This window comes from Hemitrygon akajei, chromosome 7, assembly GCF_048418815.1.
Source record: "Hemitrygon akajei chromosome 7, sHemAka1.3, whole genome shotgun sequence".
Lineage (NCBI taxonomy): Eukaryota > Metazoa > Chordata > Chondrichthyes > Myliobatiformes > Dasyatidae > Hemitrygon > Hemitrygon akajei.
The window spans coordinates 7,360,602-7,432,690 of record NC_133130.1 but is presented as its reverse complement, the minus strand read 5'-3'; the positions used below and the strand labels follow the sequence as shown (position 1 = coordinate 7,432,690).

The window sequence follows — 72,089 nt, the reverse complement described above, 5'->3', positions numbered from 1 at the left end:
TTGAGCCCACAAAGTTGTGCCGAACATGTCCCTACCTTACAAATTACTAGGCTTACCAATAGCCCTCTAATTTTCTAAGCTCCATGTACCTATCCAAAAGTCTCGTAAAAGACCCTATTGTATCCACCTCCACCACCATTGCTGGCAGCCCATTCCACACACTGACCATTCTCTGCAAAAAAAACTTACCCCTGATATCTCCTCTTTACCTACTCCCCAGCACCTTAAACCTGTGTCCTCTTGTGGCAACCATTTCAGCCCTGGGAAAAAGCCTCTGACTATCCACACAATCAATGCCTCTCATCTTCTTATACACCTTCATCAGGTCACCTCTCATCCTCCGTCACTGCAAGGAGAAAAGGCCAAGTTCACTCAACCTGTTTTCATAAGGCATGCTCTCCAGTCCAGGCAACATCCTTGTAAATCTGCACCCTTTCTATGGTTTCCACATCCTTCCTGTAGTGAAGCAACCAGAACTGAGCACAGTACTCCAAGTGGGGTCTGACCAGGGTCCTATATAGCTGCAACATTACCTCTCGGCTCCTAAATTCAATTCCATGATTGATGAAGGCCAATACACCTTCTTAACCACAGAGTCAACCTGCGCAGCTGCTTTGAGTGCCCTATGGACTCGGACTCCAAGATCCCTCTGATCCTCCACACTGCTAACAGTCTTACCATTAATACCATATTCTGCCATCATATTTGACCTACCAAAATGAACCACTTCACACTTATCTGGGTTGAACTCCATCTGCCACTTCTCAACCAAGTTTTCCATCCTATCAATGTCCCGCTGTAACCACTGACAGCACTCCACACTATCCGCAACACCTCCAACCTTTGTGTCATCAGTAAACTTACTAACCCATCCCTCCACTTCCTCATCAAGGTCATTTATAAAAATCATGGAGTAAGGGTCCCAGAACAGATCCCTGAGGCACTCCACTGGTGACTGACCTCCATGCAGAATATGACCTGTCTACAACCACTCTATGCCTTCTGTGGACAAGCTAGTTCTGGATCCACAAAGCAATGTCCCCTTGGATCCCATGCCTCCTTACTTTCTCAATAGGCCTTGTATGGGGTACCTTATCAAATGCCTTGCAGAAAGCCATATACACTACATCTACTGCTCTTCCTTCATCAATCTGTTTAGTCACATCCTCAAAAAATTCAAACAGGCTCGTAAAGTATGACCTGCCATTGACAAAGCCATGCTGACTATTCCTAATCATATTATATCTCTCCAAATGTTCACGAATCCTGCCTCTCAGGATCTTCTCCATCAACTTACCAACCACTGAAGTAAGACTCACTGGTCTATAATTTCCTGGGTTATCTCTACTCCCTTTCTTGAATAAGAGAACAACATCTGTAACCCTCCAATCCTCTGGAACCTCTCCCGTCTCCATTGATGATGCAAAGATCATCTCCAGCGGCTCAGCAATCTCCTCCCTTGCCTCCCACAGTAGCCTGGGGTACATCTCATCTGGTCCTGGTGACTTATCCAACTTGATGCTTTCCAAAAGCTCCAGCACATCCTCTTTCTTAATATCTACATGCTCAAGCTTTTCAGTCTGCTGCAAGTCATCACTACAATCACCAAGATCCTTTTCCATAGTGAATACTGAAGTAAAGTATTCTTAAAGTACCTCTGCTATTTCCTCTGGTTCCATACACACTTTCCCACTGTCACACTTAATAGGTTCTATTGTTTCACGTCTTATCCTCTTGCTCTTCACATACCTGTAGAATGCCTTGGGGTTTTCCTTAATCCTGCCTGCCAAGGCCTTCTCATGGCCCCTTCTGGCTCTCCAAATTTCCTTCTTAAGCTCCTTCCTGGTAGCCTTATAATTTTCTAGAACTCTAACATTACTTGGATGAAATCTTTTCCAGTTACTCATTAGTAAATATGAGCTGATAAATTGGAGCTGCCTAAATCTCTCAGCAGTTAGCAAGTATTTTATGGATATATTGGGAACTGCTGACCCGACTGTCATTGGATCAGCAAATGCCTGTATTTTTATCGACAAACAATCTGCTGGAGGAGCTCCATGAGACCATAAAACATAGGAGCAGAACGAGGCCATTCAGCCCATTGAGTCTACTTCGTCATTCCATCATGGCTGATTATTATCCATCTCAAATCCAATTTCCTGCCTTGCTGTAATCTTTGACACCCTGAATAATCAATAACTTCTCAACATTGACAGCTGTCTGTGGCAATGAATTCAACAGATTCACCACCCACTAGGTAAAGAAATAGCTCTTCAGCTGTTCCAAAAGGACATCCGTCTATTCTGAAGATCTGCCCTTTGGCCCGAGACTTCCCTACTATAGGAGACATCCTCCTCGTTCCCCCCCCCCCACCCCCCCACCTCCAGATCCACCCTATCTAGGCCTTTGAATAGTCGATAGGTTTCATTAAGGAAGGACAGACTGCAGGTGCTGGTAATCTGCAGTGACAAAACCATTTTCTGGAGGAACTCAGTGATCGAGCAGCATGCGTGGGGAAATTGTCTACACTTCAGGTTGAAACCCTGCATCCAGACTCAGTTCCGTTGACTCTGGGGTGCATCCTATGGTGGGGAGTCTAAAACCAGTGGACACAGCCTCATAATAGAGGGGTCCTTTTAGAACAGCGATGAGGAGGAATTGCTTTAGGCACAGAGTGGTGAATCTGTGGAATTTGTTGCCACAGGCAGCTGAGGAGGCCAAGTATTTTGGTACATTTAAGGCAGAAGTTGATAGACTCTTGGGCATAAAGGAATATTGGGGGAAAGCAGGTGACTGGGGCTCAGAAGGAAAATGGATCAACCATGATGAAATGACGGAGCAGACTCAATGGGCCAAATGGCCGAATTCCACTCCGATATCTTATGGATTAAATACGCATGGTCAGATGACAATAAACTTGAACCTCTATGCTGTAACCAGCGACAAAGCTAAATCAGACAACATTCCTGGCAACAAAGCATCCCCCCACAATGAGCTCAATGCAGTCTACACACATTTTCAATGGAACAGAAATGAAATGACACCACCTGCCCAACAGCCCCCAAAGAACCCGTCACCATCACAGACGTGAGATCAGCCCTCACGGGAGTGAACCCATGAAAAGCGACTGACCAGGTAACGTACTTAGATTAGCTGGTGGGTCCATTCACAGACATCTTTAACTGAACAACACACACAAAATGCTGGAGGAAATCAGCAGGCCAGGTAGTAACTGTGGAAATGAATACACAGTTAACATTTTGGCTCGAGACCCTTCTTCAGGACTGAAAAGGTTGGGGGCGGAGAAGGAGGAGAGCTGGAAGGTGATAGGAGGTCAGGTGGGTGGGAAAGGTAAAGGGCTGAAGAAGAAGGTATCTGATAGACGAGGTGAGTGGATCATCGGAGAAAGGGAAGAAGGAGGGAAGTAATTTCTGCATTGCTGCCAGTGTCGCACCAGTGAGGGTAGAAATAGGATGATTTGCCAGATAAGCACATGGCTGAGAAGCTGGTGCAGGGGGCAGGGCTTCAGGTTCTTGGATCATTGGGATCTCTTCTGGGGGAGGTAAGACCTACAAAAGGGTTGGGTTGCACCTGACTGAGGGAGACCAATATTCTCACGGGCAGGTTTGTTACAGATGTTGGGGAGGGTTTAAACTAATCTGGCAGGGGGTTGGGAACTGGAGTGAAGGGACTCAGGATAGGACAGATGGTAAACAAGCAAAGATAGCCGGCAGTCAGACTGTCAGGAAGGGCAGGCAGGTAATGGGACATAATTGCACCCAGCAGGGTGGGTATCAGTGCATTAAGGATGCAGAATGAAAAAGGGCAGAAAATACACTACTCAACGAGTTATATCTCAATAACAGAGTATAAGAAATAATGTGGATGATCTTGTTGCAATATTACAGATTGTCGGGTATGATGTTGTGGACATCACTGAATCTTGGCTGAAGGATGGTTGTAGCTGGGAGCTGAATGTCCAAGGTTACACGTTGTATTGAAGGGATAGGAAGGGGGGGCATGGCTCTGCTGGTAAAGATGTGACATGGGATTGGAAGATGTTGAATCCTTCTGGGTTGGGTTAAGAAACTGCAAGGGTAAAAGGGCCCCGATGGAAGTTATATACAGGCCTCCAAACAGTAGCCGGGATGTGGACCACCAGCTAAAAAGCAAATCAGAAACACCCAAACCCCAATCCCTCCTACCTACACCATGTTCATATCCCTCCATCTACCTTACATCCATGTGCCTATCCAAAACGTTGCATCAGAGCCTCTGAATTTACCTCTACCACCATACAAGGCAGTGCATTGCAGGCATCCATCACTCTGAGTAAAAAACTTACCCCTCACATCCCCCTTGAACCTACCCTCCCCCCACCTTCAATGCATGCCCTCTAGTATTAGTAATGTAAAGATTTTTACTCTTCATGAATGTGAAGGATGTAAGAGATAAAGTCAATTCATATTTCAACCCTGGAAACCAGCTATTCTCTGTCCATCCTATTCATGCCTTGTAAATCTCTATCAGATCTCCCCTCAGCCTCTGAAGCTCCATGGACAACAACCCAAGTTTATCCAGTCACGTGCCCTCTAAAGCAGGCAGCATCCTGATGAAAATCTTTTGCTTCGTCTCCAAAGCCTCAACATCCTTCTTACCATGGGATGACCAGAACTGTACGCAATTCTCCAGGTGGGGCCTAACCAGAGTTTTAAAAAGTTGCAACATAACTTGCTGCCTTTTGAACTCTAAGCCTCGACTGATAAAAGCAAGCATTCCATAAGCCTTCTTAACCACCCTATCAACCTGTGCAGCCGCATTCAAGAAACTGTGAAATTTGATCCCAAGATCTCTCTGCTCAGCAACACCGTTAGGAGTCTTGCCCATGATAGCGTCCTGTCTCGTTGCATTTGGCCTACCAAGGTGCAACACCTCACATTCACCTGAGCCCAAACTATTTGCCAATTCTCAGCCCATATTTGCAACTGGTCTATATCATGTTGTATTCTTTGCCATTCTTCTACACTATCCATTACCTCTCCAGTCTTGGTATTATCCACAAATTTACTAACCCACTCATCTATATTTTCACATACAAGAGGAAATCTGCAGATGCTGGAAATCTGAGCAACACACACAAAATGCTGGAAGAGCTCAGCAAGCCTGACTTCTCATCTCTTCTTCCAGTCCTGCTGAAGGGTCTCGGCACAAAACATTGACTGTTTACTCCTTTCTAAGATGCTGCCTGGGCTGCTGAGTTCCTCTAGCATTCTGCATGTGTTACATTTTCATCCAGGTTATTTCTATACATCAGAAACAGCAGAGGTCTCAGCACAGATTCATGTGGAACACCACTGATTACAGACCTCCAGCTCAGGTACGTCCCTTCAGCCACTACCTATGTACAACTCTTCTATGTACAAGCCAGTTCTGAATCCAAACAGCTAATTCATCCCATGCAGCTTAATCTTCAGGATAGCCTGCCATGAGGGATTTTGTCAAATGCCTTACTAAAATCCATGTAGATAACATCCACTGCCCTACCCTCATCAATCTCTCTTGTCACCTGGTCAAAAAACAATAAAGTTGGTAAAGCACGGACTGGCATGCACAAAGCCATGCTGGCTCTCCCTAGTCAGGCCATGGGTTTCCAAATGAAAAGGAGTTTGAGGAGATTTGATTTCTCACCAAAAACACTTGCAAATTTCTACTGATGCACTGTTTATGAGCATTCTAACTGGTTGCATCACTGCCTAGTATGGGGGTGGCTACTGCACAGGATCGAAGAAATCTGCAGAGAGTTGTAAACTCTAGATCCATCAAGGGCATGACCCTCCATAGTATTCAGGACATCTTCAAGGAGTGATGCCTCAGAAAGGTGGCATCCATCATCAAGGACCCCCATCACCCAGGACATGCCCTCTTCTCATTGTTACCATCAGGAAGGAGGTACAGAAGCCTGAAGGCACACACTCAGCGATTCAGCAACAGCTTCTTCCCCTCTCCCATCTGATTTCTAAATGGATATTGAACCCATGAACAACACCTCACCACTTTCTTTTTTAATTTCATATATTTGCACTACTTATTTCATTTAACTATTTAACAAATATATACTTACTGTAATTCACAGTTTTCTTTTTCTCTCTGAAACCCTTTTTTACCCTGCGTCTCTGGAGACACAACTCGTTAGCCCCTTGCTAACAGCCACTGAACTCAGCGATGGGAAAATACCTTTCTGGAACTTGGTACTTCTGAGATTGGTATGACTTGGGTCCCCCCAAACCAAAAAGTTGGGATGTTTCAATGGCTCGAACTCTGATCTGAGTGAATACTGTGCAAATACTGCCCTCATACAATTATCCATCAGCAATGAATAAGAGATTGTACACTGCATGCAATTATACAAAAAGGTGTATCTATGAAGGTTAGCTTAACCAGTTATTAAAGAAGAAAGAGAACAAAGGGAAAAAATAAAAGGGTTCACCAGTAGAATTTTCCATCTTAGACTCCATCGAATCTGTGGTTAAGAAGGTGTATGGTGTATTGGCCTTCATCAATCGTGGAATTGAATTTAGGAGCTAAGAGGTAATGTTGCAGCTATATAGGACCCTGATCAGACCCCTCTTGGAGTATTGTGCTCAGTTCTGGTCGCCTCACTACAGGAAGGATGTGGAAGCCATAGAAAGGGTGCAGAGGAGATTTACAAGGATGTTGCCTGGATCAGGGAGCATGCCTTATGAAAACAGGTTGAGTGAACTCGGCCTTTTCTCCTTGGAGCGACGGAGGATTAGAGGTGACCTGATAGAGGTGTATAAGATGATGAGAGGCATTGATCATGTGGATAGTCAGAGGCTTTTTCCCAGGGCTGAAATGCTTGCCACAAGAGGGCACAGATTTAAAGTGCTTGGGAGTAGATACAGAGGAGATGTCAGGGGTAAGTATTTTATTCAGAGAGTGGTGAGTGCATGGAATGGGCTGCCAGCAATGGTGGTGGAGGTGGGTATGATAGGGTCTTTTAAGAGACTTTTGGATAGGAAAGAGAGGGCTATGCGTAAGCCTAGTGATTTCTAAGGTAGGAAGACGTTCAGCACAACTTTGTGGGCCGAAGGGTCTGTATTGTGCTGTAGGTTTTCTGTATTTCTACGTTTCTTTCTATATGAATTGCGCATTCCAGTTGGATCCAATCCTATGGCTGGTCTACTCAGTCTCCTTCCTGCTCCATCTCCCGCTGAAAAGACCATGGACCACACCAGTGACCATCACAAAACCACTCCCCCAGCATTCTCTAGAACCTTCTCCCAATTCCACCATTCTGACTGGCTCAGCCAACATTCCCAAGTTGAACATCACAATCCTTTATAGAACCATAGAAACATAGAACATTACAGCACAGAAACAGGCCTTTTGGCTCTTCTTGGTTGTACCGAACCATTTTTCTGCCTAGTCCCACTGACCTGCACCTGGCCCATATCCCTCCAAACCCCTCTCATCCATATACCTGTCCAAGTTTTTCTTAAATGTCAAAAGTGAGCCTGTATTCACCACTTCATCTGGCAGCTCATTCCACACTCCCACCACTCTCTGCGTGAAGAAGCCCCCCGGCTAATGATCCCTTTAAACATTTCTCCCTTCACCCTTAACCCATGACCTCTGGTTTTTTTCTCCCCTGGCCTCAGTAGAAAAAGCCTGCTTGCATTCACTCTATCTATACCCATCATAATTTTATACACCTCTATCAAATCACCCCTCATTCTCCTACGCTACAGAGAATAAAGTCCTAACCAATTCAACGTTTCTCTATAACTCAGTTTCTCAAGTCCTGGCAACATCCTTGTAAACTTTCTCTGCACTCTTTCAACCTTATTAATATCCTTCCTGTAATTAGGTGACCAAAACTGCACATAATACTCCAAATTCGGTCTCACCAATGTCATATACAACCTCACCATTACATTCCAACTCTTATACTCAATATTTTGATTTATAAAGGCCAATGTACCAAAAGCTTTCTTTACGACCCTATCTACTTGTAAAACCACTTTTAGGGAATTATGTATCTGTACTCCCAGATCCCTCTGTTCTACTGCACTCCTCAGTGTCCTACCATTTACCTAGTATGTTCTACCTTGGTTTGACCTTCCGAAGTGCAATACCTCACACTTGTCCCCATTAAACTCCATCTGCCATTTTTCAGCCCATTCCTCCAACTGGTCCAAATCCTTCTGCAAGTTTTGAAAACCTTCCTCACTGTCCACTACACCTCCAATCTTTGTATCATCAGCAAATTTGCTGATCCAATTTGCCACATTATCATCCAGATCATTGATATAGATGACAAATAACAATGGACCCAGCACTGATCCCTGTGGCACACCACTAGTCACAGGCCTCCACTCAGAGTAGCAATCTTCCACTACCACTCTCCGGCTTCTTCCATTGAGCCAATGTCTAATCCAATTTACTACCTCTCATTGTATACCTAGCGACTGAATCTTCCTAACTAACCTCCCATGCAGGACCTTGTCAATGGCCTTACTGAAGTCCATGTAAACAACATCCACTGCCTTCCCTTCATCCACTTTCCTGGTAACTTCCTCGATAAACTCTAATAGATCGGTTAAACATGACCTACCACACACAAAGCCATGTTGACTGTTTCTAATAAGTCCCTGTCTATCCAAATACTTGTAGATCCTATCTCTTAGTATTCCTTCCAAAAATTTACCTACTACCGATGTAAACAACGGAACTACATGAGCTATCCTCCAATCCTCCGGCACCAGACCCATGGATATCGACGTTTTAAATATTTCTGCCAGGGCCCCTGCAATTTCAACACTAGTCTCCCTCAAGGTCCGAGGGAATACCCTGTCAGGTCCTGGGGATTTATCTACTCTGATTTGCTTCAAGTCAGCAAGCACCTCCTCCTCTTTAATCTGTTTAAGTTCCATGAACCTCCCTACTTGTTTGCCTTGTTTCCATAGACTCCATTCCAGTTTCCTTTGTAAGTACAGATGCAAAAAACTCATTTAAGATCTCTCCCATTTCTTTTGGTTCCACACATAGCCGACCACTGTGATCTTCAAGAGGACCAATTTTATCCCTTACTATCCTTTTGCTCTTAACATACCTGTAGAAGCTCTTAGGATTATCCTTCACCCTGACTGCCAAAGCAACCTCATGTATTCTTTTAGCCCTCCTGATTTCTTTTTTAAGTATTTTCTTACACTTTTAATACTCCTCAAGCATCTTATTTCCTCTCTGTTTCCTATACATGTTATACATCTCTCTCTTCCTCTTTATCAGAGTTCCAATATCCCTCGAGAACCAAGGTTCCTTATTCTTATTCATTTTGCCTTTAACCCTGACTGGAACATACAAACTCTGCAAGTTTGTTAGTCAGGAAGATTCAGTCACTAGGAATACATGGTGAGGTAGTTAATGGGATTAGATATTGACTCAATGGGAGAAGCCAGAGAGTGGTAGTGGAGGATTGCTACTCTGAGTGGAGGCCTGTGTCTAGTGGTGTGCCATAGGGATCAGAGCTGGGTGTATTGTTATTTGTCATCTATATCAATGATCTGGATGATAATATGGTAAATTGGATCAGTAAATTTACTGATGATACAAAGATTGCAGGTGTAGTGTACAGTTGATGTTATACATCTCTCTCTTCTTCTTTATCAGAGTTCCAATATTCCTTGAGAACCAAGGTTCCTTATTCTTCTTCACTTTGCCTTTAATCCTGACAGGAACATACAAACTCTGCACTCTCAAAATTTCTCCTTTGAAGGCCTCCCACATACCAATCTCATCCTTGCCAGAGAACAACCTGTCCCAATCTACACTTTTTAGATCTTTTCTCATTTCTTCAGATTTGGCCTTTTTCCAGTTTAGAACTTCAAACCAAGGACCAGATCTATCTTTATCCATGATCAAGTTGAAACTAATGACGTTATGATCACTGGAACCAAAGTGTTCCCCTACACACACTTCTGTCACCTGCCATAACTCATTTCCTAATAGGAGATCTAATATTGCATCCTCCCTAGTTGGTACATCTATATATTGATTTAGAAAACTTTCCTGAACACATTTCACAAACTCTAACCCATCTAGACCTTTAACAGTATGGGAGTCCCTATCAATGTGTGGAAAATTAAAATCCCCTACTATCACAACTTTCTGTCTCCTGCAGTTGTCTGTTATCTCTCTGCAGATTTGCTCCTCCAATTCTCGCTGACTATTGGGTGATCTATAATACAACCCTATTAATATGGTCGTACCTTTCCTGTTTCTCAGCTCCACACATATGGCCTCAGTAGACAAGCCCTCTAACCTGTCCTGCCGAAGCACTGCTGTAATATTTTCCCTGACTAGCAAAGCCACCCCCCCCACCCTTCATCCCTTTGCCTCTATCACGTCTGAAACATCGGAACCCTGGAACATTGAGCTGCCAGTCCTGTAGCCAAGTTTCAGTAAAGACTATGATGTCATAATTCCATGTGTCAATCCAGGCCCTCAGCTCGTCTGCCTTTCCCACAATACTCCCTGCATTGAAGTATACACACCTCAGAAGATTATTACCACCACACACAACCTTCCTATTTGTGACTTTGCATGAACTACTAACATCATTTATTTTTACCCCCATTCCACTATCTACTCTGGCACTCTGGTTCCCATCCCCCTGCAAATCTAGTTTAAACCCTCCCCAATAACACTAGCAAACCTCCCTGCAGGTATATTGGTGCCCTTGTAGTTCAGGTGTAACCCGTCTCTCTTGTACAGGTCCCACCTGCCCCAGAAGAGGTCCCAATGATCTAGAAATCTGAAACCCTGCCCCCTACACCAGTTTCTCAGCCACGTGTTCATCTGCCAGAGCATCCTACCCTTACCCTCACTGGCACGTGGCACAGGCAGCAATCCAGAGATTACTAGCCTCGAGGTCCTGTTTTTCAACTTCCTACCAAGCTCTCTGTAGTCACTCTTCAGGACCTCATGACTCTTTCTACCTATGTCATTGGTACCGATGTGTACCATGACATCTGGCTGATCATCCTCCCACCTCAGAATGCTGTGCACGCAATCAGAGACATCCCTGACCCTGGCACCCGGGAGGCAACAAACCATCCGGGAGTCTCTGTCACCACCTCAGAATCTCCTGTCTGTACCCCTGACTATGGAGTCCCCTATCACTACCACTCTCCTCTTCTTCCTCCCTCCCTTCTGCACTGCAGAACCAGACTCAATGCCAGAGATCTGGCTGCCGCAGCTTGTCCCAGGTAAGCCATCCCCCCAACAGTATCCAAATCGGTATACCTGTTCTGGAGGGGAATGGCCACAGGGGAACACTGCACTACCTGCCCTTTCCCCTTCCCTCACCTGACGGTAACCCAATTACCTGTGCCCTGTTCCTTAGGTGTAACTACCTCCTGGAAGCTACTATCTATAAACTGTTCAGTCTCCCGAATGATCCGGAGGTCATCCAGCTCCTGCTCCAGCTCCCTAACGCGGTCTGTTAGGAGCTGCAGCTGGATGCACTTCTTGCAGGTATCATTGTCAGAGGCACCGGAGGTCTCCCTGACTTCCCACATCCCGCAAGAGGAGCATTCCAACATCCTGCCTGGCATATTCTCTAGTCTGAACCAAAAAAAAAGAAAAACAGAAACTTATCAGAACCTACCCTCGACTCTGCCTGTTTCTCACCGAAGCCTGTTTGAGCCAAAGCCGTCCCACTCCAAATCAGTCCACTCCAACGATGGCCGCTACAACAATGGCCGCTGTATATGGCTGTCTTTCTTTTTAACCTTGGCGCACTACGTTACACGCCTGCGCAGTCTAACCTCTTTTCCCCGATCAGTTAAAGAAAAGAAAAATGACCTTCCCTCCGCGATGCTTCAGTCTTCCACTCTCAGCCTCTTGCTTCGATTGAAAAAGCTTTATCTTCAACTGAAACCCAAACAATCAGCAGCACTCACTGCTTCTACAGAAAGCTATGAAATGAAATACACTACAGCATTAGCAGTAAGACGTACAAACAAGCTGGATGAACTCAGCAGGTCGGGCAGCATCTGTCGAAAGGAGCAGTCAACGGATGCTGCCCGACCTGCTGAGTTCCTCCAGCTTGTTTGTACGTGTTGATTTGACCACAGCATCTGCAGTTACTTTGTGTTTAGTGTTACGTACCCCGTAACTGGGTGTCTAACCAGCAGAGAAAGAAGAATTTGTTGGAGTCTGGTGGTACTATACTAAAGGTGTTTATTAATAAAAATAAGCAAAACCATATCAATAATGCAAATATACATATAAAACCAGTTAGCAGTAATAAACCTAAAAGTGTAGGAATAATAATAATCAATAATAAACAAGCTCTATCGATGTCTAGGAGTAAATAAATTGTCATAGGAAAGTATAAAGTTCAGTTCATGCGTGCTGATGCAGTTATAGTTGTTGTATTGTAATCGTTGGAGAGAGAGAGAGCGAGCGAGATGTAACAGCTACAGTCAGGCAAACCTTCCTTTGCTTTCTTAATCCGCCGTATCAGTGTGGTCATTCAGTTATGACCTCTCTGTCCTTCTGCTAGACTGTTCTTCTGTGGTGGACTCATCACTCTGGCATGAGTGGACACACACACAAGTCCCCACCGGCCCTGCTTTTACACTGATAGCCTTAATGACCGACCTCCTGGTTCGGTCTTTGAAGCCCCCACCTTTCTGTGGGTTCCAACACTCAATCAGTGTCCACTGGTGTGTCTGAAGGGTGTCTCTCCAGACCTGTCTTTTTATCCCTACTCACGGGGTCTCAGCTATCCATCACTCCTGAATGACTGTGTCCATCAAATCAGGCCACTCCTTCAGTCCACTGAGGAATGTTTATGAGCAAACTATTGTCCTTGCAGCGAAACAGTAAATAATTCAAAAAGGAGTCACAATACGGTTAATCAGCAATTTCCCCCTCTCTCTTATCTGTCGCCGATGTTCTTGCTCGTTTTTCCGTCTCTCTTTCTCATGGTCAGCATAACAACAGTAATAGTTTGTGTTTCTCAGGAGGGGATAGTTAACTCTGTACCCCATTGTCCATCAGGTCTATTCATCACTCATAACATTAGCATTAGCAGTAAAATCTGAACCAGGGCATTACATCTCAATTGCCATGTATTGCATTCTACTACTTCTGCAAAGTTAACAATTTTCACAACATATGCTAGTGATATTAAGCCTGATTCTGATCTGATTTTAAACAAGGGACCCAAAACTGCTCACAGTTCTCCAAATGAGGCCTCACTCAGACCTTATAAAGCCTCTTGAAATGAATGCTAACATTGCATTTGCCATTCAAACCACAGACTCAACCTGCAAATTAACCTTTGGGGAATCTCACACAAGGACTCCTAAGTACCTTTGGACATCAGATTTTTTAACTTTCGAGAATAGTCATTTAGAGAATAGTCTATGCTTTTATTTCTTCTACCAAAGTGCAGGACCCTACACTTGCTGACACTGTATTCCATCTGCCACTTCTTTGCCCATTCGCCTAATCTGGTTAAGTCCTGCAGTGGCCTTTCTCCTTCCTCAATACTACCTGCCCCTTCACTTACCTTGTCTGCAAACTTGCCCACAAAGCCATCAATTCCATCATCCGAATCTTTGACATATAATGTCAACATATGACTGCTTCCACCCAAGATGGCACCAGTGAACTGCACTGCCTCGGGCGACATTTTCCAGATAGTCCACAAAACTGCTTCCTTCACTTCTTTTATGTCTTCTTTTCTAGTTTAAATGTGGAAAATTTAAAATAAATTTTAATTTTAAAGTTATAGCCAGTGATCTACAGTTTGAACATTCAGATGCTTTGCTGTCTCTGAACAGATTCCAGGAGGTGAGCGGCCTCAAGTCCAAGAATCTTAGAGACGGGGAGATGATGTTCTTGTTGCCATTTGCGTGATTTTTGTTGCATGTGGAGGGGTTTCATATTCTTGTTGCCATTTGCATAATTTGCTTTTTGTGTGTGTGTTGTTTGATGTTCTTGTTGGGATTGTTGGTCGGTTCAGAAGAAAGTGAAAGAACTGAGTGCAGGATGGAAACAACCAGACTGCAAATTGATATCCAATGTGTAAAATATTCATAAATATTTTTCATAAATTTCAAATAACTATGATTGTTTTTGTGATTCTTCATCTGCCCTGACCTTCAGTTGTTTACTGCCCACAGGTGTAAATGCAGGGACAGTCCTGATCCAATCACCAGGAGTTGTGAAGGTGCGTGAAGGTGGAACGGTGCAGATACAGTGTGTCCTGGAGAGTGACAATGTGGATTACACTGTGGATAAATACAATGTAAACTGGCACAACTCACGCAATAAACTGACAAGTAAAGGAATCGTCCTTATTCTTTACAATACTGGCCAAGTTTACAGGTCAGAGGGCTTCTCTGATCGATTTCAGCTTTCCAGGAATGTCACCACCAACAGCTACTCACTGACCATCAGCAACGTGAGGATCACCGACCCTAAACTTTACATCTGTGACATTTGGGGCTCGGTCTTTGGAAATGGAACCCAGCTGAACGTGACCAGTGAGTACTTCATGTTGCTTGTATTTCTAGTCACGTCTCTGTACCAACATCTCTGTACAAATAACAATGACACCATGTTTTTAGTTTTATAGAAATGCCCGGTTATTACTAGTTTCTGCAACAGAATAAAGAGTGGAATGAACTGATTTTTTTTTTACTGAACAATGTCGATAACTCTTTGCTGACTCCTGAGTTCAGGGGTAATCAGGGAAAGAGGATAAATACTGGTATTACCAGTGATGTCCGTGTCTGTGAATAGACGAATGCAAGGTGAGGGACAACCATTGCACCGACTCAGGTGCTGAAAGACAAAAGCACACAGAGGAACAGCAGATACCATCTGAATAAAACCGGACATCGACTGGACTGCAGGCATGATTAAAACAATGAGGATAATAATGAGGTGATGTTGGCCCCTTATCTAAGAAAAGATCTGCTGTAATTGAAGAGAATCCAGAGGATGTTTACAAGAATGATTCCAACAATGAAAAGATTAATGTACAAGGAGCATTTGATGGCCCTGGGCCTGTACTCACTGGAATTTAGATGAAGGGTGATCTCAATAAAAACTATCAAATATTGAAAGGCCCAGATATTGTGGATGCGGAGAGGATGTTTCCTATAGTGGGCAATAGACAATAGACAATAGGTGCAGAAGTAGACCATTCGGCCCTTCGAGCCTGCACCGCCATTCTGAGATCATGGCTGATCATCTACTATCAATACCCAGTTCCTGCCTTGTCCCCATATCCCTTGATTCCCCTATCCATAAGATACCTATCTAGCTCCTTCTTGAAGGCATCCAGAGAATTGGCCTCCACTGCCTTCCGAGGCAGTACATTCCACACCCCCACAACTCTCTGGGAGAAGAAGTTTTTCCTTAACTCTGTCCTAAATGACCTACCCCTTATTCTCAAACCATGCCCTCTGGTACTGGACTCTCCCAGCATCTGGAACATATTTCCTGCCTCTATCTTGTCCAATCCCTTAATAATCTTATATGTTGCAATCAGATCCCCTCTCAATCTCCTTAATTCCAGCGTGTACAAGCCCAGTCTCTCTAACCTCTCTGCATAAGACAGTCCAGACATCCCAGGAATTAACCTCGTGAATCTATGCTGCACTTCCTCTACAGCCAGGATGTCCTTCCTTAACCCTGGAGACCAAAACTGTACACAATACTCCAGGTGTGGTCTCACCAGGGCCCTGTACAAATGCAAAAGGATTTCCTTGCTCGTGTACTCAATTCCCTTTGTAATAAAGGCCAACATTCCATTAGCCTTCTTCACTGCCTGCTGCACTTGCTCATTCACCTTCACTGCCTGCTGCACTTGCTCATTCACCTTCACTGCTTGCTGCACTTGCTCATTCACCTTCACTGCCTGCTGCACTTGCAAGTCTAGACCAGAGGGCACAGCCTCAGAGTAGGGGGATGCCCATTTAGAACAGAGATGAGGAGTTTAGTCAGAGGGTAGTGAATCTGTGGAATTCATTGTCACTACTGTGGAGGCCAAGTCATTGAGTATTTTTAAAGCAAAGGTTGATGGGTTCTTGATTAATCAGGACAGCAAAGGTTTGTGCATATTGCTCTGTTTTTGGAGCATCTGTAGAATTCCTTGTGTCTCTATCGACAGAATTGTATAGTCACAGCTCAGTCACCGATTATCCTGACTAAACAAATGAAGTCAGTCTAAACTCCTATATAACTAAAGCTCTGCAATCCAGGCCACATTGTGGTGAACATCTTCTGCCTCCTCTCCAAAGGCTCCACATCCTCCCTGTAATGGGGCAACCAGAACTGAACAGGAAATGTTCCCAAAGCAGAACTTTACCCAGCTGCTGCATGACTCCATGATCAGCACCCTGACAATGAGGCAAACAAGCCTTATGCATTCTTTACTTGCAATCATAAACACAAGAGATTCTGCAGATAATGGAAATCCAGAGCAACACACAGAGACAATGCTGGAGGGACTCGGCAGGTCAGGCAGCATCTATGGAGAGTCAATGTTTCAGGCCGAGACCCTTCTTCAGGACTGCATTGCCACTTTCAATTACCAATGGATTTGTACCGCAAGGTCTGTCTGTACACTAATGCTCCAGTTACTGTATACTGTCACAGATATTTCACCTCCCAAAGTGTACCACCTCACCCTTGTCCATATTGATCTCTCTTTCCCACTCTTCAGCCCAAATCTGCAACAGATCTATAATCCCTTGGTATCCATCTGGTTCAGTTGTTTCGGTATGCTCTGGTGTCTGGACCATGATGGCTCGATTCGGCTTGTACCCGCCCTTTCCGATTCGACCCGGTGCTAAAAAACAAGGGTTCAGTCACCATTCATCATCCCCTCTCCTTAACTGATAAATTGACCATCAGACATTGGAGCAGAATTAGGCCATTCAGCCCATCAAGTCTGCTCATAGGCTATCCATTTGCTGATCTGGCCTCGACTATCCAAGTGATGGTGTGCCTTACTCTCCTCTCCTATCAGAGTCCTTCTTCCTCAGCTCTCTACCTCTTCCTCCCATCACCTCCCAGGTTCTCATATCACCCCTAACTTCCCTCTCACCTGGTCTCACGTATCACCTGCAGTTTGTATTCCTTCCCCTTCCACCTTCCTAATCTGGCTTCTTCATCCTTTTTTCCCAATCTTGCTGAAGGGTCCCATCCTGAAACGTTGGCTGTTTATTCCTCTCTCAAGATGTTCCCTGACCTGCTGAGTTCCTCCAGCACTGAGTGTGTTGACCCTCAGAATTCCCTCCAGTAACTTCCCTATTACAGAATTCAGGCTCACCGGCCTGTAGTTCCCTGGCCTACCTCACCAGCTTTCTTGATCAATGAAACAACACCAGCCACCCTCCAATCTTCTTGACTCCCCCACGATAGGAGATATCATTTCCATGTCCACCCTCTTTAGGCCTTTCAGTATCTGATAGGTTACAATGAGGTTCCCCTTCATTCTTCTAAATCCCCGTGAGTACAAGCCCAGAGCCAGAAACGTTAACCCTTTCATTCTTGGGATCATTCTCATGAATCTCCTCTCCAATGCCAGCACATCCTTTTGTAAATAAGGGCCCAAAACTGCTCAGCGTATTCCAAGCAACACACGCAAAATGCTGGAGGAACTCAACAGGCCAGGCAGTGTCTGCGGAGAAAAGTAGAGTCGACGTTTTGGGCTGAAACCATATTCCAACAGCAGTCTGGCCAATGCCCTGTACAACCTCAACACTGCATCCTTTGAGCAAGTATTGTGTGCAGTTCTGCTCACCTACCCTCAGTTTGAAAGAGTGCAGACAAAATCTACACAGATGTTGCAAAGATGAATATCAGAGTTGTAGTGTACATGTATACAGTACTTCGAAAATAAAATGAAACTTTGAACCAGGATTTGAGGACCTGAGGAATGGGGAAAGGTTGAATAGGTTAGGATTTTATTCGCTGGAGCATAGATTTGACAGAGGTGTACAAAATTATGAGCGGTATACACCAAGTAAATGTAAACATGTTTATTCCACTGAGGTGAGACTAGAAATAGAGGTCATGGGTTAAGGGTGAAAGGTGAATTATTTAAAGAGAAACTGATTCTGAGAATATTGAATGACCTGCCAATGAAAGTGATGGATTACATTCAGTTGCAACATTTAAGAGAAGTTTGGATAGATAGGCAGAAAATCAGGCTTGCACAGACTAGAAGGGCTGAAGGGCCAGTTTCTGTGCTGTAGTGCTCCATGACTCCAAGTCATGTTGCAGATATATGAAATTTGACTCAGATTCACTGTGGGTATTGCATACAGTTCCTGTTGTAGTGAGGATGTGGAGACTGTGGAAAGACTGAGACGAGGTTCACTGAGACGCTGCCTGGATTAGAGGGAATGAAATACAAGGAAAGCTCGGTCAATCTCGTGTTGTTCTCCCTCGTGGTAGAAATGTCAAACAGCAAACATGATTTTAAGTTTTGAGCAGGGGACAGATTAAAGGTGATGTGAAGGACGGGTTCATACGTACAAATGCAGTGAGCAAAACAGTTCTGAATTGTCTTACTGATTATTTTTCATCAACTATCAGTGACAAAATCACCGCTTTTTGAACAAAAGCACATACTTTGATGCTATTTAAAAACAAAGCAGTGTTGTGTAACAGCCTTACAAGTGCACGCTACTGACACTCGTTAGAAACTGTTCAGCAACAACCTCCTGTCCCAATTAAACAACTTAGTGTCCCAAATAAACAAAGTGAATCCTGGCTACTTTCTCAACTTGTTTTTGTTATTTATCTGATGTCCCAAATAAGTGGCTCCCTGATTAACTGACAGCCCAATGAACCAGAATCTGTTGTATCTGCCTGGAACAGGTTACTGGGTAGTAGTGGAGCTGGGAGTTTGTTTGACTTTAAGAGGATTTTAGATAGACACGTGAATACAAAGGGAATGGAGGGATATGAATGATACATAGGAGGAGGATATTTAACATAAATGAGCACCAAGGTCAGCACAACATCAAGACCAGATATCCTGTCCAGTTCTGTACTGTTCCACATTCAATTCAAAGTGGGTGGTGATTACTTGAAACACATATTTATCACCCAACCTTGGTCTCATCTGAACTCTGTAAACTCGGAAACAGCTGGAACATTATATTAATATCAGAAGCAATAAAGTGTTTGTACTTTCACAAGAGGTCATGTAACAAAAGATGTCTGCTTCAAGCTGGGGTTGAAGTGACGATATTCTCCCTTACAGGTGCAGACGTTCCTGTCCTTATCCAGTCCCCGAGCGTACAGCGTGTCACTGAGGGTCACACGGTGCGGTTATGGTGTACCATGAGCAAAGCCAGTCTGAATGACACCGACGTCCACTGGTATCGGAAACTACCTGGGCAGGACATGGAGTGGGTTTTAACACACAGGGCAGGAGGCAGCCCAGAGTGGGGACGGGGTTTCACTGAGAGGTTCCAGTCTTACAGAGACACGTCCAACAGCAGCTTCACCCTGACGGTCACAGACGTGGTGCACAGTGATTCTGCCGTCTATTACTGCAGAGTTTGGGGAGACATCGACGGGAACGGCACCCAGCTCATCGTAACCAGTGAGTACAAGTTCTATTTATTCAGCAGTGTCCCTGCATTGGGAGTTATTCCACCATTCTCTCCCTATTTAAATAATAGTCTGCCTGTTATTTCTTCCACCAAAGTGCATGACCATACACTTTCCATCATTGTATTTCATTTGCCACTTCTTTGCCCATTCCCCTAAACTATCTAAGTCTCTCTGCAGGCTCTCTGTTTCTTCAACAGTACTAACTCCTCCACCTATCTTTGTATCATCAGCAAATTTAGCCACAAATCCATTAATAGCGCAGTCCAAATTATTGACATACGTCGTAAAAAGCAGCGATCCCAACACCGACCCCTTGGAACTCCACTGGTAACCGGCAGCCAGCCAGAATAGGATCCCTTTATACCCACTCTGTTTTCTGCCGATCAGCCAATGCTCCACCCATGCTAGTAACTTCCCTGTAATTCCATGGGATCTTATCTTGCTCAGCAGCCTCATGTGTGGCACCTTGTTCAAGGCCTCTGAAAATCCAAATACACCACGTCTACTGCATCTCCTTTGTCTACCCTGCTTGTAATTTCCCCAAAGAATTGCAGTAGGTTTGTCAGGCAGGATTTTCCTTTCAGGAAACCATACTGGCTTTGGCCTATCTTGTCGTGTGCCTCCAGGTACTCCGTAATTTCATCCCTAACAATCGATTCCAACAACTTCCCAACCACTGATGTCAGGCTAACAGGTCTATAGTTTCCTTTCTGCTGCCTCCCTCCCTTCTTAAATAGCGGAGTAACATTTGCAATTTTCCAGTCTATTGATTCTTGAAAGATCATCATTAATGCCTCTGCAATCTCTCCAGCTACTTCCTTCAGAACCCGAGGGTGCATTCAATCAGTTCCAGGAGATTTATCCACTCTCAGACCATTAAGCTTCCTGAGCACCTTCTCAGTCTTAATTTTCACTGCACATACTTCACTTCCCTGACACTCTTGAATGTCTGACAGATGTCTTCCACTGTGAAGACTAATGAAAAATACGCATTCAGTTCCTCTGACATCTCTGCATCCCTCATTACAATATCTCCAGCATCATTTTCTATTGGTCCTATATATTCCCTCAACTCTCTTTTACCCTTTATATAATTAAAAAAAGCTTTTAGTATCTTTTTTGATTATTAGTCACCAACTTCCTCTCATAATGCATCTTTTTCTTCGAATTTAAAAGCTCCCCTATCCTCTATCTTCCCACTAGTTCTGGATTCCTTGTATGCCCTCTCTTTTGCTTTTACTTTGATTCTGACTTCATTTGTCAGCCACAGTTTGTCCTCCTTTCCTTCAAAAAGTTCTTCTCATTTGGAATATAATAATTATTATTTTTCTCAGCTCAAACTGGTAAAACCTGAGGTACAGGCATAGCCTTGCTTGGTAGTTTCTCAATTGCAAGGAACTATCGGACAATTCTAGTGCTGTTTAATAGAACATTGAACATTGAAATTTACAGCTCATTACAAGCCCTTCGGCCCACTATATTGTGCCGACCATGTATACTACTCTAGAGACTGCCTAGAATTTCCCTAGTGCATTGCCCTCTATTTTCCTAAGCTCCATGTACATATCTAAAAGGCTCTTAAAAGACCCTATAATATCCAAACACTCACCACTATCTGTGTGAAAAACATACCCCTGACATCCCCTCGGTACCTGTTTCCAAGCCCCGTAAAACTGTGCCCCCTTGTGTTAGCCATTTCAGCCCTGGGATAAAGCCTCTGACTATCCACATGATCAGTGTCCCTCATTATTTTATAAACCTCAATCAGGTCACCTCCATCACTCCAAGGAGAAAAGGCCAGGTTCACTCAGCCTACTCTCATAAGGTACACCCTCCAATCCTTGTAAATCTCCTCTGCACTCTCTCTATAGTTTCCACATCCTTCCTGTAGTGAGGTGACCAGAACTGAACACAATACTCCAAGTGGGGTCTGACCAAGGTCTTATACAGCTGTAACATTACCTCACAGCTCTTGAACTCAATCCCATGGTGGATGAATGCTAACACACCATATCTCTTCTTAACAATAATGCAATCTGCATGGCAGCATTGAGTATTCTATGGACATGGACCGCAAGATCTCTCAGATCTTCCACACTTACCATTTATATTATATTCTGTCTTCAAATTGGACTTAACGAAATGAATAACTTCACACTAATCTGGGTCAAAGTCCATCTGCCACATCTCAGCACAATTCTGCATCCTCTTGCTGTCCCCCTGACAACTCTGCAGATATCCACAACACCCCCAACTTCTGTGTCATCAGCAAACTTACTAACCCACCCTTCTATTTCTTCATCCAGATCATTTATAAATATCACTAAGAGGAGGAGTCCCAGCACAGGTCCCTATGGACACCCCTGGCCACTGACCTCCATGTAGAATACAAACCATCTACAACCACCATTTGTGTTTTGTGGGCAAGTCAAATCTGGATGCACAAAGCAAGGTCTCCTTGGATCCTTACTTTCTGAAGGAGCCTTGAATGTGGAACCTTATCAAATGCCTTACTGAAATCCATATACGCTACATCGTCTTCATCACTTTCTCTACCTTCATCAATGTGGTTTAGAACATAGAACAGAATAGTACAGCACATTACAGGCCCTTCGGCCCACAATGTTGTGCCGACCCTCAAACCCTGCCTCACATATAACCCCCCACCTTAAATTCCTCCATATACCTGTCTAGTGGTCTCTTAAACTTCACTTGTGCATCTGCCTCCACCACTGACTCAGGCAGTGCATTCCACGCACCAACCACTCTCTGAGTGAAAAACCTTCCTCTAATATCCCCCTTGAACTTCCCTCCCCTTACCTTAAAGCCATGTCCTCTTGTACTGAGCAGTGGTGCCCTGGGGAAGAGGCGCTGGCTGTCCACTCTGTCTATTCCTCTTAATATCTTGTATACCTCTATCATGTCTCCTCTCATCCTCCTTCTCTCCAAAGAGTAAAGCCCTAGCTCCCTTAATCCCTGATCATAATCCATACTCTCTAAACCAGGCAGCATCCTGGTAAATCTCCTCTGTACCCTTTCCAATACTTCCACATCCTTCCTATACTGAGGCGACCAGAACTGGACACAGTACTCCAAGTGTGGCCTAACTAGAGTTTTATAGAGCTGCATCATTACATCACAACTCTTAAACTCTATCCCTTGACTTATGAAAGCTAACACCCCATAAGCTTTCTTAACTACCCTATCTACCTGTGAGGCAACTTTCAGGGATCTGTGGACATGTACCCCCAGATCCCTCTGCTTCTCTGCACTACCAAGTATCCTACCATTTACTTTGTACTTTGCCTTGGAGTTTGTCCTTTCAAAGAGTACCACCTCACACTTCTCCAGGTTGAACTCCATCTGCCACTTCTCAGCCCACTTCTGCATCCTATCAATGTCTCTCTGCAATCTTTGACAATCCTCTACACTATCCAAAACACCATCAACCATTGTTTCATCTGCAAACTTACCAACCCACCCTTCTACCCCCACATCCAGGTCGTTAATAAAAAACACTAAAAGTAGAGATCCCAGAACAGATCCTTGTGGGACACCACTGGTCACAAACTTCCAATCTGAATGTACTCCCTCCACCATGACCCTCTGCCTTCTGCAGGCAGCCAATTCTGAATCCACCTGGCAAAATTTCCCTGGATCCCATGCCTTCTGACTTTCTGAATAAGCCTACCATGTGGAACCTTGTCAAATGCCTTACTAAAATCCATGTAGATCACATCCACTGCACTACCCTCATCTATATGCCTGGTCACCTCCTCAAAGAACTCTTTCAGGCTTGTTAGGCATGATCTGCCCTTCACAAAACCATGCTGACTGTCCCTGATCAAACCATGATTCTCTAAATGCCCATAGATCCTATCTCTAAGAATCTTTTCCAACAGCTTTCCCACCACAGACGTACGGCTCACTGGTCTATAATTATCTGGACTATCCCTACTACCTTTTTTGAAAAAGGGAACAACATTCACCTCCCTCCAATCCTCTGGTACCATTCCTGTGGACAATGAGGACATAAAGATCCTAGCCAGAGGTTCAGCAATCTCTTCCCTTGCCTCGTGGAGCAGCCTGGGGAATATTCCATCAGGCCCCGGGGACTTATCCGTCCTAATGTATTTTAACAACTCCAACACCTCCTCTCCCTTAATATCAACATGCTCCAGAACATCAACCTCACTCATATTGTCCTCACCATCATCAAGTTCCCTCTCAGTGGTGAATACTGAAGAGAAGTATTCATTGAGGACCTCGCTCACTTCCACAGCCTCCAGGCACATCTTCCCACTTTTATCTCTAATTGGTCCTACCTTCACTCCTGTCATCTTTTTGTTCTTCACATAATTGAAGAATGCCTTGCGGTTTTCCTTTACCCTACTCGCCAAGGCCTTCTAATGCCCCCTTCTTGCTCTTCTCAGCCCCTTCTTAAGCTCCTTTCTTGCTACACTATATTCCTCAATAGACCCATCTGATCCTTGCTTCCTAAACCTCATGTATGCTGCCTTCTTCCACCTGACTAGATTTTCCACTTCACTTGTCACCCATGGTTCCTTCACCCTACCATTCTTTATCTTCCTCACTGGGACAAATTTATCCCTAACATCCTGCAAGAGATCCTTAAACATTGACCACATGTCCATAGTACATTTCCCTGCAAAAACATCATCCCAATTCACACCCGCAAGTTCTAGCCTTATAGCCTCATAATTTGCCCTTCCCCAATTAAAAATTTTCCTATCCTCTCTGATTCTATCCTTTTCCATGATAATGCTAAATGTCAGGGAGCAGTGGTCACTGTCCCCCAGATGCTCACCCACTGACAGATCTGTGACCTGACCCGATTCGTTACCTAATACTAGATCTAGTATGGCATTCCCCTTAGTCGGTCTGTCAACATACTGTGACAGGAATCCATCCTGGACACACTTGACAAACTCTGCCCCATCTAAACCCTTGGAACTAATCAAGTGCCAATCAATATTAGGGAAGTTAAAGTTACCCATGATAACAACCCTGTTATTTTTGCACCTTTCCAAAATCTGCCTCCCAATCTGCTCCTCGAATTCTTTAGATTCCTCAAAGAATCTAATCAGACTCGTAAGGCACAACCTGCCCTTGACCAAGCCATGCTGACTAACCCTAATCAGATTGTTTCTCCAAATGCTCATAAAACCTGCCTCTCAGGATCTTCTCCAATAACTTGCCCACCACTGAATTCAGACTCACTGGTCTATAATTTCCTGGGTTATCTCTACTCTCTTCCTTGAGCAAAGGAACAACATTTGCAACCCTCCAATCCTCCGGTACTTTTCCCATCCCTATTGATGATACAAAGATCATCACAAGAGGCTCAGCAGTCTCCTCCCTCACCTCCCACAGTAACCTGGGGTATATCTCATCCAGTCCCAGTGACTAATCTAACTTAATGCTTTTCAAAAGCTCAAGCACATCCTCTTCCTTAATGTCTATACACTCAAGCATTTCAGTCCGCTGTAAGTCATCTCCACAATTGCCAAGGCCTTTTTCCCTGGTGAATACTGAAGAAAGTATTCATAAAGAACCTTCGCAACCTCCTCTGATTCCATGTACACATTTCCACTATCACACCTGATTGGTCCTATTCTCATACGGCTCATCCTCTTGCTCTTCACATACCTGTAGATGCCTTGGGTGTTTCCTCAATCTTGCTCACCAAGGCCTTCTCAAAGTCCCTTCTGCCTCTCCTAGTTCCATTCTTAAGTTCCTTCCTAGCAACCTTGTAATTTTCAAGAGCTCTAACCATACCTTGTTTCATGAAACTTTCATAAGTTTTTCTTTTCTTCTTAACTAGAATTTCTACATACTTTGTACACCGTGGTTCTTTAACTCTAGCATCCTATCACTGCCTCAATGGAACATAACTATGCAGAATTCCATGCAAATGTTTCCTGAAGATTTGCCACATTTCTGCCGTGCATTTCCCTGAGAACGTCTGCTCCCAATTTATGTTCCCAAGTTCTGGCCTAATAGCATCATATTTCCCCCTCCCCCAATTAAATGTTTTCCCAAATTGTCTGCTCCTGTCCCTCTCTGGCACTATGGTGAAGGAGATAGAGTTGTGGTCACAACCTCCAAAATGCTTTCCCAACAAGAGATCTGACAGTTCACCAGGTTCATTTCCCAATACCAGATCACGTACAGCCTCTCCTCTTGTAGGCTTATCTATATATTGCATCAGGAAACCTTTCTAAACACACATAACAAACTCCAGCTCAACTTAACCCCTTGCACTAAGGAGATGCCAACTGATATTAGGAAAGTTAAAATCTCCCATCTGCCTCCCTATCTGTTCCTCCATATCCCTGTTACAATCGGGGTCTATGAAACCACCCAGTAGAGATATTGACCCTTTCCTGTTTCTGACTTCCACTCACACTGACTCAGTAGACCATCCCTCCATGACTTGCTCCTTTTCTGTTGTCATGACACTATCCCTAATTAGCAATGCCATGCCCCCACATCTTTTGCCTCCCTCTCTGTTCTTTTTGAAACATCTAAAGTCTGGCACACTCAGCAGCCAATCCTGCTCCTGAGACATCCAAGTCTCTGTAATGGCCAGAATGTCACAGATCCACGCATTGATCCACGCTCTGTCCATCCACCTTGTTTACGGTACTCCTTACATTAAACAGACACATCTCAAACCATCAGTCTGAGTGCATCTTTGCTCTAATGTCTGCCTATCCTTGTTGTAGTGTGTGAAAGAAGAGAAGTGGGTGCAGTTACTATTACAAGGGAGAAGGTGCTCAAAAAGCTGAAAGACCTAAGTCACCCAGACCAGATGAACTCCACCCTAGGGTTCTGAAAGAGTTAGCATTAGAAATTGTGGTGGCATTAGAAATGATCTTTCAAAAATCATTGGTGCCAGAGGACTGGAAAATTGCAAATGTCACTCCACTCTTTAAGAAAGGAGGAAGATAACAGAAAGGAAATTATAAATCAGTTAGCCTGACCTCAGTGATGTTAGAGTCAATTGTTAAGGATGAGGTGATGGAGTACTTGGTGACTCAGGACGTGATAGTACAAAGTCAGCATGGTTTCCTTTGGGGAGAATCCTGTCTGATGAACCTGTTGGAATTCTTTGAGGAGATGACAAGGAGGATCGATAAAGGGGATGCAGTGGATGTTGCATATTTGGACTTTCAGAAGGTCTTTGTCAAGGAGCCACACATGAGGCTGCTTAGCAATGTAAGAGCTCATGGTATTACTAGAAACTTACTAACATGGTAAGAACATTGGCTGATTGGTAGGAGGAAGTGAGTGGGAATAAAAGGATTGTTTTCTGGTTGGCTGCCAGTAACTAGTGGTGTTCCGCAGGGGTCGGTGTTGGGACCACTTCTTTTTATGCAGTATATAAATGTTATAGATGATGGAATAGATGGCTTTGTTGCCAAGTTTGCAGATGATACGAAGATTGGTGGGGGGCAGGTAGTGTTGAGTAAACAGGTAGGATGCAGAAGAACTTAGACAGATTCGGAAAATGGGCAAAACAATGGCAAATGAAATACAATGTTGGAAAATTCATGGTCATGCATTTCTGTAGGAGAAAAAAATGTGTGGACTATTTTCTAAATGGTGAGTAAATCCAGGAATCTGAGAGGCAGAGGGACTTGTGAGTCCTTGTGCAGAACACACTGAAGGTTAACTTGCAGGTAGAGTCAGTGGTGACAAAAGAAAATGTCATGTTAGCATTCATTTCAAGTGATCTAGAATACAAGAGCAGGGATGTGATGCTGAGGCTTTACAAGGCAGTGGTGAGGCCTCACCTTGAGTATTGTGAACAGTTTTGGGCCTCTCATCTCAGAAAAGATGTGCTGGCATTGGAGAGGATGATTCCAGGAATGAAAGGGTTATCATATGAGAATCATTTGATGGCTCTGGGTCTGTACTCACTGGAATTCAGAGGGATGAGGGAGGATCTCATTGAAACATTTTGAATGTTGAAAGGTCTAGACACAGTAGATGTGTAAAGGATGTTTCCCATGGTGGGGGAGTCTAGGACAAGGGGGCACAACCTCAGGAAGAAGGGGAACCCTTTCAAAACAGAGATGCGAAGAAATTTCTTTAGCCAAACGGTGGTGAATTTGTGGAATTTGTTGCCACATTCAACTGTGGAGGCCAGGTCATTGGGTGGACTTAGGGGAGAGATTGGACATGGTATCAAAGGTTACAGGGAGAAGGCCAGGTACTGGGGTTGAGGAGGAGACAAAAAAAGGGATCAGTCATGATTAAATGGTGGAGCAGACTCGATGGGCCAGATGGCCTAATTCTGCTCCTATGTCTGCGGGTCTTATGGTCTCACAAACTCCCTACGAGCTGCCTCTACTTGTGCTCCAACCTCCCCATCCTCTGCCTCTTCACTTTGTTTCCCATCCCCCTACAGATCTAGTTTAAACCCTCCCCAATAGCCTTAGCAAACTTCCCCCCCAGGATATTGGTTCCCCTTGGATTCAAGTGCAACCCGTCCTTTTTGTACAGGTCACACCTGCCCCAGAAGAGGTCCCAATGATCCAGAAATCTGAATGCCCTACTCCTATCCTTCAGCCACACATTTATCCTCCACCTCATTCTATTCCTATACTCACTGTCATGTCTGCCTATGCAGCAATCCCAAGATGACTACTTTTGAAGTCCTGCTTCTCAGCATCCTTCCTAATTCCCTGTATTCTGCTTTCAGACCTCCACTCTTTTTCTACCAATGTTGTTGGTATCAATATGTACCACAGCCTCTGGCTGTTCACCCTCCCATTTCAGAATATTGTAGACGTACTCAGAAACATCACAAACCCCGGCATCTGGGAGGCAAACTACCATCCTTGTTAGTTTTTTGCATCCACAGAATCGCCTATCTGTCCCCCTAACTCCAGAGTCCCCTATTAGCACTGCCCTCCTTTTCCATTCCCTACCCTTCTGATCCACAGGGCCAGACTCGGTGCCAGAGGCACGGCCACTGTTGCCTCCCCCAGGTTGGTCAGCCCCCCAGCTGCACTCAAAATGGAGTACATATTGTTAAGGGGGACAGCCACAGAGGTGTTCTCCACTACCTGAATCCCTTCTCTCTCCTGATGGTCAGCCACTTATTGTCTCCTGTGGCCCCGGGGTGACTACCTGCCTGTAGCTCCTGTCTACCACCTCCTCACTCTCCCTAACAAGCCAAAAGTCATCGAGCTGCAGCTCCAGTTCCATAACCTGTTCTCTAAGGAGCTGCAGCTCGATGCATCTGGCACAAATTTGGCCGTCAATATTGTGGCTTTCTGGAGATTTACGTAAGTATTGCTGTGTAGCCCTAATAGTTTAATGCTATTGTGTCGTGCCTTTGGGATGATACCAGTTGTAGATATTACTATTGGGACAATGTACATCCTGTTCATGTTGCATAGTCTTTCAATTTCCTCTGTTAATTCAGCATATTTCTGGTGTTTTTCATTTACTGATTTCTGTATGTTATGTGTGATTAGAATGGCTATATCTATTTAGTAAGTTGTTCTTGCTTGTTTATTCTGTAATATTATATCCAGACGATTATAATGGATTGTCCAGTCTGGAATGTTATTATTACAGATGACACTGTGCAAAGGTGCCTGACTAAAAGCCCTGGAGAAGAGAACTCTGGCCAGTGATGGATTTAAATGAACCAACTCTCCCTCCTCATTCAAACCATGAATATTGATAATTCTACCACTCACAGAACAGAAATGTGGAAGTTGTTTTGGGACCACTTCCATAGGGTTCTGGATAGCTTTGTCCCACTGAGTCAGGGTAAGGAGGGGAGGATGAGGGATCCATGGTTGACAAGAGAAGTGGAACATCTGATCTGGTTAAAAGGAAGAAGGAAGTACTCTGAGATTTTAGGGAGACAGGTAGAAAGCTGAGAAACAAGACATCCAGGGAAGTAATCACTGTATTGTTGCCCTTAACAGGAAAGACACTGACATGGATAGCAGAATGGCTGACAGGCAGGAGGCAGTGAGTGGGAATAAAATGATTCTTTTCTGGTTGGCTGTCAGTGACCAGTGGCGTTCCTCAGGGGTCAGAATTGGGACCACTGCTTTTCACATTGTTTGTCAGTGATTTAGATAATGGAATTGATGGCTTTGTGGCAAAGTTTGCAGATGATACAAAGACAGCTGGAGGGGTAGGTAGTGCTGAGGAAGCAATGCAATTGGTGCAGGACTTAGACAAATTGGAATAATGGACAAAAAAGTGGCAGACGGAATACAGTGTTGGGAAATGTATGATAATGCATTTTGGTAAATGAACCAATAGTGCAGACTATTATCTAAATGGGGAGAAGGTTCAAACATCAGAGATGCAGTGGGACTTCAGAGCCCTTGTGCAAGATTCCCAGAAGGTTAATTTACAGGTTGAGTCGGCAATAAAGGCGGCAAATACAATGTTGGCATTTATTTCAACAGGAATAGAATATAAAAGCAAGGAGATAATGCTGATCCTTTTTAAGACACCAGTCAGGCTGCACTTTTGGGCCCCATGCCTCAGAAAGGATGTGTTGTCGTTGGAGAGAGTCCAGAGGATGATGTTCCGGGAATGAAGGGGTTAACATGTGAGGAGTGTTTGGCAGCTTTGGGCCTGTACTCACTGAAATTTAGAAGAATGCAGGGGGATCTCATTGAAACCTACCAAATGTTGAAAGGATTAAATAAGGTGGATGTGTAGAGGATGTTTCCTATGGTGCGGGAATCCAGAACTAGAGGGCACAGCCTCAAAATTGAGGGGTGACCCTTTATAACAGAGGCAAGGAGGAATTTTTTTAGCCAGAGTGGAAAATTTGTGGAATGTTCTGCACAGATTGCGGTGTATGCCAAGTCCGTGGGTATATTTAAGGCAGAGGTTGATCGTTTCCTGATCAGTCAGGACATCAAAGGATATGGCGAGAAGGCAGGAGTATGGGGTTGAGTGGGATCCAGGATCAGCCAGGATGGAATGGTGAACAGACTCGATGGGCTGAATAGCCTAACTCTGCTCATATGTATTATGGTCTTATGGACAGGCAGGAAGGCAATGGGGTGGCTTTGCTCTGTTTCTGGAAAATGAAATCAAATCATTAGAAAGAGGTGACATTGGGTCAGAAGGTGTTGAATCATTGTAGGTGGAGCTAAGGAACTGCAAGGGTAAAAAGATCCTGATGGGAGTTGTAGGAAGACCCCCAAACAGTGGTAAGGATGTGATCTACAAATTACAACGGGAGATAGAAAATGCAGGCCAAATGTACAATGTTACAATCGTCATTGGGAACTTCAATATGTAGGTTGAATTGAAAATCAGGTTGATGCTGGATTCCAAGAAGGGGAATTTGTAGAATGCGTACAAGATGGCTTTTTAGAGCAGCTCGTGGTTGACCACACTGGGGAATCAGATATTCTGGATTGGGTGTTGTGCAATGAAGCAGAATTGATTAGAGAGCTGAAGGTAAATAAACCCTTCAGGGAAAGTGATCATTATCTGATCAAATTCTCTCTGAAATCTGAGGAGAAGCTAAATCAGATGCATTAGTATTACAATGGAGCAAATTGAATTATGGAGGGAAAAGAGGGATCAAGTGGGAAATATTATCAATATATGCAATGTGATCTTCAGAACTCTACAGACCCCATGACCGTAGGGCAGTAACATTTCCAGACCCAGCCGGATAGCATTGACTTCATTAAAGAGACTGCAAATTATTCTCAGGGATAAAATGTATTTAAATTTTAGAAATTGTTAAATGCTGAGGAAATATACTGCCTTGTGTTGATCTCCATAAATACACATTAATGTATCCATATCCAACACACAGATCCTGCAGATGATCCCGTCCTTGTGCAGTATCCACCAGTCAGCAAGGTGCCAGAGGGTGCAACTGTCCAGCTCCACTGTGCCTTGTATAATGCCAGTGTGAATGTCACCGACGTCCACTGGTACCACCAGCGGCCTGGGAACAAGAGTGAGTGGGCGTTGAGTCACTTTGTGAATGACTCAGTGAGCAGGTCCGGGGGTATCTCTGATCGTTTTCAGTCTTACAGGAATGTCGTGAGTAACAGTTACATTCTGACCATCAGCAACACATCTATTAGTGACACTGCAGTGTACAACTGCAGTGTGTGGAATTACATCTACGGAGGAGGAACGCAGCTCAATGTAACTGGTAAGTCAACGTCAGTTTACACTGACAATAACAGCATCTCAGTATCCAACCTTCACACGATGACTGTCAGACACAGGGGGTTCTGTAATGTCCCCAGTAGAACAGAGAGTCGGATGGTTTCCCCTGGAGTGTAAACTGGTAACAGTTGGGAAATGGAAAAATGGGAAAGGACAAGTACTCTGGAATAATATAGAAAATCTTGGCAAATCATTTTGTGGGTGAACAGGTTTTTCTCTTTCTCTAATTTAGAATCTCAACCCTTGGACCAGACCTATCCTTTTCCATAATTACCTTGAAACTAATGGCATTATGACCCTACACAAACTTCAGTCTCAATCCCTAATAGCAGGTCAAATATCAGACACTCTCTCATTGGGACGTCAACATACTGATGAAGGAAACTTTCCTGAACACGTTTGACAAACTCTGTCCCATCTAGACCTTTTACAGTGTGGTGTTTCCAATCAATACATGGAAAGTTAAAATCACCTACTATAACAACCTTATATTTCTTGCAACAGTCTGTGGTCTCTCTGGAAATTTGTTCTTCTAAATCCCTAGGGCTGTTGGGTGGTCTTTGCTAAAGCCCCATTAACATGGTCATACATTTCTTATTTCTCAGTTCCACCCTTAATCTTCGGTGCTCCCAGTGTGGCTTCCTGTATATTTGTGAGACCCGATGTAGATTGGGACACCGCTTCGCTGAGCACCTATACTCTGTCCACCGAAACAGGTGCGATCTCCCAGTGGCCACACATTTTAATTCCACTTCCCATTTCTATTCTGATATGTCTATCCATGGCCTCCTCCATTGTCATGATGAGGCCACACGTAGGTTGGTGAAACAACACCTTATATTCTGTTTGGGTAGCTGTCTTGATGGCATGCACATCGGTTTCTAAAATTTCTGGTAATGCCCCCACAACCCCCCAACTTCACCACTTCCCATCTCCGTTTCCCTCCTTCACCTCATTTTCTTGCCGCCTATCACCTCCCTATGATGCTCCTCCCCCTTTTTCTTTCTTCCGTGGCCTCTGTCTCTTCACCAATCAATTTCCCAGTTCTTTACTTCATCCCTCCCCCTCCAAATTTCACCTATCACCTGGTGTTTCTCTCTTCCCTCCCACCACCTTTTAAATCTACTTCTCAACTTTTCTTCTCCAGTCCTGCTGTAGGGTTTAGGACCAAAATGTCGACTGTACATTTTTTCCATCAATGCTGCCTGGCCTGCTAAGTTCCTCCAGCATTTTGTGTGTGTTGTCTGTCCTGACTGAGCGCTGCTGTGACAGTTTACCTGACTAGTAACACCTCTCCTTTAACCCCTCCCACTCTGTCGTGTCTAAAATATCAGAACCCAGTATTTTAAGCTGCCAACCCTATGCCTCCTGCAAACACGTCTCACTAATGGCTGCAATGTCATAATTCCAGGTGTTGATCCATGCCCTAAGCTCATCTGATGTTCCTCCGATACTTCTCGCAAATAAATACACTAGTCACACCATGCTCAGCCTTTTGATCCCTGACTTTGTCTGAGGTCTTGTCAACATCTGTCTCCACAACCTCTCCACTTGCTGTTCTGACATTCTGTTTCCCGTCCCTCTGCAACTCTAGTTTAACCCCTCCACTCCCAACCTCCATGCAGCACTATTGAATGTGGCTATTGTTTAAGATTTCCGGTAGTGATTTCAATCACCTTCTGGCCTCCATCTCACACATCCCTCCATCCCTTTATTCTACATGTCTTCCCTCTGCACTCTCAGTCCTGATACAGGATCCCAGTTCGAAGTGTCAGCAATTCATTCCTGCCCCTCGGATGCTCCTGACAAACCTTCAGCATGCTTTCTTCTTCCAAGTTTGGTTTGTGTGACAGATTCCAGCATCCACAGCCTCCTTCCCAACAAGATCCGTTATTTGCTTTTTGGGAACAGTCTGGTTGTTAGCTAATCCTAATCTGAATTTGAGATTGAATTAATTCTTTGTATAATCACAATTTCCTCATACGTTAGAATGATTTTATGGGTTGTTGCCAAATATTAAAGAGATATTGAAGGCAGTGTTTTTCCTTGAGAAGGATTGTGGTGAACTACCGTAGATTTCGCACTACAGAGCGCACCTGATTAAAAGCCGCTGGCTCTAATTTTAGAAAGAAAATCAATTTTGTACTTGTACAAGCCGCACCGGATTTTAGGCCGCAGGTGTCCCACGTTGTAATATGAGATATTTACACAGAAAGATATTACATGTGAGGATTTTTTAACTTTTAATTAAATCCATATGGTAACATAAACAAATACATATTGCAAATGCTTTTTTTCGAACCGTGCCTGTAACGCGGCTACTTTTAAATATACATACGTATCGGTAACACACAAATTACGTTGCGTATACTTTTTTACTGAACAACATTCCAATATCTCCTAACGACTGGTAAAAAATATATATACTGCAGCCTACCAGGAAAAGTTATTGATCGCCTTTAACTTAAAAGAAGCATTCGCTCGGGTCTAATGCCCCCACCTTCCCGTTTATCGCAAACCGGTATTTCCCACAAGACGCGGCGAAACCGGATGTGACGTCATAGCATCCCGGGATGTAGTACAGAAAACAAATATACCGGGTTCTTAAAACACTTCTAACTTTAACTAGAAAATACTAACAAATGAATTACTAAGCGAAAATATTATAAACTAAATACCCGCCATAAAGGCAGCACAATGCTTTTCTTCGAGTGTTTTCCATGTTGATGAGGGTGAGTACAAATGACTGATTTACAATAATTTAATTGTGAAAGTGCGCTTGATTTATCGTACAATTTCATTGGACCTCTGTGAACTACTCATCAATTTTATTGGTCTACTGTTACGAGGCAAAATGTTTTTGGCGGCATGAAAAAAAATCATGCATTAGCCGCACCGTAGTAAAGGCCGCAGTGTTCAAAGCTGTTCAAAGCATGGGGAAAAAGTAGCGGCTTATAATCCGACATCTACGGTACATATACCTGTCTGGACTGCTCCTGTGGCTCCTCCCACAGACCCCTGCTGACTGCTTCTGTGGCTCCTCCCACAGACCCCTGTATAAAGGCGACTGAGGCCTGATGCCCGGCCTCATTCCCCAGGATGTAGTGTTGTTCATTCTTCCAGTCAATAAAAGCCGATATCTCGCTTCTTACGTCTCAGAGTGAGTTATTGATGGTGCATCAAGGATATAGGATGCAAGTTTCTGTGAAGAAATGCAGCTTCCCACCGACTCCTGGGAACCACTGGCCCTTGACCCAGGAAGCAATATTCAGGATGGTATCAAGAGATTTGAGGCCATGCATGGCGAACACACGGAAACACTGCAGAAGGAACCATAACACAATATTCTAGATTCACAGTCACCAGGATACCACATCACTACAGAAATATGTAGTTGAAACCTTTTGACATGAAGATTATCATATATTTACTCTCCATACCTATATATCACCTTTATTACACAAGTAGGACATCTATGTTCCTCTGGACATCAACACTTTTCAATCTCATTCTTCCCATCTGACAATTCACTAACCTGTTACATCTGTCTGAAATCTCACCACAGTCTCCTCATAGCCACACTGCCAATCAGTAACTTTATCCATCACACAGTCCCCTCACTGACATCACCGATCAATTCACTGTGATATCCCAACACTCAGAGTCACACAATCCTAAAATGGCCATTTCTGTTTCAGAAACTGGTTCTGAATAGTCTGTTTTCTGTTCATAACCAATCCACAGTCCACATTAGTATATTATCTCTCAGACTGGGCACTGTAGTTTGTTTAACAATCTGTCTGTGACTCCTCGCAGGAATCTCCTCTTGACCCTCTCCAATGGCAGGACATTCCTTCTTGGATACGTGGCCCAAAAATGTCACTCCACTCATTAAGAAGGGAAGGCAGCAAAAGAAAGGAAATTATAGACCAGTTAGCCTGACTTCAGTGGTTGGGAAGATGTTGGAGCCCATTATTAAGGATGAGGTTTGGGGTACTTGGAGGTACAGGATAAAATAGACCAAAGTCATCACGGTTTTCTTAAGGGGATATCCTGCCTGACAGATCTGTGGAATTCTCTGAGGAAATAACAAGCAGGATAGACAAAGGAGAACCAGTGGATGTCGTGCCCTGGATTTTCAGAAGGCCTTTGACAAGGTGCTGCACATGAGGTTGCTTTACAAGATAAGAGCCCATGATATTACAGGAAAGATACAAGCATGGATAGAAGATTGGCTGATTGGCAGGAGGCAAGGAGTGGGAATAAATGTAGTGACATTTGCAATTTTACAGATTCCAGACCTTTCCAGAATCTAGAGATTCTTGAAAGATCATTACTAATGCCTCGCCATCTCTTCAGCCACCTCTTTCAGAACTCTCGGGTGTTGACCATGTGATCCAGGTTACTTATCTACTTTCATACCTTTCGGCTTCCAAAGAACCTTTTCCTTAGCGTGTCGTGGTCTGGTCCGAAGTCCGCATTCCGATTCACGGTCCGGTCCGTGGACTCCGGACTCCGGGTCCTCCGGCTGCCTTTGGTTCCGGTTGGACTTAATCGTCAGCACCTGACGCTCATCTTGTTGGCTGGGAATTAAAGTGGCCCTGGGATTGAGTGTGGTCTGGGGGTCATCATGTCAAGTTTCCCTAGGAGCAAACGGCTGGTGGAAGGCTAGAACGGCCACTTGCCATCTTTAGGTCGCGTTGGAGAACCGTTGCTCCTTGGAGCCTTGCTGTCAGTAGTCGGAGCTATCATTGCGGTATGGATTCGGCCGTTTCCCGGGCCAGCTGGGTGGCCGTCAGCCACTCCGAGCTAGGTAGGGATCCGGTCGTTTCCATAGCCAGCCAAGGTGCTGACCGTAACTGCGACTCGGAGCAACCCCGATGCAGAGGTGGAACTGTCTGTCGTTCTTCGGTGTTTGTCTCTTCCTGTCCTCACCCCATGGGGTGAGTCAGGCTGTTCTGCTGTTGCCCTGTGGGATGATCTATCTTGTCAAGTGCTCGTCTCCGTGGGGTAAGTCAGACCGTTCTGCCGTTACCCTGCGGGGGAAATCTATCTTGTCTTGTCTTTGCCTCCACCGGGTATGTCAGGCCGTTCTGCCGTTACCATATAACCATATAACAATCACAGCACAGAAACAGGCGATTCCGGCCCTCCTAGTCCGTGCCGAACTCTTAATCTCAGCTAGTCCCACCGACCCGCACTCAGCCCATAACCCTCCACTCCTTTCCTATCCGTATACCTATCCAATTTTACCTTAAATGACACAACTGAACTGGCCTCTACTACTTCTACAGGAAGCTCATTCCACACAGATGGTGATGGTCCTACCCGACGGATGGTCCTGCCCCACCTTGGTGTGGAGTGAAAGTTGAGTTCCGGCTTGTCGAAGGTTGTCCCAGCTCTATGTTGATGTACAGTTGCTAGTCTGCCTCCAAGCTCCAGCTTCCGAGTTATTCAAGCTCCAAGAGCCCAAGCCTCAAGTCTCGAGCTCCAAGAGCCCAAGCCTCAAGTCTCAAACTCCAAGTACCCAGGCCTCGTCACGTCTTTGCCTGGTTTGGGGTCTGAGGTCGAGTCAAGACCCAGATTCTGGGTCCTTGTCCTGTCCTGGGCTCGGAGTCCACCCCAGGCTCCTTGTCCCCAGTCCCTCGTCCTGGTCCTGTTTCTCTAGCCTAGTCTGTGACCTGTCCCGTCCTTCAGTTTTGTCCCGTCCTGTTCCTAGTACTTCAGTGTCTGTGTCCTGTATTTGGGTCCAGTCTCAACGCCCCCTGTTATGACGTAGCAATAGTATAAGTTAAAGTTTATTATCATCTGACTGTACATGGATACAACCAGATGAAACACTGTTCCCCCAGACCACGGTGCACCCACAAAACAGATATCACACAGCACATAAACCAAAATATTACCATCAATACATGAATAAAATATCTTTCAGAATGCATGTAAAGCACAGCACAGGTAAACAATAAACAGCTCACTGTCCTGGTGACGAGACCTCAGTGGTGACAGGGTATCTGTTAGTCTCACAGCCTGAGGGAAGAAGCTGTTACCCAGTCTGACAGTCCCAGTCCTGATGCTCCTGTACCTCCATCCTGACGGTGGTGGGTCAGAGAGATTGTGGGATGGGTGGTGGAAACGAGACCTCAGTGGTGACAGGGTATCCATTAGTCTCACAGCCTGAGGGAAGAAGCTGTTACCCAGTCTGACAGTCCCAGTCCTGATGCCCCTGTACCTCCTTCCTGACAGTGGTGGGTCAGAGAGATTGTGGGATGGGTGGTGGGTCAGAGAGATTGTGGGATGGGTGGTGGGTCAGAGAGATTGTGGGAGGGGTGGTGGGTCAGAGAGGTTGTGGGATGGGTGGTGGGTCAGAGAGATTGTGGGATGGGTGGTGGGGATCCTCAACAATGTTTCAGGCCCTTCGTCTGCAACACTCCCGGTAAATGTCACAAATGGGGGGAGGAAGACCCGGGTAATCCTTGTCAGTTTTCACTATCCTCTGTAGGGTTTGCGGTCCGATGCCTTGCAGCTTCCATACCACACAATGATACGACCAGACAGCTAATTGAAGCCAGTATTGAGCTTCTATCAATTCCCACCACTCTTCCTTCAACAGGAAGATGTTGACCCTCAAGTCCCAGCATCTCACTTTTAAAATGCCTCTCCCATCAAATGTTGTTTTCCCTTCTGTCAGCTGTTCCCAATCTACTTCCTCACTGTTACCATCGGGCAGGAGGTACAGAAGCCTGAAGACTCACACCACCACGTTCAAGAACAGCTATTTCCCTTCAGCCATTGAGTTCCTGAACCAAGTGGCACAACCCAACTCACGACAGCTTAACAAGACAGTGGTCATTTTGATTACCGTGTACTAAAACGAGCTGTGTTTTATTTTTGATCCAACTATGTTCTTGTAAAATTTGTGTTTAATTGGTGCTTTTCTCATGACTGCTACCTATCCAATGCTCTGTGCCTGAACTGCAAGCGTTTCATTGCATCTGTCCCGATATGTACTTGTACAGAGGACAATAAACACAACACTAATGCTTTTAAATATGATAAGAGCCATTTCTGTACAATTAATAACTCTCAGCAAAGTGCATCATACAGTGCGGCTAAAACAATTCTACAAATAAAGTATTTCAATCTGTTTACTCTTTTAGACGTAGTTACGCAGAAAGATTTTTAAGGTAATTGATATTTTCCCTTTAAAGATGCCAATCCTCCAGTCCTTATCCAGTCCCCAAGCCAGGAGAACATCACCGAGGGGCAATCGGCACGGTTATGGTGCACCATGAAGAACGCCAGAGTGGGAAACACTGATGTCCACTGGTATCGGAGACAACCTGGGCAGGACATGGAGTGGGTCTTAACGCACGAGGCAGGAGAGAGCATACAAAGGAGACCAGGTTTCACTGAGAGGTTCCAGCCTTCCAGGGACTCCTCCAACAGCAGTTTCATCCTGATGGTCACAAAGGTCGAGGCCAATGACTCTGCCGACTATTACTGCAGAGTGTGGGGAGACATCAGTGGGAACGGAACCCGGCTCACTGTCATTAGTAAGTTCAGTTCACACAATGCAAACTGATTTCTAGTACTGGAGGTATTGAGCATGTATGGGCCAGGACAACAATTCTGTAAATTCATTTCTTTAAACTATGATGTGATTATTTCTAAATGTCTTAAAGATGAACACATCTGACAACAGTTTTGTAGAATATTGCTTTTCACTCTGGGATCCTGACTGGATATTATAGCCCAATGATATGGACATGGAATTTTCCAATTTCTGATAACCCAACCCCTTCCCTTTTCTGTCTGCTTGTCATACTCCTACCGTCTCTCACTCCACCCAGACAATGCAAACTTAATCTTCTGGGTGTCCTACCCCTTTCTCCTGATAAGTTTGGGTTGACACAAAAATTTACAATGTCTTACAGTACCAGTAGTGTACGATGCCTTACAGTACCAGTGGTGTACAATGCCTTACAGTACCAGTAGTGTATAATGTCTTACAGTACCAGTAGTGTACGATGCCTTACAGTACCAGTAGTGTACGATGCCTTACAGTACCAGTGGTGTACAATGCCTTACAGTACCAGTGGTGTACAATGCCTTACAGTACCAGTAGTGTACGATGCCTTACAGTACCAGTGGTGTACAATGCCTTACAGTACCAGTAGTGTACGATGCCTTACAGTACCAGTGGTGTACAATGCCTTACAGTACCAGTAGTGTACAATGCCTTACAGTACCAGTGGTGTGGGTTCAATTCCTGCTGCTGAAAGAAGTTTGGACATTATTCCCGTCATTGTGTAGATTTCCTCCAAGTGTTCCGGTTTCTTCCCACAGTCCAAAGACACACCGGTTGGTAGGTTAATTGGTCATTTTAAATTGTCCTGTGATTAGGCTCAGATTAAATCAGGGATCACTGGGTGGTGTGGGTCAAAGGGCCAAAGGGCCTATTCCACGCTGTATCTCAATAAATAAATAAAATTAAATTAAAGTTCTATCTACACATAATTCCTCCCATGTTACTTTCCTTGTCAGATTCCGGGTGGCGGGGGGGGCAGGTGATACGTCTCTGCCAAAGGAGGCGGAAGGTGCTCCTTCCCTCTGTTACCCTGGACAAGGTGGACTTACTCACAGTTCCTACTTCCTGCCCATGACACCACTGGCATTTGGGGCACAATGAAGGTCCTCCATCTCTAATGGTCAATGTGTGGCACCTGCTTAGACCCCACACCCTATCCCTCTCCCCACCTGTCCTTTCCAACTCTCCTCGTCTCTCTCTACCCTTCTCCCATCTCCACCTCTCCTTCTCTCCACCTGGTTCCATCTGTTCATCCCTTTTCTTCTCATCAGGTTCCAGCTGTCACCTACCAGCCGTTGTCTCACATTTACCCCCAGCCCTCTCTTCCACAGACCAGCATCTGCCCTCTGCATTGACAGAGCTGCACAGGATCAGGATCCTTCAGCCTCCATGGATGCTGCCTGGCCGGCTGTGATCTCCCGTCTCCTAGACAATGAGTCAGAACAGAGAATGAAAGAATACAGAGGATAGTGAGTGAGTCGAGGACCAGAGGACACAGTCTCAAAACAGAGGGATGTCCATTTAGAACAGAGATGTAGAGGAAATTCTTTAGCAAGAGTGTTGTTAATCTGTGGAACTCATTGCCACACACGGCTGTGGAGGACAAGTCACTGGGTATTTTTAAAACTGAGGTTGATAGGCTCTTAATTAATCAGGGTGTCAAAGGTTACGGGGAGAAGGCAGGAGAATGGGGCTGAGAGGGATAATAAATCAGCCATGATGGAATGGCAGAGTAGACTCAATGGGCTGAATGGCCTAATTCTGCTCCTATGTTTTATGGTCTAAAAAGAATGTAGGAGCTGTGAAAAGCAGAGGAGGAGGAGGACATGCCTGGCAGATTAGGCTGGCCACGTCCTCCACTCCCAGAGGGAAAAAAGCCAGACTAAAAGGAAAAGTGAAGCAAAAAGCTGAGCCAATACCACAGATGAATGACAGAGACAGACTCAGAAATCAGGTTGCAGGAAGTTGTGGAATTCAACAGTGAGTCCCGAACGCTGCAATGTGCCCAATGGGAAGATGAGGTGTTGTTACTGAAGATTGCTCTGATCTACATTATAACAGTGCAGGGGGTTACACACCGAGCTCCCAGTCACAGCTTCTCACCTTTATTTCACTAGTTCCCCCAGCTCGTTGTGTGTGTTCCTCTGGATCTCCAGCATCTGCAGAATCTCCTGTGTTTCTGAGAAACCATTCTGAGCTCTGTAATGGGTAAAGATTCCAGGCGAACAAAGGACAGAGAATCAAGAATGTACTCAAACTGCCTGGTAAAGTGCAGCGTCCTCACTGACCCCTAGGAAGTCACTGGCAGATGACTGACTGGTCAAAGTGGAGACAGAGAGACAATTAGAACCGTCAGTCCATGCAGAGGAAGTGTACAAACGTCTGTGTAAACAGAGGGAGAAACACACAACCTGAACTGACCATTTGCCCCTCCTCATCAGTGACAGAGTGTCAGCAGTCACCTCACAACCCACAAACCAACACAATGTCCCAGTGAGTAGAACGGCGGCCTCACTGTTCCAGTGTCCTGGCTTGAACCGTGACCTTCAATGCAGTCAGTGTAACGTTTGCTTTCTCTCCCTGTGGTTACAATGGTTTCCTCTCACTGTCCAAAAACATGCTGGTTGACAGATCACTGGTGGGTGAGTTGTCAAACCTTATTTATTGGCGTACAGAGCATGTCACCCAGCAATCCCACAACTCAACCCTAGCCTAATCACGGGACAATTTACAATGACCAATTAACACACCAACCTGTATGTCTTTTTGAAACAGGTCCAATATTGTGTCGCCATTCTTTTCTTTCCCTTATATACTTTGGCCATCTGCACCGAACCAGTAGACCAGACTGTATCACACCAACAGACTTTACAACATTAGCAACATGACACACAAAGTAGCTTAACTCTCCATTGCCACACACAAAAAGCTTGAGGAACTCAGCAGGTCAGAGAGCCTCTATAGAAATGAATAAACACATGAGATTCTGCAGATGCTGGAAATCCAAAGCAGCACACACAAAACGCTGGAGGAACTCAGCAGGTCAGACAATGGAAATGAAGAAAAAGCAGTCAATGTATCAGGCTGAGACCCTTTTACAGGACTGGAAAGGAAGGGGGCAAACGGCAGAATAAAATGATGGACGGGGGAGGGGAGGACAAGCTAGAAGGTGACAGATGAATCAGCACGTACAACACACTGGAGGAACTCAGCAGGTCGGGCAGCATCCGTGGAAACGAGCAGTCAATGTTTCGGGTTGAGACCCTTCGTCAGGACTGAAGAGGGATGGGGCAGGGGCCCTATAAAGAAGGTGGGGGGAGGGTGGAATATGGCAGGTGAAAAACCAATCAGAGGAAAGATCAAGGGGAGGGGGAGGGGAAGCAGGGAGGGGATAGGCAGGAGAGGTGAAGAAGGAATCTAAGGGGAAAGCACTATGGGTAGTAGAAGAAGGCAGAGTCATGAGAGAGGTGGTAGGCAGCTAGAAGAGGAGACAGAGTGAAAGTGGGATGGGGGAAGGGAGAGGGAGGGAATTACCAGAAGTTGGAGAATTCAATGTTCATACCAAGGGGCTGGAGACTACTGGTGAACACGGTCTCTGTTGTGGTGACGGGAGGATGGGGTGAGGGCCAAAGTGCGGAAATGGGGGAGATGCGGGTGAGGGCATCATTGATGACGGCAGAAGGGAAACCATGATTCTTAAAGAAAGAAGACATTTGGGATGTCCTGGAACGGAAAGCCTCATCCTGGGAGCAGATGTGGCGGAGACGGAGGAACTGGGAATAAGGAATAGCATTTTTACATTTGGCAGGGTGGGAAGAGGTATTATCAAGGTAGTTATGGGAGTCAGAGGGTTTATAGAAGATGTCAGTGGACAGTCTGTCTCCAGAGATGGAGAAAGGGGAGAGAAGTGTCCAAGATGGACCATGAATTTGAGGGCTGGGTGAAAGTTAAATGCAAAGTCGATGAAATTGACGAGCTCTGCATGGGTGCAGGAAGCAGCACCAATGTAGTCATCAGTGTAGCGAAGGAAAACCTCTGTCATGGTTCTGTCTTCTACTACCCATAGTGCTTTCCCCTTACATTCCTTCTTCACCTTTCCTGCCTATCCACTCCCTGCTTCCCCTCCCCCACCCCTTGATCTTTCCCCTGATTGGTTTATCACCTGGCAACTTCCACCCTCCCCCCATCTTCTTTATAGGGCCCCAGACCCCTCCTTCTTCAGTCCTGATGAAGGGTCTCAGCCCAAAACGTTGACTGCTCTTTTCAATGGATGCCGCCCGACCTGCTGAGTTCATCCAGCTTTTGTACGTGTTGATTTGACCACAGCATCTACAGTGTACTTAGGTGATAGATGAAGCCAGGTGTTGGGGGGGGGGGGGGGGTAGCAGGAGGGTCAATGAAGTAAAAAACTTGCAGGTGATGGGTGGAAAAGGTGGGAAATCACCTATCCATTAATGGCTGTCATTTCACTCAATTACAGACATTCTATTTGACCCAGTCCTTTCTGTTGTTCAGACATTTCTCTGTCTTCTTTCCAGTTCTGATGAGGAATCTTCAACCAGAAATAAAGTCTAAGAGTCATAGAAGAGAGCAGCACAGAAACAAGCCCCTTGGGCCATCTAGTCCTTCCAGAATCATTTAAACTTCCTACTCCCATCGACCAGCACCAGGACCATAGCTCTCCATGGACCTATCCAATCTTCTCTTAAAAATTGAAATAGAGATCACATTCACCACTTGTGCTGGTAGCTCCTTCCACACTCTCACGACCCTCTGAGTGAAGAGGTTTCCCTTCAACTTTCACCTTTCATCCTTAACCCATGACCTCTGGATGTAGTCCCACTGAACCTCAGTGGAAAAGGTCTGCTTCCATTTAACCTATTGAAATCCCTGATAATTTTGCATACCTCTATCAAATCTTCTCTTAATCTTCTATGTTCCAAGGAATAAAGTCCTAACTTATTCAATCTTAAGTGAAATTTGAAAATATTGACTGTTTTCCTTTCCATTGAGGCTGCCTGAATGACTGAGTTTTTCCAACATCTTCTGTTTTTATCCCACTCTGTACTGGTCAATGCTGGAGGTCACCGGGGAATTCATTGGTGAGGCAAACATTAACGTCACTGCCCTTGGAGTTTCACAACCTGCATGTTTAATTAAAATGAGAGCAATAAACTAACGTTGCAGATGGGGGTCATTGCAGAAACTAGCCAGTGTTATTAATGTTCAAACTTCAGCTCATTCAGAACACTGCCACTGGGAGAGCATATCACTGCCATGCTAGCTACTCTGAACTGGCTTCCTGGATGTTTAAAAATTGATTTTAAAGTTCTCTTATTTGTTTGTAAAACTCTGATTAGTCTGTGGCCGGAGTACATCACAGAGTCATTTTTGTTTTATAATCCTGATCGAGTTCTCTGGTCTTCTTCTGCCGGCCTCTTAAATGTAAAGATAACTGGCAGATCACCTTTTTCGAACTATGCTCATAAACTGTGGAATTCAAAGCCTAAACTGTAAGGGACGCAGACGCAGTTGACACTTTTAAACACTGATCAAAACCCATTTATTTAACCGTGCTTCTCATCTATTTTCATAATTATATTTTTTTTATTTTCATGCTTGTTCTTTATCCCATTGTCTACATTGTCTGTATGAAAAGTGCTCTTTAAATAAGATATTATTATTAATAACCTTGATGTTTCTTTCCTTCCCTACAATAGCAGCACAGTAAATCCATCCTTCAGCACGGTGCTCTCCTCCCTTACTGATTGTAAATGAGATGTCTAAGGGAGAACTATCAGCCTCCAACGTTCACATATTAAACCTGTCATTCAAAGGACAATTCACATTACCAGTGTTAAACTGTACATCAATCTTTGCTATTTTTCAGAAGCAGATGAAGGTGGGTCTTCGAATGCCTTGGCCAGTATCCTCACCAGTATCCTCGTACTCATCCTCTTATTCTGCATCTTAGTTACAGCAATATGCTATGTGAAAAAATTGGCATGTTTTCAACAGAGATTGAAGCCAGAAGGGTAAATAACATTTTATTTTGTATGTTTATCTCCTCTTTCTTATGTTCTTATAAATCCCTGAGCCTATCAAAATGAACTTAGCAAGCTTAAACAGAAAGCACTAAGAGACTGCATTACAAAGAGCAAATCACTGAAGAAAAATACAAGGAACTCTAAATTATTAAAAAATCTTGCTAAACAACAATTAACAATTCTTGTGTTTGAGACCTCAGAAACCTGAGCCCAGTGTTCTCCAGCGCCCCACACAGGCCTGAAGAGCTCATTACAGGCAGTGGTACAAGAGCCTGAAGACACACTCAACGTTTCAGGAACAGCTTCTTCTCCTCCACCATCAGATTTCTGAATGGACAGTGAACACATGATCACCACCTCACTACTTTTTAGCTTCTCTTTTTGCACTATTTATTTAACTTAAAATTTTATATATGCAAGCCTCTCACCAGGCCTCATACACCAACTTATCCCGTTAGCTGACTCTGCTAACAGCCACATGACTCAGTGATGAGATGGCCATCTTTCATAACCAATACGTGTCGAGGGTGGGTTTGATTTGGGGTTCAATCGAAGAGGGACGTTGAGAAATTCTGATCAAAGAAGCCTCGATTTGAGCAAATGCTTGTCAAGACTATCCACACACTATCGGTAGCCCAGAAATGACAGATCATACACCAGCATAAAATTACGAAATGTATATTTCCTAATTTTCAACTTTATCAAACAGTTATATATATTACACACACACACACACACACTGTACGTATATATATCTGTAATTTACAGTTTATTGTTATTATGTATTGCAATGTACTGCTGCCACAAGACAACAAATTTCACGACACATGCCAGTGACATTACACCTGATTCTGATTCTCCCTGACGGTGGTAACAAGCAGGGGGATGTCTGGATGGTGAGGGTCCTGAATGATGGATTTCACAAGCCGGGGGATGTCAGGATGGTGAGGGTCCTGAATGATGGATTTCACAAGCCGGGGGATGTCTGGATGGTGAGGGTCCTGAATGATGGATTTCACAAGCCGGGGGATGTCTGGATGGTGAGGGTCCTGAATGATGGATTTCACAAGCCGGGGGATGTCTGGATGGTGAGGGTCCTGAATGATGGATTTCACAAGCCGGGGGATGTCTGGATGGTGAGGGTCCTGAATGATGGATTTCACAAGGGGGATGTCTGGATGGTGAGGGTCCTGAATGATGGATTTCACAAGCCGGGGGATGTCTGGATGCTGAGGGTCCTGAATGATGGATTTCACAAGCCGGGGGATGTCTGGATGGTGAGGGTCCTGAATGATGGATTTCACAAGCCAGGGGATGTCTGGATGGTGAGGGCCCTGAATGATGGATTTCACAAGCCGGGGGATGTCTGGATGGTGAGGGTCCTGAATGATGGATTTCACAAGCCGGGGGATGTCTGGATGGTGATGGTCCTGAATGATGGATTTCACAAGCCGGGGGATGTCTGGATGGTGAGGGTCCTGAATGATGGATTTCACAAGCCGGGGGATGTCTGGATGGTGAGGGTCCTGAATGATGGATTTCACAAGCCGGGGGATGTCTGGATGGTGAGGGTCCTGAATGATGGATTTCACAAGGGAGATGTCTGGATGGTGAGGGTCCTGAATGATGGATTTCACAAGCCGGGGGATGTCTGGATGGTGAGGGTCCTGAATGATGGATTTCACAAGCCGGGGGATGTCTGGATGGTGAGGGTCCTGAATGATGGATTTCACAAGCCGGGGGATGTCTGGATGGTGAGGGTCCTGAATGATGGATTTCACAAGCCGGGGGATGTCTGGATGGTGAGGGTCCTGAATGATGGATTTCACAAGGGGGATGTCTGGATGGTGAGGGTCCTGAATGATGGATTTCACAAGCCGGGGGATGTCTGGATGCTGAGGGTCCTGAATGATGGATTTCACAAGCCGGGGGATGTCTGGATGCTGAGGGTCCTGAATGATGGATTTCACAAGCCGGGGGATGTCTGGATGGTGAGGGTCCTGAATGATGGATTTCACAAGCCAGGGGATGTCTGGATGCTGAGGGCCCTGAATGATGGATTTCACAAGCCGGGGGATGTCTGGATGGTGATGGTCCTGAATGATGGATTTCACAAGCCGGGGGATGTCTGGATGGTGAGGGTCCTGAATGATGGATTTCACAAGGGGGATGTCTGGATGCTGAGGGTCCTGAATGATGGATTTCACAAGCCGGGGGACGTCTGGATGGTTAGGGTCCTGAATGATGGATTTCACAAGCCGGGGGATGTCTGGATGGTGAGGGTCCTGAATGATGGATTTCACAAGCCGGGGGATGTCTGGATGGTGAGGGTCCTGAATGAAGGATTTCACAAGCCGGGGGATGTCTGGATGGTGAGGGTCCTGAATGATGGATTTCACAAGCCGGGGGATGTCTGGATGGTGAGGGTCCTGAATGATGGATTTCACAAGCCGGGGGATGTCTGGATGGTGATGGTCCTGAATGATGGATTTCACAAGCCGGGGGATGTCTGGATGGTGAGGGTCCTGAATGATGGATTTCACAAGGGGGATGTCTGGATGGTGAGGGTCCTGAATGATGGATTTCACAAGCCGGGGGATGTCTGGATGGTGATGGTCCTGAATGATGGATTTCACAAGCCGGGGGATGTCTGGATGGTGAGGGTCCTGAATGATGGATTTCACAAGCCGGGGGATGTCTGGATGGTGAGGGTCCTGAATGATGGATTTCACAAGCCGGGGGATGTCTGGATGGTGAGGGTCCTGAATGATGGATTTCACAAGCCGGGGGATGTCTGGATGGTGAGGGTCCTGAATGATGGATTTCACAAGCCGGGGGATGTCTGGATGGTGAGGGTCCTGAATGATGGATTTCACAAGGGAGATGTCTGGATGCTGAGGGTCCTGAATGATGGATTTCACAAGCCGGGGGATGTCTGGATGGTGAGGGTCCTGAATGATGGATTTCACAAGCCGGGGGATGTCTGGATGGTGAGGGTCCTGAATGATGGATTTCACAAGCCGGGGGATGTCTGGATGGTGAGGGTCCTGAATGATGGATTTCACAAGGGGGATGTCTGGATGGTGAGGGTCCTGAGTGATGGATTTCACAAGCCGGGGGATGTCTGGATGGTGAGGGTCCTGAATGATGGATTTCACAAGCCGGGGGATGTCTGGATGGTGAGGGTCCTGAATGATGGATTTCACAAGCCGGGGGATGTCTGGATGGTGAGGGTCCTGAATGATGGATTTCACAAGCCGGGGGATGTCTGGATGGTGAGGGTCCTGAATGATGGATTTCACAAGCCGGGGGATGTCTGGATGGTGAGGGTCCTGAATGATGGATTTCACAAGCCGGGGGATGTCTGGATGGTGAGGGTCCTGAATGATGGATTTCACAAGGGAGATGTCTGGATGGTGAGGGTCCTGAATGATGGATTTCACAAGCCGGGGGATGTCTGGATGGTGAGGGTCCTGAAAGATGGATTTCACAAGCCGGGGGATGTCTGGATGCTGAGGGTCCTGAATGATGGATTTCACAAGCCGGGGGATGTCTGGATGCTGAGGGTCCTGAATGATGGATTTCACAAGCCGGGGGATGTCTGGATGCTGAGGGTCCTGAATGATGGATTTCACAAGCCGGGGGATGTCTGGATGGTGAGGGTCCTGAATGATGGATTTCACAAGCCGGGGGATGTCTGGATGCTGAGGGTCCTGAATGATGGATTTCACAAGCCGGGGGATGTCTGGATGCTGAGGGTCCTGAATGATGGATTTCACAAGCCGGGGGATGTCTGGATGGTGAGGGTCCTGAATGATGGATTTCACAAGCCGGGGGATGTCTGGATGGTGAGGGTCCTGAATGATGGATTTCACAAGCAGAGAGATGTCTGGATGGTGAGGGTCCTGAATGATGGATTTCACAAGCCGGGGGATGTCTGGATGCTGAGGGTCCTGAATGATGGATTTCACAAGCCGGGGGATGTCTGGATGGTGAGGGTCCTGAATGATGGATTTCACAAGCCGGGGGATGTCTGGATGGTGAGGGTCCTGAATGATGGATTTCACAAGCCGGGGGATGTCTGGATGGTGAGGGTCCTGAATGATGGATTTCACAAGCCGGGGGATGTCTGGATGGTGAGGGTCCTGAATGATGGATTTCACAAGCCGGGGGATGTCTGGATGGTGAGGGTCCTGAATGATGGATTTCACAAGCCGGGGGATGTCTGGATGGTGATGGTCCTGAGTGATGGATTTCACAAGCCGGGGGATGTCTGGATTGTGAGGGTCCTGAATGATGGATTTCACAAGCCGGGGGATGTCTGGATGGTGAGGGTCCTGAATGATGGATTTCACAAGCCGGGGGATGTCTGGATGGTGAGGGTCCTGAATGATGGATTTCACAAGCCGGGGGATGTCTGGATGGTGAGGGTCCTGAATGATGGATTTCACAAGCCGGGGGATGTCTGGATGGTGAGGGTCCTGAATGATGGATTTCACAATCCGGGGGATGTCTGGATGGTGAGGGTCCTGAATGATGGATTTCACAAGCCGGGGGATGTCTGGATGGTGAGGGTCCTGAATGATGGATTGCACAAGCCGGGGGATGTCTGGATGGTGAGGGTCCTGAATGATGGATTTCACAAGCCGGGGGATGTCTGGATGGTGAGGGTCCTGAATGATGGATTTCACAAGGGGGATGTCTGGATGGTGAGGGTCCTGAATGATGGATTTCACAAGCCGGGGGATGTAGGATGGTGAGGGTCCTGAATGATGGATTTCACAAGGGGGATGTCTGGATGGTGAGGGTCCTGAATGATGGATTTCACAAGCCGGGGGATGTCTGGATGGTGAGGGTCCTGAATGATGGATTTCACAAGCCGGGGGATGTCTGGATGGTGAGGGTCCTGAATGATGGATTTCACAAGCCGGGGGATGTCTGGATGGTGAGGGTCCTGAATGATGGATTTCACAAGCCGGGGGATGTCTGGATGGTGAGGGTCCTGAGTGATGGATTTCACAAGCCGGGGGATGTCTGGATGGTGAGGGTCCTGAATGATGGATTTCACAAGCCGGGGGATGTCTGGATGGTGAGGGTCCTGACTGATGGATTTCACAAGCCGGGGGATGTCTGGATGGTGAGGGTCCTGAATGATGGATTTCACAAGCCGGGGGATGTCTGGATGGTGAGGGTCCTGAATGATGAATTTCACAAGCCGAGGGATCTCTGGATGGTGAGGGTCCTGAATGATGGATTTCACAAGCCGGGGGATGTCTGGATGGTGAGGGTCCTGAATGATGGATTTCACAAGCCGGGGGATGTCTGGATGGTGAGGGTCCTGAATGATGGATTTCACAAGCCGGGGGATGTCTGGATGGTGATGGTCCTGAATGATGGATTTCACAAGCCGGGGGATGTCTGGATGGTGAGGGTCCTGAATGATGGATTTCACAATCCGGGGGATGTCTGGATGGTGAGGGTCCTGAATGATGGATTTCACAAGCCGGGGGATGTCTGGATGGTGAAGGTCCTGAATGATGGATTTCACAAGCCGGGGGATGTCTGGATGGTGAGGGTCCTGAATGATGGATTTCACAAGCCGGGGGATGTCTGGATGGTGAGGGTCCTGAATGATGGATTTCACAAGCCAGGGGATGTCTGGATGGTGAGGGTCCTGAATGATGGATTTCACAAGCCGGGGGATGTCTGGATGGTGAGGGTCCTGAATGATGGATTTCACAAGGGAGATGTCTGGATGGTGAGGGTCCTGAGTGATGGATTTCACAAGCCGGGGGATGTCTGGATGGTGAAGGTCCTGAATGATGGATTTCACAAGCCGGGGGATGTCTGGATGGTGAGGGTCCTGAATGATGGATTTCACAAGCCGGGGGATGTCTGGATGGTGAGGGTCCTGAATGATGGATTTCACAAGCCGGGGGATGTCTGGATGGTGAGGGTCCTGAATGATGGATTTCACAAGCCGGGGGATGTCTGGATGGTGAGGGTCCTGAATGATGGATTTCACAAGCCGGGGGATGTCTGGATGGTGAGGGTCCTGAATGATGGATTTCACAATCCGGGGGATGTCTGGATGGTGAGGGTCCTGAATGATGGATTTCACAAGCCGGGGGATGTCTGGATGGTGAGGGTCCTGAATGATGGATTTCACAAGCCGGGGGATGTCTGGATGGTGAGGGTCCTGAATGATGGATTTCACAAGCCGGGGGATGTCTGGATGGTGAGGGTCCTGAATGATGGATTTCACAATCCGGGGGATGTCTGGATGGTGAGGGTCCTGAATGATGGATTTCACAAGCCGGGGGATGTCTGGATGGTGAGGGTCCTGAATGATGGATTTCACAAGGGGGATGTCTGGATGGTGAGGGTCCTGAATGATGGATTTCACAAGCCGGGGGATATCTGGATGGTGAGGGTCCTGAATGATGGATTTCACAAGGGAGATGTCTGGATGGTGAGGGTCCTGAATGATAGATTTCACAAGCCGGGGGATGTCTGGATGGTGAGGGTCCTGAATGATGGATTTCACAAGGGAGATGTCTGGATGGTGAGGGTCCTGAATGATGGATTTCACAAGCCGGGGGATGTCTGGATGGTGAGGGTCCTGAATGATGGATTTCACAAGCCGGGGGATGTCTGGATGGTGAGGGTCCTGAATGATGGATTTCACAAGCCGGGGGATGTCTGGATGGTGAGGGTCCTGAATGATGGATTTCACAAGGGGGATGTCTGGATGGTGAGGGTCCTGAATGATGGATTTCACAAGCCAGGGGATGTCTGGATGGTGAGGGTCCTGAATGATGGATTTCACAAGCCGGGGGATGTCTGGATGGTGAGGGTCCTGAATGATGGATTTCACAAGCCGGGGGATGTCTGGATGGTGAGGGTCCTGAATGATGGATTTCACAAGCCGGGGGATGTCTGGATGGTGAGGGTCCTGAATGATGGATTTCACAAGGGGGATGTCTGGATGGTGAGGGTCCTGAATGATGGATTTCACAAGCCGGGGGATGTCTGGATGGTGAGGGTCCTGAATGATGGATTTCACAAGGGGGATGTCTGGATGGTGATGGTCCTGAATAATGGATTTCACAATCCGGGGGATGTCTGGATGGCGAGGGTCCTGAATGATGGATTTCACAAGCCGGGGGATGTCTGGATGGTGAGGGTCCTGAATGATGGATTTCACAAGCCGGGGGATGTCTGGATGGTGAGGGTCCTGAATGATGGATTTCACAAGGGAGATGTCTGGATGGTGAGGGTCCTGAATGATGGATTTCACAAGCCGGGGGATGTCTGGATGGTGAGGGTCCTGAATGATGGATTTCACAAGGGAGATGTCTGGATGGTGAGGGTCCTGAATGATGGATTTCACAAGCCGGGGGATGTCTGGATGGTGAGGGTCCTGAATGATGGATTTCACAAGCCGGGGGATGTCTGGATGGTGAGGGTCCTGAATGATGGATTTCACAAGCCGGGGGATGTCTGGATGGTGAGGGTCCTGAATGATGGATTTCACAAGCCGGGGGATGTCTGGATGGTGATGGTCCTGAATGATGGATTTCACAAGCCGGGGGATGTCTGGATGGTGAGGGTCCTGAATGATGGATTTCACAAGCCGGGGGATGTCTGGATGGTGATGGTCCTGAATGATGGATTTCACAAGCCGGGGGATGTCTGGATGGTGAGGGTCCTGAATGATGGATTTCACAAGCCGGGGGATGTCTGGATGGTGAGGGTCCTGAATGATGGATTTCACAAGCCGGGGGATGTCTGGATGGTGAGGGTCCTGAATGATGGATTTCACAAGGGGGATGTCTGGATGGTGAGGGTCCTGAATGATGGATTTCACAAGCCGGGGGATGTCTGGATGGTGAGGGTCCTGAATGATGGGTTTCACAAGCCGGGGGATGTCTGGATGGTGAGGGTCCTGAATGATGGATTTCACAAGCCGGGGGATGTCTGGATGGTGAGGGTCCTGAATGATGGATTTCACAAGCCGGGGGATGTCTGGATGGTGAGGGTCCTGAATGATGGATTTCACAAGCCGGGGGATGTCTGGATGGTGATGGTCCTGAATGATGGATTTCACAAGCCGGGGGATGTCTGGATGCTGAGGGTCCTGAATGATGGATTTCACAAGCCGGGGGATGTCTGGATGGTGAGGGTCCTGAATGATGGATTTCACAAGCCGGGGGATGTCTGGATGGTGAGGGTCCTGAATGATGGATTTCACAAGCCGGGGGATGTCTGGATGGTGAGGGTCCTGAATGATGGATTTCACAAGCCGGGGGATGTCTGGATGGTGAGGGTCCTGAATGATGGATTTCACAAGCCGGGGGATGTCTGGATGGTGAGGGTCCTGAATGATGGATTTCACAAGCCGGGGGATGTCTGGATGGTGAGGGTCCTGAATGATGGATTTCACAAGCCGGGGGATGTCTGGATGGTGAGGGTCCTGAATGATGGATTTCACAAGCCGGGGGATGTCTGGATGGTGAGGGTCCTGAATGATGGATTTCACAAGCCGGGGGATGTCTGGATGGTGAGGGTCCTGAATGATGGATTTCACAAGCCGGGGGATGTCTGGATGGTGAGGGTCCTGAATGATGGATTTCACAAGCCGGGGGATGTCTGGATGGTGAGGGTCCTGAATGATGGATTTCACAAGCCGGGGGATGTCTGGATGGTGAGGGTCCTGAATGATGGATTTCACAATCCGGGGGATGTCTGGATGGTGAGGGTCCTGAATGATGGATTTCACAAGCCGGGGGATGTCTGGATGGTGAGGGTCCTGAATGATGGATTTCACAAGCCGGGGGATGTCTGGATGGTGAGGGTCCTGAATGATGGATTTCACAAGCCGGGGGATGTCTGGATGGTGAGGGTCCTGAATGATGGATTTCACAAGCCGGGGGATGTCTGGATGGTGAGGGTCCTGAATGATGGATTTCACAAGCCGGGGGATGTCTGGATGGTGAGGGTCCTGAATGATGGATTTCACAAGGGGGATGTCTGGATGGTGAGGGTCCTGAATGATGGATTTCACAAGCCGGGGGATATCTGGATGGTGAGGGTCCTGAATGATGGATTTCACAAGGGAGATGTCTCGATGGTGAGGGTCCTGAATGATAGATTTCACAAGCCGGGGGATGTCTGGATGGTGAGGGTCCTGAATGATGGATTTCACAAGGGAGATGTCTGGATGGTGAGGGTCCTGAATGATGGATTTCACAAGCCGGGGGATGTCTGGATGGTGAGGGTCCTGAATGATGGATTTCACAAGCCGGGGGATGTCTGGATGGTGAGGGTCCTGAATGATGGATTTCACAAGCCGGGGGATGTCTGGATGGTGAGGGTCCTGAATGATGGATTTCACAAGGGGGATGTCTGGATGGTGAGGGTCCTGAATGATGGATTTCACAAGCCAGGGGATGTCTGGATGGTGAGGGTCCTGAATGATGGATTTCACAAGCCGGGGGATGTCTGGATGGTGAGGGTCCTGAATGATGGATTTCACAAGCCGGGGGATGTCTGGATGGTGAGGGTCCTGAATGATGGATTTCACAAGCCGGGGGATGTCTGGATGGTGAGGGTCCTGAATGATGGATTTCACATGGGGGATGTCTGGATGGTGAGGGTCCTGAATGATGGATTTCACAAGCCGGGGGATGTCTGGATGGTGAGGGTCCTGAATGATGGATTTCACAAGGGGGATGTCTGGATGGTGATGGTCCTGAATGATGGATTTCACAATCCGGGGGATGTCTGGATGGTGAGGGTCCTGAATGATGGATTTCACAAGCCGGGGGATGTCTGGATGGTGAGGGTCCTGAATGATGGATTTCACAAGCCGGGGGATGTCTGGATGGTGAGGGTCCTGAATGATGGATTTCACAAGCCGGGGGATGTCTGGATGGTGAGGGTCCTGAATGATGGATTTCACAAGCCGGGAGATGTCTGGATGGTGAGGGTCCTGAATGATGGATTTCACAAGCCGGGGGATGTCTGGATGGTGAGGGTCCTGAATGATGGATTTCACAAGGGAGATGTCTGGATGGTGAGGGTCCTGAATGATGGATTTCACAAGCCGGGGGATGTCTGGATGGTGAGGGTCCTGAATGATGGATTTCACAAGGGAGATGTCTGGATGGTGAGGGTCCTGAATGATGGATTTCACAAGCCGGGGGATGTCTGGATGGTGAGGGTCCTGAATGATGGATTTCACAAGCCGGGGGATGTCTGGATGGTGAGGGTCCTGAATGATGGATTTCACAAGCCGGGGGATGTCTGGATGGTGTGGGTCCTGAATGATGGATTTCACAAGCCGGGGGATGTCTGGATGGTGATGGTCCTGAATGATGGATTTCACAAGCCGGGGGATGTCTGGATGGTGAGGGTCCTGAATGATGGATTTCACAAGCCGGGGGATGTCTGGATGGTGATGGTCCTGAATGATGGATTTCACAAGCCGGGGGATGTCTGGATGGTGAGGGTCCTGAATGATGGATTTCACAAGCCGGGGGATGTCTGGATGGTGAGGGTCCTGAATGATGGATTTCACAAGCCGGGGGATGTCTGGATGGTGAGGGTCCTGAATGATGGATTTCACAAGGGGGATGTCTGGATGGTGAGGGTCCTGAATGATGGATTTCACAAGCCGGGGGATGTCTGGATGGTGAGGGTCCTGAATGATGGATTTCACAAGCCGGGGGATGTCTGGATGGTGAGGGTCCTGAATGATGGATTTCACAAGCCGGGGGATGTCTGGATGGTGAGGGTCCTGAATGATGATGCCACCTTCTTGAGGCCCTGCCTCTTTAATAGTCCTCGATGACGGGGACGGTTCTGTTCCCCAGCTGGCTGAGTCTACAACCCTCTTGCAACGTGTGTGTTGGAGCCTCTCTATCAGGCTGTTGTACAACGAGTTACAATGCTCTCCACCGTCCATCTGTAGAAATTTGCAAGAGCTTTCGGTGACATACCAAATCTCCTCAGACTCCTATTTTCACTGAACTGCTGGAATGTCCTCTTCATGACTGAATCAATGTGTTGCACTCCAGATAGATCTTTTATTTATTTATTGAGATCAGTGAGTCGTTGGCCCTTCTGTGCTAAACTGTGCTGCCCTGTTATTCCCCGTATAACCGTACAACAATTACAGCACGGAAACAGGCCATCTCAGCTCTTCTAGTCCGTGCCAAACGCTTACTCTCACCTAGTCCCACCGACCTGCACTCAGCCCATAACCCTCCATTCCTTTCCTGTCCATATACCTACCCAATTTTTTTTTTAATGACAATATTGAACCTACCTCTACCACTTCTACTGGAAGCTCATTCCACATAGCTAACACTCTCTGAGTAAAGAAATTCCCCCTCATGTTACCCCTAAACTTTTGTCCCTTAACTCTCAACTCATGTCCTCTTGTTTGAATCTCCCCTACTCTCAATGGAAAAAGCCTATCCACGTCAACTCTATCTATCGCCCTCATAATTTTAAATACCTCTATCAAGTTTCCTCTCAATCTTCTACGCTTAAAGAATAAAGACCTAAATTATTAGGTGCTGAAACCCAGGTAACGTTCTAATAAATCTCCTCTGTACGCTCTCGATTTTATTGACATCTTTCCTATAATTTGGTGACCAGAACTGTACACAATACTCCAAATTTGGCCTCACCAATGCCTTGCACAATTTTAACATTGCATCCCAACTCCTATACTCAATGCTCTGATTTATAAAGGCCAGCATAACAAAAGCTTTCTTCACCACCCTATCCACATGAGATTCCACCTTCAGGGAACTATGGACCATTATTCCTAGATCACTCTGTTCTACTGTATTCCTCAAAGCACTAATATTTACCATGTATGTCCTATTTTGATTACCATATAACCATATAACCATATAACAATTACAGCACGGAAACAGGCCATTTCAGCCCTTCTAGTCCATGCTGAACACTTACTCTCACCTAGTCCCACCGACCTGCATTCAGCCCATAACCCTCCATTCCTTTCCTGTCCATATACCTATCCAATTTTTTTTTAATGACAAAATCGAACCTGCCTCTACCACTTCTACTGGAAGCTCGTTCCACACAGCTAACACTCTCTGAGTAAGGAAGTTCCCCCTCGTGTTACCCCTAAACTTTTGCCCCTTAACTCTCAACTTCTGTCCTCTTGTTTGAATCTCCCCTACTCTCAATGGAAAAAGCCTATCCACGTCAATTCTATCTATCCCCCTCATAATTTTATATACCTCTATCAAGTTCCCCCTCAACCTTCTACGCTCCAAAGAATAAAGACCTAACTTATTCAACCTTTCTCTGTAACTTAGGTGCTGAAACCCAGGTAACATTTTAGTAAATCTCCTCTGTACTCTCTCTAGTGATTAGTCCTACCAAAACATAGCACCTCACACTTATCAGCATTAAACTCCATCTGCCATCTTTCAGCCCACCCTTCTAACTGGCCTAAATCTCTCTATAAGCTTTGAAAGCCTACTTCATTATCCACAACACCACCTACTTTAGTATCATCTACATACTTACTAATCCAATTTACCACCCCATCATCCAGATCATTAATGTATATGACAAACCACATTGGACGCAGTACAGATTCCTGAGGCACACCACTAGTCACTGGCCTCCAACCTGACAAACAGTTATCCACCACTACTCTCTGGCATCTCCCATCCAGCCACTGTTAAATCCATTTTGCTACTTCAATATTAATACCTAATGATTGAACCTTCCTAACTAAGCTGTGTGGAACCTAGTCATGGGATAATTTACTATCATCAATTAACCTACCAACCGGTATGTCTTTGGGCTGTGTGAGGAATTGGGAGCTTCTGAAGGAAACCCACACCATCACGGAGAGATCGTGTGAACTCCGTACAGTCAGCAGCGGGAATTGAACCTGGGTCACTGATACTGTAAAGCGTTGTGCTAACCACTACACTACCATGCTGCCACCTTCTGAGATGCTGACACCGAGGAACGTAAAGCTGCTCACTCTTTCCACTGCTGATCCCTTCATCACTTCCTTTGAAAGCTCTTGTCTAAAGCCCCGACCTCTGTCACCCAGAAGGACATCGAGCACATGGAATGCCAGCAGAGGGCCAACACAACCCTCACTTGGAGATACGATATCATTCCTTCATTGTCGATGGCTTTGAACCCCAGATCACCTCACATGAAATAAATTGTTCACTGGACAGACTGTAGCAATTGAAGGTGACAGTGAACTCCCTTCACTAGGTCTCTAAGAATGAATATTTAATACAGGCATGTCTGATTTAAGGACGTTTTTGTTCATTTTGTTTATTTAGATACAAGGTGAAAACGAGTAAAAGTCAGTGTGTCCCTGTGAGGATCACCACTCCCTAAAGCCAGTCAGTTAGGCTGTTTTGCTCCTTTTCTCCAATATCTCCACGTGTGTCTCAGTCCCATCATTATCAATGCTGCTTTACCTTTGCCATCTTCTGCTGAACAGAAAGTGCTGGAATTAGCACTTGACTCAAATTTGGCAGTGTGGAAGGTAAGGAATGTTGATCAGCAGGCCGTCTGGGCAGTGCCATGGTAGATGGAATTGAATGGTTCATTTTGGAACATCAGGAGAAGGGTGGGGCATACGCAATGAATGTGAGGACACTAACAAGTATTGAGGAATGGAGGGACATTGATGTAAAAAGTGCAGAGAAGGTTCACTAGGATATTACCAGCGATGGAGCGCTTCAGTTGTGGGGTAAGAATGGAAAGTCTAGATTTGTTTTTCCTTGGGCAGAGAAGGTTGATGAGTAACCTGAGAGACAGACAATGTTTTGTGTGACAGAAAGAAGGGACACAAAATGCTGGAGGAACTCAGCAGATCAGGCAGCATCTACGGAGAGGAATAAACCGTCCACTTTTCCAGCTGAGACAGTTTAGAGGGATATAAAATCAACTTTTCCACCCAGAGGGCAGCTGGAGATTGGAATGCTCTGCCTGAGAGAGTGGTGGAGGAAGAGCCTCTCACAACATTTTATTTATTTATTGAGATACGGAACAGAATAGGCCCTTCTGGCCCTTTGAGCTGTACCATACAGCGATCCCCTGATTTAAATTCCACACTAATCACGAGGACGATCACCAATTAACCTCCCAACCAGTATGTCTTTGGACTGTGGGAGGATACAGGAGCACCTGGAGAACACTCACACTGTCATGGGGACAATGTACAAAGTCCTTGCGGACAGCGACGGGAATGGAACCGAGGTCACTGGTACTGTAAAGTGTTGTACGAAGTATCTCAATGAGTCTTTGAATTATCAGGGCCATCAACGAAGGGCTGGAAATGGAATTGATGAAGAGATGGGTCAGTCTGTACAGGGTGTTTCTGTACAGTAAGACTCTATCCAATATACCAGTATTAACATCAGCCTCTGTGCTGACCAGGTACCTGAGCTGACCTGCTGATACTTTGTCTCTACTACAGGATGAATGTCTGCTCACAATTAGCAGATCCTGGATATTTTCACATGCAGAAGTGAAACTGGGCATGGAAACCACTTGGAAATCTGCAGATGCTGGAAATTCAAACAACACACACAAAATGCTGGTGGAACACAGCAGGCCAGGTGGCATCTTCGTCAGGACGAAGGGTCACAGCCCGAAACCTCGACTGTGCTTGTTCCCATAGATACTGCCTGGCCTGCTGCATTCCACCAGCATTTTGTGTGTGTTGATGGAAACCACTTTCTAGTTTGTCCTCCATCCTCTCTCCTCACCTTTTTATTCTAGTGACTTCCAGTCCTGATCAAAGGTCTCAGCCTGAAATGTCAACAGGTCATTCCTCTTCACAGATGCTACCTGACCTGAGTTCCTCCAGCATTTTGCGTGTATTACTTTGGATTTCCTGAATCTGCAGTATCCTGTGTTACTGAAATCATCTAGTCCATTCCTTTCTTAATCTTGGCAACCCTACTGTGTCGTGTATTGAGGATGAGAGTAATCCAATTCCGTCAGGAGTACTGAAACCGATATGAAACAGACAACTGTTACTTTCATAAAACTTCATTATACCGGAAAAGATAATCTGACTACTTTAACTTCTCATAAAATTGTTTAGTTGTTTTTAAGACATTAACATCTATGATATAACTAATTCACTTACATTATCTTCACCATTTCCCCAGATGCTCTACTGAAGATCTGAACACAGTGGATGCCATAGTTACAGGTAAAAAGTTCATTTTGGTGCTCATATTGGGAATTACTTCACATGATAGTTATGTTCAACAATGATTCCCAATGCAGGACAAGGGAGTAATCAATCGTTTAATCATCCTCCATGGCAACTCCAGTCCTGCCTTTTCAATTCTCTTTAATATATGCAGACAAATAAACTGTCCTCATCCTCTGAGATAGAGAAGGATAAAGATTCACAAGGCACATGAAAGGAAATTCATCATAACTTTGTCCTAAATAATTGACACCTGAACATGCAGACCATGCCAAGAGATTGAAATGAAGCAAAACTCTCTGCTCTATTAAAGTCTCAATTCCAATCAGATCCTGTATCCAAACAATTCATTAGACAATAGACAGTAGGTGTAGGGATAGGCCATTCAGCCCTTCTAGCTAGCACCACCATTCACTGTGATCATGGCTGATCATACACAATCAGTACCCCGTTCCTGCCCTCTCTCCATATCCCTTGACCCCGCTATCTATAAGAGCTCTATCTAACTCTCTCTTGAATGCATCCAGAGACTCGGCCTCCACTGCCTTCTGGGGCAGAGCATTCCACATATCCACCACTCTCTGGGTGAAAAGGTTTTTCCGTATCTCTGTTCTAAATGGCCTATCCCTTATTCTTAAACTGTGGCCTCTAGTTCTGGACTCACCCATCAGCGGGAACATGCTTCCTGCCTCCGGCGTGTCCAATCCCTTAATAATCTTATATGTTTCAATCAGATCCCCTCTCATCCTTCTAAATTCCAGTGTATACAAGCCCAGTCGCTCCAATCTTTCAACATATGACAGTCCTGCCATTCCGGGAATTAACCTTGTGAACCTACGCTGCACTCCCTCAATAGCAAGAATGTCCTTCCTCAAATTTGGAGACCAAAACTGCACACAATACTCCAGGTGGGGTCTCACCAGGGCCCTGTACAGCTGCAGAAGGACCTCTTTACTCCTATACTCAATTCCTCTTGTTATAAAGGCCAGCATGCCATTAGCTTTCTTCACTGCCTGCTGTACCTGCATGCTTGCTTTCAGTGACTGATGAACCAGAACACCTAGATCTCGTTGTACTTCCCCTTTTCCTAACGACTCCATTTACATAGTAATCTGCCTTCCTGTTCTTGCCACTGAAGTGGATAACCTCACATTTATCCACATTAAACTACATCTGCCATACATTCGCCCACTCACCTAGCCTGTCCAAGTCACCCTGCATTCTCATAACATCCTCCTGACATTTCACACTGCTACCCAGCTTTGTGTCATCGGCAAATTTGCTAATGTTATTTTTAATCCCTTCATCTAAATCATTAATGTATATTGTAATCAGCTGCGGTCCCAGCACCAAACCTTGCGGTACCTCACTGGTCACAGCCTGCCATTCCGAAAGGGACCCGTTAATCGCTACTCTTTGTTTCCTGCCTGCCAGCCAATTTTCAATCCATGTCAGTACTCTATTCAAAATTAAGCACTCAACATCTGCATCAAATCGGAGGATAGCCTGCTACCGGGCACTGACACTGACTGAGATATCATCAGCCTTGAGCTGGCTTTAAAAAATTCTCAATTCATGCTCATTTTCTAAAGTCGGTTCCCATTAGTACAAAATTAATAGCAGAAATTTACCAAGACCAATAACCTAAGATCATAAGATATAGGAGCAGACGTGGCCTGACTAATCAAGAATCTATTGACCTCTGTCTTAAATATACGGAAAGACTTGGCATCCACAGCTTTCTTCAGCAACAAATTCCACAGATTCACCACTCTCTGGCTAGAGAAATATCTCCTCATCTCCATTCAAAAAGGACACATGAGCAAGGACTTTCAAATTCTCATCCACTTGACCTTGGTTGAATTCACACCTGTGATCATGAGTAAACTAAAGAACATACAGGAAGTTCTTTGAGTAATCCTTTACTCCCAATTGAAAAGTTTATGGAATAGCCAACTGAAAGCAGCTTTGCACTGAATCATTAGCCTGCAAGGTGCTGCACACGAGCTAAACAAGATAAGAGCCCATGGTCTTACATGACAGATATTGGCATGGATAGAGCATTGCTGACTGGCTGGAGGCAGAGTGAGAATAAAAGGGGCCTTAACTAGTTGGCTGCCAGTGACAAGTGGTGTTCTGCAGGGGATAGTGTTAGGACCACTTTTTTCTCATTTTCTGTCAACGATCTGGATGAAGGGATTGATGGCTTTCTGACCAAGTTTGTTAATGATATGAAGTGGAGAGGTAGGTAGTACTGAGAAAGCAGGGATTCTGCAGAAGGACTTTGACAGATCAGGAGAATGGGCAAAGAAGTAGCAGATGGGAAGTGTATGGTCATGAACTTTGGTGGAAGGAATAAAGGTTTATACTATTTTGTAAATGGGGAGAAAATTCAGAAATCAGTATTGCAAAGGGACTTGGGAGTCCTCGTGCAGGGTTCCCCGAAGGTTAACTTGCATGATAAGGCGGCGGGGAGGAAGTCAAATGCGATGTTAGTATTCACTGGTAAGACCACATTTGGAATATTGTGAACAGGGTTTGGCCCTTTATCTATGAATTGACAAGCTAGCATGGGAGAGAGCCATGAGAAGAATCACGAGAATGATTTCAGACATGAAGGGGAGAATGTATGAGGTGCACTTGGTAGCTCTGGGCTTGTATTTGCTGGGGTTTAGAAGAATGAGGTGGGATCTCATTGACACCTATCAAATATTGAAAGGCCTAGAGAGAGTGGATGTGGAGGGGATGTTTCCGACTGTGGGGGGAGTCCAGGCCCAAAGGGTACAGTCTCAGAATAGAAGGAAGTCCCTTTAGAACAGACGTGAGGAGGAATTGCTTCAGCAGAGGGTGATGAATCTGTGGAATTCATTGCCACTGATACATTAGCTGTGGAGGCCGAGTCATTGGGTATATTTAAAGTGAAGGTTAATATGTTCTTGATTAGTAATGGCATCAGAGAGGACAGATGAACAGGGTTGAGAGGAATAATAAATCAGCCATGATGGAATGGTGAAGTCGACCTGATGATTTGAGTAGCCTAATTCTGTTCCTCTGTCTTATGGTTTACACTTTTGGCCTTCATTCCCCAAATAAGGCTTGATGCAGCCCGAATAACACAAAAACAATCAATTCTGTCCTTTGAGTCACGTGTGAGTCTTGCTTGCCATGCCCCTTTGGAGGCTCTGATGGGAAATGCTTCACGTGGCATGTTCTGCAGTTTGCTGCCCCTATCTGAATGCGCTTGATAAGGGTGGATAGTAGACCATTCATCACAATGTGATTTCAGTTCAGTTATCACTCGTGTGTGGCAACACTCAACAAAGTCTCATTTTATTTCAGCTGAAACCGAGGTGGATACACAGGCAGCCACAAATGTTACTGTGGTAAGTAACCTTCTTCAATATAACATTGAGGAATGTTTTCCATGAACACTTTTACTTCCTAATAAATCAAGTATTGAAAGTCTGTTAAATAAACACCATTACTTCCTCTTTAACCTTTTATTTAGACGCTAATATGAATTAGCAGTAGGAACTGGCCCTTCTGCCCCGCTGTTATAAGACTATTTCTACTCTCCTCTACTCGCCTATTTCACCTCTACTTTCTGAGGAGGCTGAAGAGAGCTGGACTTTGCACATCCATACTCATGTCATTCTACAGATGTACAGTAGGGGGCATCCTAACAAACTGCATCACTGCACGGTACAGAAACTGCACTGCTGTGGACAGGAAAGATCTACAACAGGCAGTCCAAACTGTCCAACACATCACCAGCATCATCTACCCTCCATCAAGGACACAGATACAGAGAGGTGCTGGAACAGGGCCAGTTACATCATGAAGGATCCCTCCCACCCTGCTCATGGACTGTTTGTCCCACACACACCAGGGAGGAGGCTATGTAGCATCCACACCAGGACCACGAGACACAAAAACAGTTACTTTCGCCGATCAGTAAAGCTTCCACCCACTAATCCACCCCTCCACACTCCTCAAAGTATATTCATTATCCAAGTACATGTACATCCCAACACTGAGATTTATTTTCTTGCAGGTATTCACAGAAAATACAAATAAACACTCTTGAATCAATGACAAACTGCTCACAACAAGCTATAAGACAATAAGACATAGGAGCAAGATTAGGCCATTCAGCCCATCGAGTCCACTCCGCAAGTCCATTATGGCTGATCCCAGATCCCATTCGACCCCATACACCTGCCTCCTTGCCATATCACTTAATGCCCTGACCAATCAACTTCTGCCTGAAATATACCATGGACTTTGGCCTCCACCGCAGTCTGTGACAGAGCATTCCACAGATTCACTAGTCTCTGGCTAAAATAATTCTTCCTTACCGCCATTCCATAGGGTTGCCCCTCAATATTGAGGCTGCGCCCTCTAGTTCTAGATACCCCCAACATAGGAAACATCATCTCCACATCCACCCTATCTAGTCCTTTCAACATTCAGCAGGTTTCACAGAAACATAGAAAACCTACAGCACAATATAGGCACTTCAGCCCACAATGCTGTGCCGAACGTGAAATTACCTAGGATTACCCATAGCCCTCTATCTTCATAAACTCCATCTACCTCTCCATGAGTCTCTTAAAAGACCCTTTCGTATCCACCTCCACCACCATCACCGGCAGCCCATTCCACACACTCACCACTCTCTACGTAAAAAAACTTACCCCTGACATCTCCTCTGTACCTACTTCCAAGCAACTTAAAGCTGTGTCCCCTTGTGCTAGAAATTTCAGTCCTGGGGAAAAGCCCCCAACTATCCACACGATCAATGCCTTTCTTCATCTTGTACACCTCTATCAGGTCACCCCTCATCCAAGGAGAAAGGGCAAGTTCACTTAACCTATTCTCATAAGGCATGCTCCCCAATCCAGGCAACATCCTTGTAAATCTCCTCTGCACCCTTTCTATAGTTTCCATATTCTGCCTGTAGTGAGACAACCAGAACTGAGCACAGTACTCCACGTGGGGTCTGGCCAGGGTCCTATATAGCTGCAACATTACCTCTTGGTTCTTAAACTCAGTCCCATGGTTGATGAAGGTCAATACACTGTATCCCTTCTTAACCACAGAGTCAACCTGCGCAGCAGCTTTAAGTGTCCCAGAACAGATCCCTGAGACACAATACTGGTCACCAAACTCCATGCAGAATGTGACCCATCTACAAGCACTCTTTGCCTTCTGTGAGCAAGTCAATTCTGGATCAACAAAGCAATGTTCCCTTGGATCCCATGCCTCTTTACTTTCTCAATAAGCCTTGTATGAGGTACCTTATCAAATACCTTGCTGAAATCCATATACACTACATCTACTGCTCTTCCTTCAGCAACGTGTTTAGTCACATCCTCAAAAAATTCAATCAGGCTAGTAAGGCACGACCTGCCCTTGACAAAGCCATGCTGACTATTCCTAATCATATTATACCTCTCCAAATGTTCATAAATCCTGCCTCTCAGGATCTTTTCGATCAACTTACCAACCACTGAAGTAAGACTCACTGGTCTATAATTTCCTGGGCTATCTCTACTCCCCTTCTTTAATAAGGGAACAACTCCTGCAACCCTCCAGAACCTCTCCCATCCTCATTGATAATGCAATGATCATCGGCAGAGGCTCAGCAATCTCCTCCCTCACCTCCCACAGTAGCCTGGGGTACATCCCATCTGGTCCTGGTGACTTATCCAATTTGATGCTTTCCAAAAGCTCCAGCACATCCTCTTTCTTAATGTCTACATGTTCAAGCTTTTCAATCTGCTGTAAGTCATCCCTACAATCGCCAAGATCCTTCTCCATATTGAATACTGAAGCAAAGCATCTATCTCCTCCGGTTCCATACACACTTTTCCACTGTCACACTTGATTGGTCCTATTCTCTCACGTCTTGTCCTCATTCTAAATTCCAGTGAGTACAGACCCAAAGCTGCCAAATGCTCCTCAAATGTTAACCCCTTCATTCCCAGAATCATTATAGGATCATATATTCCTCTGCCCCCCAACTTCTATCTTTTTAATTCTGGCTTCTGCCCTCTTCCTTCCCAGCCCTGATGAAGAGTTCATGATCCATAATATTGACTGTTTATTCCCATCCATAGATGCTGCCTGATCCACTGAATTCCTCCAGGATTGTGTGTGTGTGTGTTGCTTCAAACTAATTGCATCGTCAGTATCTCTGGTGTTTAAGATCCCTGAGGTTACAACAGAGACCGTGTCTTTAGTAGCCAAATGTAGCAATGTCCTGTGGGGATGGGTCAGATATAAACCAGGGGGTGAGTGGTTTGTTTCAGTACTGTAAATGTCTGTGTTTTTCTGTTCCAGTCAGAGCAATCAGAGATATTTTATGCTGATATTCAGTTCCAACAGCAGAAGACAGCTCCAAGAATACAAGTCACCGAGGAAACAACCGACTATGCCGTCATCAAACGCACCCAGTGACTAAAAATAATTCTTCAGCAGCAGCTTATTAAATATGTGCGTGCTTCTTGCTGGTAAAAATCAGCACATGGGACTCCGGAACATCACAACTGCTCAACTTCCACCAACTACAACGTGATCCTACGATCACCACATCCTCTCCTCCCCACCCCTTTCTGCTTTCCACAGGGATTACTCTGTCTACAACTTCCTGGTCTGTCCATCTCTCCCCACCCATTTCTTCCCATCCCCAGGGACTTTCCCCTGCAGCTGCAGGAGTCCAACCCCCCTCACAAATTCACAGTCAAACAGAATGGAAACAGGCCATTCGGCCTATCCAATCCATGTTGACCAAGATTCCCATCTAACCTAGTTCCACTTGTCCATGTATGGCTCAAAAATATCCAGACCTTTCCTATCCATATACCTGAACAAATGACTTTTAAATATTTTTACTGTATCTTCCTCAACCACTTGCCCTGGCAGTTCATTTCATATACTGGCCATTCTCTGGATAGAAACATTGCCCCTCAAGTTCCCATTAAATTTCTCCCCTCTCACATTGAAACCTGTGCTCTCTAATTCTGGGAAAAGGATTCAGCACACTGAGTATCTCTGCCCCTTGTACACCCCTCAGTCTCCTGCGCTGCAATAAATAAAGTCCCAACCTGCTCAACACCTCACCATACAAGAAAGATTCTAGGAATGAAAGGGTTACCGTATGAGGAACATCTGGCACCTCCTGGGCTGTATTCCCTGGAGTTCAGGAGAATGAGGGGGGATCTCATAGAAACATTCTGAATGTTAAAAGATCTGATATGGCAAAGTTATTTCCCATTGTGGAAACATACAAAATTTTGAAAGGGATAGATAAGATAGAAGTAGGAAAGTTGTTTCCATTGGTAGGTGAGACTAGAACCAGGGGACATTGCCTCAAGATTCAGGGGAGAAGATTTAGGACGGAAATGAGGAGAAACTGTTTTTCCCAGAGAGTGGTGAATCTGTGGAATTCTCTGCCCAAGGAAGCAGTTGAGGCTTCCTCACTAAACATATTTAAGAATCAATTAGATAGGTTTTTACAAAGTAAGGGAATTAAGGTTTATGGGGAAAAGGCAGGTAGATGGAGCAAAATTTATGGACAGATCGGCCATTGAATGGTGGAGCAGGCTTGATAGAACCATAGAACCATAGAACATTATAGCACAGAAACAGGCCTTTTGGCCCTTCTTGGCTGTGCCGAACCATTTTCTGCCTAGTCTCACTGACCAGCACCTGGGCCATATTCCTCCAAATCCCTCTCATCCATATACCTGTCCAAGTTTTTCTTAAATGTCAAAAGTGAGCCCGCATTCACCACTTCATCTGGCAGCTCATTCCACACTCCCACCACTCTCTGTGTGAAGAAGCCCCCCCTAATGTTCCCTTTAAACTTTTCCCCCTTTCACCCTTAACCCATGACCTGTGCTTTTTTTTTCTCCCCTGGCCTCAGTGGAAAAAGCCTGCTTGCATTCACTCTATCTATACCCATCATAATTTTATACACCTCTATCAAATCACCCCTCATTCTCCTACGCTCCAGGGAATAAAGTCCTAACCTATTTAACCTTTCTCTGTAACTCAGTTTCTCAAGTTCCAGTAACATCCTTGTAAACCTTCTCTGCACTCTTTCAACCTTATTAATATCCTTCCTGCAATTAGGAAATTGCACACAATACTCCAAATTCAGTCTCACTAATGTCTTATACAACCTCACCATTACATTCCAACTTTTATACTCAATACTTTGATTTATAAAGGCCAATGTACCAAAAGCTCTCTTTACAACCCTATCTACCTGTGACGCGACTTTTAGGGAATTATGTATCTGTACTCCCAGATCCCTCTGTTCTACTGCACTCCTCAGTGTCCTACCATTTTCCTTGTATGTTCTACCTTGGTTTGACCTTCCAATGTGCAATACCTAACACTTGTCTGCATTAAACTCCATCTGCCATTTTTCTGCCCATTCCTCCAACTGGTCCAAATCCCTCTGCATGCTTTGAAAACCCTCCTCATGTCCACTACACCTCCAATCTTTGTATCATCAGCAAATTTGCTGATCCAATTTGCCACATTATCATCCAGATCATTGATATAGATGACAAATAACAATGGACCCAGCACTGATCCCTGTGGCACACCACTAGTCACAGGCCTCCACTCAGAGTAGCAATCCTCCACTACCACTCTCTGGCTTCTTCCATTGAGCCAATGTCTAATCCAATTTACTACCTCTCCATGTATACCTAGTGACTGAATCTTCCTAACTAACCTCCCATGCGGGACCTTGTCAAAGGCCTTACTGAAGTCCATGTATACAACATCCACTGCCTTCCCTTCATCCACTTTCCTGGTAACTTCCTCGAAAAACTCTAATAGATTGGTTAGACATGACCTACCATGCACAAAGCCATGCTGACTGTTTCTAAAAAGTCCCTGTCTAACCAAATATTTGTAGATCCTATCTCTTAGTATTCCTTCCAATAATTTACCTACTACCGATGTCAAACTTACCAGCCTATAATTACCCGATTTACTTTTTGAGCCTTTTTTAAACAACGGAACTACATGAGCTATCCTCCAATCCTCCGGCACTTGACCTGTGGATATCGACATTTTAAATATTTCTGCCAGCGCCCCTGCAATTTCAACACTAGTCTCCTTCAAGGTCCGAGGAAATACCCTGTCGGGTCCTGGGGATTTATCTACTCTGATTTGCCTCAAGACAGCAAGCACCTCCTCCTCTTTAATCTGTATAAGTTCCATGACCTCCCTACTTGTTTGCCTTGTTTCCATAGACTCCATTCCAGTTTCCATAGTAAATACAGATGCAAAAAACCCATTTAATATCTCTCCCATTTCTTTTGGTTCCATACATAGCCAACCACTCTGATCTTCAAGAGGACCAATTTTATCCCTTACTATCCTTTTGCTCTTAACGTGCCTGTAGAAGCTCTTGGGATTATCCTTCACCCTGACTGCCAAAGCAACCTCATGTCTTCTTTTAGCCCTCCTGATTTCTTTCATAAGTATTTTCTTACTCTTTTTATACTCCTCAAGCATCTTATTTCCTCCCTGTTGCCTATACATGTTAACATCTCTCTCTTCTTCTTTATCAGAGTTCCAATATCCCTCGAGAACCAAGGTTCCTTATTCTTATTCACTTTGCCTTTAATCCTGACAGGAACATACAAACTCTGCACTCTCAAAATTTCTCCTTTGAAGGCCTCCCACTTACCAATCACATCCTTGTCAGAGAACAACCTGTCCCAATCTACACTTTTTAGATCTTTCCCATTTCTTCAAATTTGGCCTTTTTCCAGTTTAGAACTTCAAACCAAGGACCAGATCTATCTTTATCCATGATCAAGTTGAAACTAATGACGTTATGATCACTGAAGCCAAAGTGTTCCCCTACACACACTTCTGTCACCTGCCCTAACTCATTTCCTAATAGGAGATCTAATATTGCATCCTCCCTAGTTGGAACATCTATATATTGATTTAGAAAACTTTCCTGAACACATTTCACAAACTCTAACCCATCTAGACCTTTAACAGTATGGGAGTCCCAATCAATGTGTGGAAAATTAAAATCCCCTACAATCACTACTTTCTGTCTCCTGCAGTTGTCTGTTATCTCTCTGCAGATTTGCTCCTCCAATTCTCGTTGACTATTGGGTGGTCTATAATGCAACCCTATTAATGTGGTCATACCTTTCCTGTTTCTCAGCTCCACCCATATGGCCTCAGTAGACAAGTCCTCTAACCTGTCCTGCCAAAGCACTGCTGTAATATTTTCCCTGACCAGCAAAAGAGGTCCCAATGATCTAGAAATCTGACACTCTGCCCCCTACACCAGTTTCTCAGCCACGTGTTCATCTGCCAGAGCATCCTACTCTTACCCTCACTGGCATGTGGCACAGGCAGCAATCCAGAGATTACTATCCTCGAGGTCCTGTTTTTCAACTTCCTACCAAGCTCTCTGTAGTCACTCTTCAGGACCTCCTGACTCTTTCTACCTATGTCATTGGTACCGATGTGTACCATGACATCTGGCTGATCATCCTCCCACCTCAGAATGCTGTGCACGCAATCAGAGACATCCCTGACCCTGGCACCCGGGAGGCAACAAACCATCTGGGAGTCTCTGTCACAACCGCAGAACCTCCTGTCTGTACCCCTGACTATGGAGTCCCCTATCACTACCACTCTCCTCTTCTTCCTCCCTCCCTTCTGCACTGCAGAACTGGACTCAGTGCCAGAGATTTGGCTGCCGCAGCTTGTCCCAAGTAAGCCATCCACCCCCCAACAGTATCCAAATCGGTATACCTGTTCTGGAGGGGAATGGCCATAGGGGAACCCTGCTCTGCCTGCCCTTTCCCCTTCCCTCGCCTGACGGTAACCCAACTACCTGTGCCCTGATCCTTAGGTGTAACTACCTCCTGGAAGTTACTATCTATAAACTGCTCAGGCTCCTGAATGATCCGGAGGTCATCCAGCTCCTGCTCCAGTTCCCTAACGCGGTTTATTAGGAGCTGCAGCTGGATGCACTTCTTGCAGGTATCGTTGTCAGGGACACCGGAGGTCTCCCCGACTTCCCACATCCCGCAAGAGGAGCATTCCAACATCCTGCCTGGCATATTCTCTAGTCTGAACCAAAAAAGAAAAAACAGAAACTTATCAGAACCTACCCTCGCCCCTGCCTGTTTCTCGCCGAACTTGATTGAGCCAAAGCCATCCCACTCCGACTCAGTCCACTCCAATGATGGCCGCTGTATATGGCGGTCTCCCTTTTAAACCTTGGCGCACTACGTCACGCGCCTGC

The 72,089-nt window shown here is 45.7% G+C and overlaps 1 protein-coding gene across 1 annotated transcript; it reads left to right on the top strand.

The window, feature by feature from the left end:
- Window positions 1-19,350: 19,350 nt before the first annotated feature.
- Window positions 19,351-67,243, top strand: LOC140730021 (uncharacterized). Its single transcript, XM_073050169.1, has 7 exons — window positions 19,351-19,669; window positions 31,529-31,876; window positions 39,105-39,449; window positions 45,375-45,519; window positions 60,735-60,778; window positions 64,121-64,164; window positions 67,127-67,243. Exons 1-7 carry the CDS (start codon window positions 19,405-19,407, stop codon window positions 67,241-67,243), a joined length of 1,308 nt encoding a protein of 435 aa, XP_072906270.1. The 5' UTR covers window positions 19,351-19,404.
- The last annotated feature ends 4,846 nt before the right edge of the window (window positions 67,244-72,089 follow it).

Bases quoted from the DNA above. Each gene is read 5' to 3' on its own strand.
- LOC140730021 (XM_073050169.1), top strand. From the start codon at position 19,405: ATGAGCAAAGCCAGTCTGAATGACACCGACGTCCACTGGTATCGGAAA. The intron at 31,877-39,104 runs GTAAGTCAACGT...TTCCCTTTAAAG, and splicing joins AACGCAGCTCAATGTAACTG to ATGCCAATCCTCCAGTCCTT. The intron at 64,165-67,126 runs GTAAGTAACCTT...TTTCTGTTCCAG, and splicing joins CAGCCACAAATGTTACTGTG to TCAGAGCAATCAGAGATATT.